This window comes from Rhodamnia argentea, chromosome 1, assembly GCF_020921035.1.
Source record: "Rhodamnia argentea isolate NSW1041297 chromosome 1, ASM2092103v1, whole genome shotgun sequence".
NCBI lineage: Eukaryota > Viridiplantae > Streptophyta > Magnoliopsida > Myrtales > Myrtaceae > Rhodamnia > Rhodamnia argentea.
The window spans coordinates 14,936,071-15,007,513 of NC_063150.1; the positions used below are offsets into that span (position 1 = coordinate 14,936,071).

General features: G+C 40.0%; 5 protein-coding genes across 17 annotated transcripts in view; 3 read left to right on the plus strand and 2 right to left on the minus strand.

Annotated features, from left to right (window-relative positions):
* The window catches only part of LOC115753272, a 15,040-nt gene extending 7,429 nt beyond the window's left edge, over nucleotides 1–7,611 (plus strand). For 5 of the 8 annotated variants that reach the window (XM_048280771.1, XM_048280780.1, XM_048280776.1 and 2 more), the window contains 2 exons: nucleotides 6,847–6,927; nucleotides 7,162–7,611. In XM_048280771.1, coding sequence (XP_048136728.1) covers nucleotides 6,847–6,927; nucleotides 7,162–7,468 — 388 coding nt within the window. In that variant the 3' untranslated portion in view covers nucleotides 7,469–7,611. Of the gene's footprint in view, nucleotides 1–6,823; nucleotides 6,928–7,161 lie in introns of all 8 variants that reach the window. The other 3 variants (XM_048280783.1, XM_048280789.1, XM_048280781.1) reach the window with 2 other exon arrangements.
* A 4,785-nt stretch (nucleotides 7,612–12,396) lies between these two features.
* On the minus strand, nucleotides 12,397–14,912 carry LOC115753271 (thioredoxin-like fold domain-containing protein MRL7 homolog, chloroplastic). 4 transcript variants are annotated; one of them, XR_004016847.2, is made up of 5 exons: nucleotides 14,125–14,910; nucleotides 13,528–13,612; nucleotides 13,200–13,311; nucleotides 12,919–13,088; nucleotides 12,397–12,799 (listed from the first exon to the last, which is right to left on the minus strand). XR_004016847.2 is itself a non-coding variant. In XM_030691814.2 (5 exons), the coding sequence occupies exons 1-4, from the start codon at nucleotides 14,832–14,834 to the stop codon at nucleotides 12,985–12,987; spliced, it is 1,011 nt and encodes a 336-aa protein (XP_030547674.1). In that variant the 5' UTR covers nucleotides 14,835–14,910; the 3' UTR covers nucleotides 12,397–12,710; nucleotides 12,947–12,984. The 4 variants fall into 4 exon arrangements, 3 of the variants coding, with proteins under 3 accessions (XP_030547674.1, XP_030547673.1, XP_048128568.1); XM_030691814.2 differs by having other exon boundaries at nucleotides 12,397–12,710; nucleotides 12,947–13,088; XM_030691813.2 differs by having other exon boundaries at nucleotides 12,947–13,088.
* A 2,125-nt stretch (nucleotides 14,913–17,037) lies between these two features.
* LOC115753269 (heat stress transcription factor A-5) lies at nucleotides 17,038–42,761 on the plus strand. Of its 2 annotated transcripts, XM_030691812.2 has the most exons (4): nucleotides 17,038–17,437; nucleotides 21,868–23,117; nucleotides 30,226–30,235; nucleotides 42,749–42,761. In XM_030691812.2, exons 1-2 carry the CDS (start codon nucleotides 17,213–17,215, stop codon nucleotides 23,095–23,097), a joined length of 1,455 nt encoding a protein of 484 aa, XP_030547672.1. In that variant the 5' UTR covers nucleotides 17,038–17,212; the 3' UTR covers nucleotides 23,098–23,117; nucleotides 30,226–30,235; nucleotides 42,749–42,761. The 2 variants fall into 2 exon arrangements, with proteins under 2 accessions (XP_030547672.1, XP_030547671.1); XM_030691811.2 differs by lacking the exons at nucleotides 30,226–30,235; nucleotides 42,749–42,761 and having other exon boundaries at nucleotides 17,039–17,437; nucleotides 21,868–23,413.
* LOC115753273 (protein RALF-like 24) lies at nucleotides 26,213–27,171 on the plus strand. Its single transcript, XM_030691820.2, has one exon. It carries the CDS (start codon nucleotides 26,296–26,298, stop codon nucleotides 26,710–26,712), a length of 417 nt encoding a protein of 138 aa, XP_030547680.1. The 5' UTR covers nucleotides 26,213–26,295; the 3' UTR covers nucleotides 26,713–27,171.
* Nucleotides 36,695–44,738, minus strand: LOC115753268 (adenosylhomocysteinase-like). Of its 2 annotated transcripts, XM_048270952.1 has the most exons (3): nucleotides 44,718–44,738; nucleotides 38,355–39,105; nucleotides 36,695–37,785 (listed from the first exon to the last, which is right to left on the minus strand). In XM_048270952.1, exons 2-3 carry the CDS (start codon nucleotides 39,063–39,065, stop codon nucleotides 37,039–37,041), a joined length of 1,458 nt encoding a protein of 485 aa, XP_048126909.1. In that variant the 5' UTR covers nucleotides 39,066–39,105; nucleotides 44,718–44,738; the 3' UTR covers nucleotides 36,695–37,038. The 2 variants fall into 2 exon arrangements, with proteins under 2 accessions (XP_048126909.1, XP_030547670.1); XM_030691810.2 differs by lacking the exon at nucleotides 44,718–44,738 and having other exon boundaries at nucleotides 38,355–39,164.
* Between the last annotated feature and the right edge of the window lie 26,705 nt (nucleotides 44,739–71,443).

Here is a 71,443-nt window from a genome sequence, read left to right on the forward strand (position 1 = left end):
TCTGCTTTGCCCAAATCTTTCAATTTAAATATGAAAGTTAGATATTTCTTAGTCTCAATGATTTCAATCATATTAGTTCCAAGAATAAGCATATCGTTAACGTATAAGCAAACTAAAAAATCATATTTTTTAGTAAAATTAAAATAAATACACTTATCACCACTATTTGTTTGAAATCGTTGGACAATATGACTGAATCAAATTTTTCATGCCACGGTTTAGGTGCTTACTTAAACCCATACGGAATTTAATCAATTCGGATTCTTTCCTTTCATTTTCGGGAATAACAAAACCCTTTGGTTGTTTCATATAAATTTTAGGGATATGTTCACTAAAAATCCTAAAACTTGTCACGAAAGTGCAATTGAGACCTAAAACTTGTAAAAAGTGCAATTGAGTCCTAAAACTTGTTAAATTGGTGCAATCAAGTCATTCTGTTAATTTCATCCAATTTCACTAACGTAAAATGTTGACGTGGCTTTTTTAATATACTCTCTTTCCTACGTGACAATGACGTAGTTAAAACAACATCGTTTTTGTCCAAATCTGATTTTTAATATAATGTTTATATAAAATAATTAAAAATAAGCTAAAATTGTTTATTTATAAGAAGAAGAAGAAGAAGAGGATAGAAGCAGATTAGCGACAAGGGCTGGCCATCTCACCATCGCCGGAAAGAGTCGACAATGGTGGGGAAGGTCGGGACTCGACAACCCCGACCGACCAATGGTGAGGGCCACCAAGAGGGGCCGACTCCCACCACAGTGGCCCATGGCCAAAATTGGGGTGTGAGAAAAGAGAGAAAATGGTCAAAAAGGGAGATCATAGTGTGACCTTGGTCTTCTAAAGCAGAAGATAGCCAACTTCACTAAGGAGAGAGACTCGGATCAATTTCACAACCCTAGAAACCTCTTCTTGGCTCTGGTAGTATTCTTTCCTTATCATTTTCGATCTTATATGTTGGGTGTTAAACCGATCCGACAGTTTGAGAAAATTCTTGTCCCATCACTCTCTTTTTCTGTTTCATTTTCATCTTTTGCCTGTCGTTTCTAAGTATTTTATTTGTCTTCATTGTTTTTCCATTTTGGGTGATAAATCGATTCCCATCAACCACTTTCCCACCATCATCGGCCCTTCCCGGCGGTGGTAGGGTGGCGGTGGCGGTGGCGGCAAGGGCCGAAGCCCTCCCGCTAGTTATGCTTCTACTTTTTTTTTTATTTTAAAATTTTATTTTATTTTTTAAATTAATTTAAATAAAAAGTATATTAAAAATTAGATTTGGATCAAAACGACTTCGTTCTTGCTATGTTATTGCCATATAGGAGAGACAAAATAGTCAAGAAAATTCACGTCAGTATTTTCCGTTAGCCAAATTGGACACGGTTAATGGAAATACTTAATCGTACCAATTTGAAAAGTTCTATAACTCGATTACATTTTTTTGCAAGTTTTAGTACTCAATTACACTTTTGTGATAAATTTTAAAACTTCTAGTGAATCTATCCCTAAACTTTCTCATTTAAACCTCCATTTAAGAAAGTAGTTTTAACATCCATTTGATGAACACAAGAATCATAAATTAATGCTAAGGCAAAAGAATTTGAATAAATGTTATATGTTCTACAGGAGCATATGTATCAAAATAATATATTCCTTCTTTTTGCCTATACCTCTTAGCAGCTAATCTAACTATCAAAATTGTATTTTCTCCCGAAAATCCATTTGCACCAAACAGGTTTGGATCCTTCAAGAAGTCCGCTAATAGCCAATTATTATTGGACGTAATTGAGTCCATTTCATCACTTATAGCTTCTTTCCAAAAGGAAGCAACTCGAGAAGACATAGCTGCACTAAAACTTTTAGGATCATCTTCTAGATTTAATATTGAAGTGTATTTAGTTACCACGTTATTATCTCTATCTCCTTCAACAATGAAAACATGAGTAATAAAGTATGGACCTAAATCTTTCAACTTTCTTATTATAGTGCTTCTCCTAGGTTCAATCATGTCTTTAGAATCATTAGTTCCTTTCTCATGAGAATCTTCTTGTGTTTCTATAGGTTTTGAATTATTCGTATCTTGTATTTAAATATAAGTATCAATAATTTCAAAACCTATAGAACATTTTTCCTCAAAGAATTCAACATCTGTTGATTCTACATTGACATTAAACTCTAAATCGATAAACCTATAAGATTTATTGTTTCTAGCATATCCAATAAAAACATTTTGGATAGCTATAACACCAAGTTTCAACCTCTTAGGGCCAGGTACTTTGTAGTATTCCAAACACTCCATACTTTAAGGCATAGCAAGTTTGTCTTTCTACATTTTCACAATTCACAGGAGCTTATATTATTTCTCATGGATGATATTTTATTACGAATGTAACATGATATAAGTAATGTCTTTTCCCAAAGATTAATTGGTAGCTTTGAATTAGAAAGCATACAATTAACCATTTCTGTTAAGCCAAACCATTTTGTTTTGGAGTGTACGGTGCTGAAACTTGATGAATGGTACCATGTTCTTCATAAAAGGCTAAAAAATAATTTGAAATATTCTCCACTTCTATCCGAACGTAGAACTTTAATTTTCCTTTCTAATTGATTTTTCACTTCAGCCTTATATTTCTTAAGTACGGAAAATGCTTCATCTTTTGATCTCGGAAGATAAACATATAAATATCTTGTGCAATCATCCACAAAGAGAATGAAATAATTTTAACCACCTTGCGTTAATGTGTCATTGAATTCGCGTATGTCAATATGCGCCAAATTCAATAAATTCGAACTTCTTGTAACACTAGGAAATAGTTACTATTAATTTAGGCTTACCAAAGACTTCACATTTATGGGATTCGCCGTTAAAATTTATCAAATCTAACTTTTTTCATACTCTTTAAATAGCAAAAATTTAGATGTGCTAATCTACTATGCCATAAAAAAGGAGAATCAACAATATAAGCAGAAGATGCAGTCTTATTATTAATACTCAATTGATATATGCCGTCATTGGCATAAAACCTTTCTCATAAACAACCCATTCTTGGACAGGATGACCTTTTCGGATTCAAACAAAACCCAAAACCCCCTATTTTACAAAGTAAATCAATAGAAACTGAGTTCCTCCCGATTTCGAGTACAAACAATACATTAAGAAGGGTAACCTTCTTTCTAGAAGTAAAGTCTAAAGCCACTACACCTTTGCCAGCAAGCTTTGTAAGAACATTATTTTCCATCTCGACCTCTTGAACATTCACGTCAACAGCCTCTTCAAAGTGCTTGAACATTGATTAGTCCTTGCATGCATGAAATATTGCCCTAGAATCTACCCATGAACTAGATCCGAAAGAGGCATAATTGATTTTAGAAATCATGGCCACAAAATCATTAATTTTTTCAGAAACATTCATGTCCGAAAGCATGATTAAAACCATGGCCACATAGTTTTCTTCAACCATATTAGCATTTGCCTTCATTGTTGTCTGCTCGTCCTTGGATGTACTCTTGTGTTGCCTACACTCCTTGGTATAGTGACCCTCTTTGCCATAAACAAAGCTGCAACCTTATTTTTTTCTTCTGTATCTTCTTGAAATTCTTCCCTCTCTTGAGTTTCAAGTTTTGGTGATTTTTGGATTGAAATCCATGTCCATCTACAATATTCACTTTGGTGTCACACAAAATGGAACTATTACGTAAACATAACTCTTCCTCAATTCGAAGATATTTTTGATTTACTGCAAAGGGATGTCCTCTGACTTATGCACCACCTTGAAAAGATTGGAATATGTATCTTGAGAATTTAATGAATTGTAAAACTAACTACAACGCCTTTGTGAATTGTCCGTAGGACAGAATAGTTGTTTTTTTTTATAATTAATAAATTCAAAATTTGGTAAATAAAAAAAATAATCGTTTATTATTGCCAATTTTGATCCGCAACCACAAAAGCATGCTGAGCGCGCCAAATTCGCGCACTCGCACACGAGTATAGTAGAGACTAGCTCACTTAATCTATTGTCTTCATTTATTCTAGCCTTTCACTTATATATTGGTTCACATGCTCCTATCTTTCCTATGTGGGACAAAGAAAATGCACATTTTATTTATGTTACAAACAAACTACCAACAATATATACATTTTTCTTACAGTTCAATTCTTGAATTTATATATGAGTTGGACTTGGCGGATGATTACCTACTACGGGCCATGATACCCTCAATAAGATTTTTTCCGGCATTGACACAAATGATAATTATCTAAATTTTTCAATCGTCCTAATCTAATAAAGTCGATCATATGCGTTTTGGATTTGTTTTCTCGTTGTTCTTTTGGTTGACGGCCGTGACAATGTATGCCGCGGAGAACACATTAGAGAAAACGCATCTATTGCATAGAGGGGAAGATTGTCCTTTTTTCCCATAAATAATCACTTATGAAAAAACTAATAATATAAGTTTGGGATAAGTGTATTGAAAGTCCTAAAACTTGCCACAGAAGTGCAATTGAGTCGTAAAACATTCAAAAAAGTGTAATCAAGTCCTAAAACTTATCATGACAATACAATCGAGTCTTAAAACCTTCAAAAGCGCAATCAAGTGCTAAGACTTGTTAAATAAGTGTAACCAAGTCCTAAAATTTTCAAAAAGTGTAATCAACGGAAGGACTCAATTTGACAAGTTTTAGGATTTGATTGTATTTTTTTAAAGTTCTAGGATTCCATTGCAAATTCTGACAAGTTTTAGAACTTAATTGTACTTTTTGAAAGTTTTTGAACTCAATTTCACTTTTGTAATAAGTTTGAGGTCTCTCAACTAGCTTATCCCTACAAGTTTCATAACAAATATTGGAGGATTGAATTGTGTAAAGAGCTGTCTTTCAAACTAAATCCACGAACCCTATACCAAAGATGTTGGTTGCATAGGGCTAAATGTAAAGAGTGGGAAGGGAGAAAAGTACATAATCAATAATTTGGGGCTAATTCCATTAAAAATCCCAATTTGATATACACATGCTGCATTTACCCCAAACTAATTTTCATATAAAAAACTCCAAATTGGATTACTCCCAAATTAAGTTTCGCGTCACACAAATATCTAATCAATATACCTGGATATCATTTATTCTAAATCGTTATATTTGTGCTACATTTATCCTAATTTTTTAGACTTTTTGTAACATGAAAATCAGTTTGGGATAAATGTGACATGAATGTATCAGTATGAAATTTTTTGTGACACGAAAATTAGTTTGGGAATAATGTAGCATGGGTGTATCTATTTGGGGGCCTTTTTGTGATGTGAAAATTAGTTCGGAGTTGATGTCGTACGAGTGTATTAATTTGGGATGTTTAGTGGTATTAACATTACCTATAGAAAATAACAACTTACCCACTAAACGAGGATCCTTATACCACTTTTCACATTCAACTACAAATACTGAAAAACCATTTGAACAGCCTCAATCCTTGATGAGGAACATCTTCTAAAAAATAATAAAAATAACAATAAAAACAGACACTGTATAAAGGAAGAACTGTTGGTGCCATGTGCTAGTCCTGACCCTCAATAATTGGACCAAGTATACAAGAAAAATTTATGAAGCAAGGAGCCCTTCTCTGTCTGTCGGCAGAGAATTTAATCTGCGATGGTCCTAAATGAACTTCAACTTCCTCGAGCATTTCCATCCATACGTTTTCCCCCACAAATCAACGATGACCTTTAATGCATCTCTTATCTCTATCCTTTTGAAAAGTTGATTGCCTCTTATGCTTTTTAAAAGCTGATCTGACGTAATCCAATTAGCGAAAAGGGCAAAATTGAATTGCTTTATTTGTCCCCTAAAAGTAAATTTAATTGGCCGAGCCTCGCGGAAACGACGTCATCGAATCAAGTCACGCGGCCATGAAGGAGTTGCCAAGGCTCGATTGCAGAAGCATGGACATAGAGAGGGAGGAGGCCGACCCAACGGTTGGGTAGCTCGGCCTAGATGACGCGGCAAGGCTTCGCCTGAGGCGGCGGTGACTGAGGGTACGACGGCGGAGGGTGGCGCGGCAGAGGCTGTGGCGGAGCTATAAGGAGAGGAGGAGAGGAGAGAGGAGGTTTGCGGGGTAACGTTTTTTTGTGAGGGGATTCGAGACAGATTTTCTCGATGACTAAATTTAGACAAGGTATTGAGATCTCATGTTGCGGAATCTACACGTGAACCGAACGCTTAGGGTACATTTATTTCACTAAAAAAACTTCATAATTAAATAAAATATCTACAAAAAAACGAATTTTTTTTTTTTTGGTGATTCACAGAGAATAATGGAGATCATTTTTATCTCAATTTAAGATTGTTGTTTTCTTTTGTAGATCGGTTAGCTTTTCGTCTTTCAAATAGTAAAAAGTCGAAAAATAACATCTCAAAAATATTTTTTTCAAATTAAAGGATCCTTATTTATTAAGTCAATGGATGGAATAATTGCGAGTTTCGCAAGTAATAAGAAAACGAGACGTGGCCTGAGGCGGATGTGACAACGGATAAAGCCTAAAATGCGGGGAACATGAACTTTCAACTTCACACAAAGGACACCAATCAGTCGCCGGGAGGCAGTACACTTCAACCTGCTGGTCTTCCTCCACGGTGCTCGTTTGTCACCAGCCTATATAAATCCCTACATTTCCTACCTTCAACCGCCACAAATTCTCGGCGAACATACCTTTGGAGAACAGGATTTCCTTGGGAGACAAAGAGTAACCAAAATGTCTGATCACGGCCACCACGGCGGTGGCGGGCACGGCCCTGGTGGTGGAGGTGGACATGGCCCTGGTGGAGGCCACGGAGGCCCCGGTGGTGGTCATGGTGGAGGCCACGGAGGTCCAGGCGGCGGACACGGACATGACCATGGTGGCGGCCACGGCGGTCATGGCCCTGGTGGAGGGCCCGGTGGAGGCCACGGAGGTTCGGGTGACGGACATGACCATGGTGGCGGCCACGGCGGTCATGGCCCTGGTGGAGGGCCCGGTGGAGGCCACGGAGGTTCGGGTGACGGACATGACCATGGTGGCGGCCACGGCGGTCATGGCCCTGGTGGAGGCCCTAGTGGAGGCCACGGCGGTCCGGGTGGCGGACATGACCATGGTGGCGGCCATGGCGGTCATGGCCCTGGTGATGGTCATGGTGGAGGCCATGGAGGTCCCGGTGGAGGACACGGACATGACCATGGTGGCGGCCATGGCGGTCATGGCCCTGGTGGAGGCCACGGTGGTCCTGGCGGCGGAGGCCATGGTGGTCCAGGCGGCGGACACGAGCATGACCATGGTGGTGGCCAGGGTGGCAAGCCCGGAGGAGATCACGGCGGCCATGGAGGACCAGGCGGGCATGGCCCTGGTGGCCATGGTCCTGGAGGCGGCCACCCCCACGGCTGATGCTAGTTTGCCACTGCTTGGCGATTGTTGCGAATTAGCGTCCCATGGTTGATATGTGATGTAAAGTATCTCCGCTGCATTTTAACTACCTTTGATTTGGGTAAAAAAGGAGAAGATGTAATAAGCGCAATGTGGAGTCGGTCACGTAGTTGAGCTTGGCACTATCCTAATGAATTTCTAGTTTCCAATTTGATCGATACCTTTGCTCATGAGATGTTGATGCGTGTACACTTGGTGCACCAAAGTTGGATCGTCGCCAATTTTTCGTGTAGGATAAGCACGTATATTAGCGTGAGATGCACGGAGGTGCACATGAAAACAGTTCATCTCAAACAATTTTACTTGTGAGGGATGTCATGTGGTGCACTATGATCGAATCCTTAGATAAGGTGACCGGAAGACATGAAAGACCAAACGAAGTATTTTCTTAAGCTGTCGAGCTTCAAAATTCTCCTGCAATAAACAGGTTATAAGTGAAAGGAACATAACTCCAATTTGAGAGTCAAAGTAGAACCATGTTTCCTCACAAGTACCGTTCATGAACCAGCGATTCACGGTCAGAGACATAGAAACATGAACACAGTACTTCACAACACGGAAATTGAAAGCGAACTAGGCCAGTCTCGATCACAGACGGTCCACATTCACTATATGAAGAGAAGTCTGTTTTATGCCCCTTATCCAACCTCTTACATTAGTAGAAGTTTTGTAGTCTGTCATCTTCCTCGTGGTTTGTTGTCTCCATACAAGAAAATTTACGTTCTGTTTTGAGTCCTTCACGTCGTGTTTTGGCAGAAATCAGGAATGTCCGATAAAGATTAATGTTCTTACACCATTTTTATCAAAGGGCTGCACAAAACGGTCAAGAGGGCAACCACAAGCGGTGAGTGACAGCCGTTGAGTTCAATGATCGTCCAAACCCAATTGACAGCTTCACACTAGAACAAAAAAGTCTTGCCATCGGTCATGTATTGCAAAAGGATCTGCGAAGTTTACGATGTCTATGACTATCCCTACACTATTATCAACATCACCTTTATCCCAAACAATCCTTACACCATATGGCATATAATCGTTTCCACAATCTTGTGCAGAAATCCAAGCATAGCTACCCATAACTTCCGATTGAACCACAAAGAGTGTATGCCTAAACTAACTTCACAGGAATTTCAGAGCATTCTTTAAAAGCAACATAAGAAAAAAAAAAAAAAAAGGTGAAACTGAAGAAAGACGAAACATGAACGTAATCACAAAGAACAATTTGGCATTTGGGAGTTGACGATATGAATCTGACTGGTGAGAATCCTAGAGCAATATTGCTTTTAGAGGATAAAGAGCTCAAATCAAATGGCCACTCGATGAACTTCAACATCAAAAATGAGAAAAGCGTCCCCATATAAAATCAACATGTCAGATTTTTAAGATCATATCCGTAATCATGATCATCATTACCTCCTCTTCAATTAAAGCAAAAGGTAGCGTTTGGAAGAAATTTCAGTAGGTGAGGGGGACAGGGATGTGGATATCACTACTTTTGAGTAGCCGGTGGAAGTTGCCTTAGCAGCTCCCTCTTGGCATTCACCCGCAAAGAGAAAAGCCGATTTGATGTGTGTGTGTGTGTGTGTGTGTGTGTGTGTGTGTGTGAGAGAGAGAGAGAGAGAGAGAGAGAGTTCCTTTTTTCTTTTGGTAAGGGAGAGAGTTCCTGTTTTGTTGTCTGGGAAAATGATAAATAAGGAGAAACAAGTGAGAGGAAAGACAAAAGTTATACTTCCCATTCCTATTTTAACCTCTCAGTAATTTTTTTTTTTTTTTTTGTCGGAACCTCTGAGTAGCAGTTCCTTTTTTTTTTTTTGCATGAAAACAAGTGATATAAACAGTTCCTTTTTTTTTTTTTGCCTACCCCCAGGAGAGGCTAGGTCTTGGTATATGACGTTCTCCAATGTGTTTTCATGCTTATTTTATTTTAGTTACTGAGTTGACTAGGGCTTACCACGTGATTGACTTTCAGACACCGATATGTGCTTGGATTCTATTTTTCTTTTTGTTACCTGGACAGTTTGGGCCTCTTGGACTTTTACCCGAAACTAAACCCACTACACATATTATCGTATTAACCCACAAACTAAAGGGATGTCAGTCTGACCCAAACTTAATGTCTCATATCAACCGGATTGGGTTGGCTTTTTGAGTCAGTCGGGTGGTTGACACATCCTTCCGGAACAATATAAATTGACTAGAAAAACCTCCTTGACAAATTGGGTACATAAGAAGACTTCAGAATATACTATATTCGCCATGGTAATAAGAAGTGTTAACCCCATAGAAGAGAACAATTACATTTCCCTAGTGGACAAGCACAATGATGCTCTACCATAGACAACGTATACAGACATATACACATCAGGAGGAACAATTTCTGGAAAAACGTTCCTTAACACGGAAAAGCAAAAAGCCTTAAACATATAAATCCCCGAAGAGCAAGTTAGCAAAAGAAGGAATCAGGGAAACATATGTGCATAATTGATTGGTTCGCAGAAATCAATGCCATCCATTGTTCCAGATAGATTACCATAAGGAGCAAGTTTTGAAGGGACAGTAGCGGGTGGGCTAGCATTGTGATGGAATTCTCCTGGGTGAGTGAGAGGAAGTTTCTCTAAAGATAAGGCATGCTTCAATCATATGCACATCATGGTGAAATGGATCATATACTTCACAAAGGAAAAACCAAAAGAGACCAACTTCTGCTCTCCAAGGAAAAAGAGCATATGGATATATTTACACTTAATCATAAGAGAGTTTTCGAAAAGAAATCTGTATGAAGGGGCAATGACCACTGAAGAAGAAACTGCATGCTCCACAGAAGGAAGCAAGTTTTCTACTTTGATCAAATGTACTGTGGAATTTCGCCTATTCCGTATCTGAAGATAGGAGTACAATTTGTACACAAAAACAACCTATCCATGTTTACAAATCGGAGAAGTGTAATTGCCTTAGATTGCCTTAATGTGGTAGAGACCTAATTTTATTCAAACTCAAAGTGGTTGGGAGAAGTCTAATTGCTATAGATTGCCTTAACATGGTTTAGGCCTAATTTTATGAAGTCAAAGTGGTTCGATCATACTATCAAGGTAGAATAAGTCATCATAGGATGGTAATGCCAAGAACCTGGGAATAGAAAGTTTAGGGAAGTTATGGGTTCAATACTGACCAGAAAGCATAGTAACCTTAACATGATCAAGGGCAATTTCAGCTCTAGAAAAAAGATGATACCCTCCTAAAACTTGCGATTTCTTTTGTACTGTATTATGAAACGTTATTTTAACTCCAAAAATTCTTCGGTGAAGAAAAACACTGAGACTAAGATGCTACTTTATGCAATCTGGAGATATTTGGTTGCAGCTTGTAAACTTAGGAGGACATATCAAAAACCCATTTCATTCTGTAGGCAGTTGATAAACTGTCTTGTATCAAGCAACCTCACAAAAACCAAATTCACCTCAGCTTTCTTTCTCTTCCATAGAAAGCAAGAGAATTATGGGGAAATTAACCCCCCATACTTAGCCACCTTCAGATTATCCAGCCTTTTGAAGAATACTAAGGGCCCTTTTGGTTCTCAAAAAGTTTTCAATTGAAAATGAACACGAGAATAGTTTTCTATATGCAATCTTCTGTTTATCTGAAAGTGTGTTTGCAAAATGAAAATAAAAATTTTTACTGCATTGAAAATTGTGAAAACATGTTCGGTACGATTATAAAATTGACCCTAAACTCATTTTCCCTTAATTTTTTTGGCCAATATCATCCTATTTTCTTTAAATATTAATATATGTCACTTACTTGATGAAGGGTACGTTTAGAATTAATTTTTTTTAGAAGAAATGAAGAACTTCTTTTAAGCTTTGTGCTTCAAACAACTCTGGCCAGAGTCTATCAGTGTAGACATTAAAAATGAAAAAAGAAAAAGCCCTGGTTTCTTCATCCTCTCGTCTAGCTTGATCTCCATTCTCCATCAATATTGCTCCTTACCTTATTGAAACGTCAGATACACACACACACACACACACACACAGGGTTTGGTTGAATGAATCAGCAAATACTTGAAGAGTGGGAATTTGAGAAGCAGAGATGATTTTCATGCTTTAGTTTTGAAGATGACCAGCAATTGGTAAAGCCACAGGTCCTGTAAAAAATTTCTTTAAAGGCAAAGATTCTTTTGCCCCATTCGCTCAATAGCATGTTTCACCAGAGGTGAAAACTCTGCAAAAGACATTTTGTGGTTTTCAAAAGCAAACTAGTTTCAGCTTTAAACTTGGAAAACTGGTTTCCATGCTTTCAAAAGAAAATTGTCAGAAAACTCTACCAAATAAGTTTTCTATGTTCTCAAAAGAGAAAGAAAAAAGAAAACAAAGAACACCAAAGTATTCAGCAGGTTTAAGCAGGAAGGATGATCTCCAGTTTTCTATTAACTCACAGGTAAGTGTTCTAAAATATGATTGTTGTCCAAGCATGCCAAGAAGACTTATATGTTTGCACCATCTCAGGCCAACTCATGCTGTTTTCTGTTAGATTGATGATAGATTCATACACAAATTCCTCAGTTAACTCCAAAGGGACTAAAGAAAAATTAAAGAAAGATGGAATAACCATCAAAAGCACAATCCACTGGGATTCACACAGTTCAGTCCGACGAGAACACACCTAAATAGTCATGTCATTGCTGTAGGCATTATACAATCAATCAAACTCTGCCTTCTTTCTTTTTATTTTGTTTTTGGCCAGATAGGCTATATATCTCAACATGATAACTATCATCGTATACAGTCTTATATATGATCAAACACATGCAACCTTCGCTATAGTTGAAGCCATGACAAATTAATCTAATGAGTTTTCAATCAGTGACACAGCAACCCATTAGACAAAAGTTCACTACCAATCCAATTAGTCACATTCATTTGTCTTCCTTCAACTTTTATCACATTGAATACAGTGGACTAGCAATGTCTAAGTATACTCAATTCAAAAGTGCCATGTGACTAAGAGCAAATTATATACTAACAGAAAGATTAACGCCAAAACCTAGACTGAAGAAAACAGAATGCAATGGAAACTCTCAGCATAAGAATCCAGGCTTCAAACTAAACCATCGAATTTTCTAACTTCTAGGGGACAATACACAGATCCTGCTAAGCCTTTCTAAATGTGATCAACAAGTGCATGACGAAGGTAAGCAAGCATTGGATAAAAGAAAGCACCTTCCACAGTCTGATTGCCCTTGGATTTTCTAGTTGAATCTGAACCAGTGCTAGTCAAATCCTCAGAAAGAAGAAAGCCCACATAAATAACATTTTGTCCATAACATTGAGGTGTGTTCCTTTCTTTTCTGCACGACATGTACCATGTCTTAATTAGTATGCACTCTTCATTTTATAAAGAGGAACACTGAATGATCAAGCAGAGGCTGTCAATGGTTAACCACATAAAGGACACACGCAACTATACTCTTTATAGTAGGATCAAAACCAGCTACCTGTACAGGAAGACGAATGCCAGGTCCAGACTAGCACTTTAATAAGGTAAATTCAGGGCTGCATCACCAACCCATGAAGGTTTCTTTGCATTATAGTAGAAATGTGCGATCATATGAACCAATTCATCAGCTGTTCGAAAATCTGTATGGGCAAGGCAAAGGGTGATATTTAAAAAACTTAATCACAACATGAATACCAAAAGCAACTAGGAACTTTCATCCTCATGAGTTAAGATAAGGTTTTAGATATTACCTTTCTCCCTGTACAAAATCCTGTTTCCACGTAAGAATAGTATTTGTGGGCACTCTTTAACTTTAAGAGCGTATGCCAAATCTCTTTCAATGTTCATATCTACTTTAACAGCCTACAATGACAACAATGACAATCAGAGAGGGAAGAAACACCACACTTCACCAACATCTATACTGGATTATCAGAAATGATCTGCTCCAAGATATTAAACTTAAAGTTTCAGGATAAAAAAGACTAAGGACAAAAGGTTTAAAAACTAAAAAAGCAGCAATGATTCAAGACTGAAGAAAATGCAATCATGAAAATAGGAAGTTTGGCTATGGCATACTCGAGGTGGTAATCGGTCTTTCGTCCCCCAATAAACTTTGATGGCATTTTCTAACTCTTTCAAAACCTTCCAGTTATCAGATGCCCTGCAATACAATATAGCATTCACAGAATACGCTTTCTTCCTCAATTAATTGCAAGACCAAAAAAAAACAGAAATACAGCACTCAATTTTCTCAATAGCGCGAACTCAAATACAATGTGTGTGCGTGAAGAAGATATTCTACGGTAAGCGAAAATGCAGACCAGATTAGCGACTATAGCCAAGAACAGGTAGCTCACAGTATAGATACTACAGCTAAGAAATAATCACATTAACAAGCGAATCAGAACTCTCATCTTGACAGAACGTGGCAGTAATCCCACAGTATATATCAGCCACCCCAATCTATACAAAGGCTATATTACTCACAATTCAGGATCTAAAATTATATCTTTCCTTTTTCATTTGGATTACTCAAAATCTCTTTGCCATCTCCTAATATTGTTAGTAATATACGTTGTTTTTTCCTGCATACAACATCATAACCTACTCATACCATGAATGCCACAGGAAAACAGCAACTTGTCCAGAATGAAGGGATTTCGATGCTCAAACCTGTTGTATCTTTCGAAAATGAGAACAATCAATGGGCTCGGATGGAAAGCGAAACTCTCCCACTCCAAACAATTGATCTCCTTGACCCAACTGTCCTCCACCTCCCCTTCCCAGTCAATCGCAGAACCATCTTCTCCAACCACATTCCTGATCGGATGCTGCTCGAAATACTCCGACGCCCTAATTCCCCAGCCCACGTCCGCATCCAACGGCCAACTCGAGCTCTCCTCCTGAACTACAAACTCCTTCTCCGCCTCCGCAGCCTCCTCCTCCTCCTCCTCCCCGTCATCATCCTCATCATCAATCTTCTCCTTCACCATCACATCCTCCGCGATTCCATCAAACGCCTCGGGATTCTGCTCCCTGATAGACGCGAACGTCCGGTCGAGCGACCCCCTTATGAAGTCCTCTACCGCTTGGGCTTCGCTCCGGCGGCCCCTCCTCCTGGGCTTCCGCGGCTTCGTCTTCGGGAGAGGCGCCGTCTCTCCGGACCCGTCGCCGCCGGGGTTGCGAGGTTCGGACTTCGGACCGGACGAGTCCCGCGAGACGGCCGTGCGAGGAAGAGGCGGTCCCGCGCTGCGCCGGTTGCGATTGGGGCGGAGAGAAGATGAGGAGGAGAGCGGGCGCGGACTGAGACGTGGCCGGAGCGCGGAAGCAAGCGAAGCGGAGAGAGCTTGTGGCGTGCAGATGATGCTTTGAACGATCACCATTTTTTCCTTCGGTGGGAGAGAGCAGCAGCTGGAGTGAGCCCGTAGGCCAGGGGAAGAGAGCTAGCGGGGAAGGGTAAAAGAGGGAAACAACTTCCGATTGATGACCAATTTTCTTTTTCATTTTTTTTTTGTCTTTCGAAAAATTTTAAATAAGAATTTTGAAGTGCGCTTTTATTTTTTCAAATAAAAATACGAAGTTGATCTGCTTTTAAAAAAAAATCCAAAGTATTCTTATTTTTTCAAATAAAGGCTGAATTATATATTATTTTAAATAAGGATCCGAAATGGTCATATCAGTATCAAGAAAGATCTGTCTTACTAACTGGTTAAGGACATTTTCATCATTTATTATTCATTTTTTCCATTTTTTCTTTTTAAAAAATTAAAAAGAAATAAAAGTAAAAAAATACAAGCCAGAGTGTATTTCTTCTTTTTTTTAAAAAAATTTATTTTTTAGTTTTTAATTTGATTTAATTAAAAATTAGGTTAAATTTGTATTTTTGCCAAAATGCCTTTAATTGATCGGAATATTTATCCAAGTGACTGGCCGACGAGATCAAGCACTTATTTGAAACAATCATGATAACTTCAAGCCCTTAATTGAAATAATCATATCACTCGGGTACTTATTTGAAACAAAGTTTACTTCAGATTTTTATTTGAAAAAATAATAGCAGTTGGCCCTTTATTTAAAAAATTTTCTATTTTAGTTTAAAGTATTTTCAGACATTTATAGTGCATAAATATTTACAATTATTTTCATAATTGAGTATTAAATTTGAGGGATATTTTGAATTTTGATGGAAAAACAATTGTTGAATCATAAACAAACATGTCTTAGACGAATGCGAGCATGTTTATGAGAAAAGTAAAATCAAGAAAAAGAATGTGGATTTACATTTTCACCTCATTGGAAAATCTTCTATTGAAAATAGATGTCAATAGAAAATCCATTGATGGTCATCTCATAAACTCAAAATCGCCGCATGACTTCAATATACTTCTCTATATCAATCAAGCTCGTGAAAATTTAATTATTCAAGATGCATGGATATCATCTTGATATATAATATATCACATTTGGGTCGGTTATGATAAAAATATTTTCTATTGGACTGATCGTTAATAAAAAAATCATGAAATACATTCTCATTTGTAGAAGGTCCTCTACTTGCTGGTCAACTAGATAAATTGGGAAAAAAAATTTATAGCTCCGATTTCGTGGATTAACAACTACATTATTTAAGGAAATATGGGATTGATAAAACATCAATTGATTCAAGCTTCAACATTCAGATTTGGACATCTTGAAATATTTCAACGTATCTCCAATTGTCGAACAAAGGCTAATTCAAGCGCGTTTAAGATCGGAGGTTGTTTCCTTGTTCTAAGTAGGTTTCCTTAACTTGGGTATGATTTGGTTTTTTTATTTAATGTTTCCTAGTTTTAGACTATCTTATTACGTCTAAAAATAACTCGCGCATTTTCAATTGCAAGATGCAAATTTTGAGTTGATATATGCAAATTTCTTTCGGGTAAGTGATTCATTCAGTTCTTTACTAGTGGCAAATGTCAAAATCTTTTATTGTTGCCGACAAAAGATTCCTTTTATGTTTCAGTTGCGAAATGTTCTAGTTATTATCCCGCAAACACATAAAAAACTTTCTTTTCCATCAAACAGGTTCGCATTTTCACCCTCTCAACATGTTGTCACATTTTCAACGTATTTCCTTAAAATAAACAGGGCCTAAATTGGACTGGGGAGGTGGTAACTCACTAACCATAAATTTGCCTAAAATAAGAGCTGAGATGGCAAAAGTGTAATCTAATGCAAAGTAACTTTTTAAGTTGAAAAACAAGGAGAAATAGCTCATTATAATAAAATAAATTAAGCATTCTTAAATTCTTCAAACCATATTACCTTTTGGAATTTTTCTTTTGGCGAGGTTTGCTGTTAAGCACTCAATTAAAGATTATTACCTTAATGTGTTAAATTATTAATTGCATGATTTATAGGAAAAACAATATATTGGCAATAAAGGTTGTTTTTCCTTTTTTGGACAGGCGGCAATAAAGGTTATTGTTTGGTTGTTTATTACCAAATGACACGTTGGCCGAACCTTCAGTCCTTCTGGATTTTGTTTTTTTTTTTTTTTTTGGGGGACCTGCCAGGATTTGACAGTCCAAATTTCGTCGTCCGAAAAGTCAACACACGGTGTCTCCCCCAAAACCCTGACCTGGTCAAACCGGACTCTCCTCCTTCCCCAAAGCGGTGGATTCCATCTCGGTCTCTCTGTCTCTCTCTCTCGTTCTGCGCTTGATTCCAGAAAACCTCTCCAAATCGGTTCCACGGCCCTCCGGAACCGCCTCTCCCCGCAATGGACGCAGTGCCACCGGCCGGCGGCGGGGGAGGAGGCCCGGCGCCGTTCCTGCTGAAGACTTACGAGATGGTGGACGACGCGGGGACGGACGAGATTGTGGGCTGGAGCCCCAACAAGGCGAGCTTCATCGTGTGGAACCCCCCCGAGTTCGCTCGCCTCTTGCTTCCCACCTATTTCAAGCACAACAACTTCTCCAGCTTCATCAGGCAGCTTAACACCTATGTGAGTCGGCGGAATCTTCGTGTTTTGTTTTGAGTTTTCGTGCTCTCGTTTCGTGGGATTGATGCGTGTGTCGGCCGTTGTGCCGTGATTAATGGTGAATTTTTTTTGTTCTGACTTCCTGGGTGATGATTGTTGTCCTCTATTGGGCTTATGTCGCGGGGTTTTGCTTTCCTGTGCATGATATGAGGGCATCGAATCTCGTATCAGATTAAGACTTGGTGTTTCATATGAGCAGGAAGTTTCTGCAGTTCGCCTCTTCTTTTATCTGCTTTTGTCTTTCTTTCATGTGTTCTGCTTTTTTCTGATCAGTGATTCTTCTTGCATTGTGATTGAAAGGAATGTGAATTCTGCATCTTAAGCTCATATGCAACTTTTAAGGGTCTGTAATAACTCATCGTTTGCTGCATGAGTGCATGATGCCTACTTATGGATGAACTTTCTTTTAACTAATTCAGAAAATGTCTGAAAGTCTGCGAAAATGTCAGTGTTTTCTGTCTCTTGAGGTCATTTCTCAACGATTTATGATGATAAGCAATGTAATTGGTGGACCAATTTCCCATTCCTTTGCATTCCTCTTGTTTCATATTGATTCAGGGCTTTCTGGGAGCATATGCGACTGTTCCACTGATTATCACTTCATTTATGTATTAATAATAATGTATCTCGAGTCGAGCCTTTTGTCGCTGCCAATGTTACCTCGCTCCCTAGTGTTGCCGTCCTCAAAATGGTTGAGGCAAATAGGAAAGGCAACTCCATGAAAAATTATCATTTTGATGGATTATTGTGAGGTTTGGTTTGGTTCTTGGAAACATGATAAGAGACGTCACTTTGATTAATTTCTATATACTCTGATTGCTGGGAATAATTTTCTGTCTAATGTTGTAAGTAGACCTATGTATCATAACGGATTTTCTATTTCAAAGAGATCAAGACTTTCCACATGATAGCTATTGACCACGTGCTATGGTTGGTTTGGACGACTTAGCAATCAAATGAAGTTGGAAGCAACTTGCTAAATCCTGGTGTCTCCCTTTCTCAATGTTTCTTTTCTGTCATTGCTTTCTTTTCTTTTGATCCTTATACGTTTCCCTTTTTTAAGAACCACTATCTTGCATGATGTTTCACATCTATACGGGTACGATGCCAAGCTATGTATCTGGAATTCAGCTGTCAGTTTGGCATTAAGGCCAAGAATTCCTGCATCAATTTGGTGCTGGAGCATTCTTTCTTACATCATTTCATTCTTAGAGCTAGATCTTTCTAGGATTGGATATATGTCTAGTGAGCTCTAGCTAGTAGGCTAGATTTTTTGAGACCCTTAGTGTTTGCCCTTTCATGAAGGTTCACTTAATCATTTTTATGATAATTGCATATGCCTGTTGCCTATACATGGTGGTTATTTGCCTCCTTTAGTTTTGAGACTCGAAGTTTAGTGAGCTTGAAGGAAATACTTGGCTTGAAACAATGCAACTTGCTTGCTGGTTAGATTTGTTTGATTGATGGAGCTTTCATCTCTGTGTGCGGTTGCATGTATGAGTGAGGTTAAAATGACAGTGATCTTCTGGAGGCAGTGTTCTTCGCTATGCTTGGAACATGTTGATGGAGGCTTGTTAGGTCTACAAGAACTGCTTAAGACTAGAATTTGAATCAATCACTTCTCTCTTGGCCAATTTTATTCAGTTAAACCTCCTAGGTGGAAGGTAGAATATTTTGGGAGGCCATAGGAACTAGAGATGTACAAAGAAACCTACTAAACTGGAATGGTTTGTTAGGAATTGGATTGGGTTCTAGAGAGTAGAGGCTTAGTTTCAAGAAACAAAAATGGAGAAATTGGAAATAAAAAGTAGGTTGTACGCTTTGGGCTCTTATACAACCTCTACTGAAATATGATTTCAGCTTACCTATGATATCAAATGGTCATCTTTCTTCAAAATATATATGAGCATCTTTCTTGGGGGTTATGAAGCCAGAAAAGTTGGATTTGGAGTATAGGCATTGCTATAAGCTTGGTAATTGGGGATGAAAGCATTATTATAATTGTACTTTTATCTGTCTTTTATCTTCGTATTTTATTATACAATTGAGCTTTATGTTTATGTTTTTAACTTTCTCGGACCAATAAAAGAAAAATCACTTAGACAGATAACAGGGACTATTTTTTATGAATTGCTTTCATTTTTATATCAACTATGTTGGGAGCCACTAGCTAGTCAATACTGGAAAGATTGACCAAACAAAGTATAGGGCATCCTAGAACCTATCTAGTGGACATGCCAGGTTCCAGGGCACTTCTAGAAGTGAACAAGGTCAAGGTTGTTTCTGGCAGTGAATGCAGGATTCAAAATTGTTTTTAGTGCAGGGTTTTTGGTCCCTTTTTTTTTTTTTTTTTTTTTTTTTTTTTTGGGGGGGGTGTGGGGGTTGTGGTGGTGATCGTTGTTTAATGATCGGTCTACCAATGGTAAGACTACTCATTAAGTGGGTTTTAATGCTTACAAAATTAATGGTAAGATGTGTACAGAACATTCAGGACAGGGAAAAAAATCATAGCATATGGAACACAAAACAGAAATGTTTATCATCAACTTTGATAGAAAAGTACATTATAATGAACAAAGAGAAATTTTAATTGTGTCAGTTCACCAGTCAGAAAGGGTAAGAGGAAAATGAAAGATAAATGGAAAGAGAAAAATACTAAAGGCGGAAGATGAAAGGCAACGGAAGAGTGCAGTGGATTTTTGTTTTTGCTAGCTTTTTTTTTTTTTTTTTTTTATTCTCTCTGTCTCTCTCTCCTCTGCTGTCATCAGTTGCTTGAGTCATCCACCATACACGCACCTAAGGCTAATCATATGCTCTCTTCAGTGATCAGACTCAGAGGGGTTGTATGTGTGTGGGTGGGTTTTTCGCTTGTTTTTTTTTGGGTGGGGGAATGCAAGCCCTTAAAGATTTTTTGGCAGACACACTCAGTCTTTGTCCACTCTGTGTCTACGTACCTTGAGTAAAAAAATGAGTTTTCCAGGTTATATCTTATGAAGAAGTGCTCTGAGGTGATTCTCATGTCAATGTCCTACAAAAAGTTTGTTCAACCGGGGAAGTTCTCTAAATAGCAGGTGCCCACTGAGTTAAACTGCTTCTGAAGAAGGGAGAACGAAATTATAAGATGTTGGAATTTGACTTTAAGAAATCAATGTCATAGTGGAAATGAGAGTTTTATATGTTCGGATAACATGAAATGAGTTTAAGAGTGGGAGTTTTTCTGGCCTCAAATCTCCTGTATGGCTGAAAAGTGGCGTAGCTTCATTCATTTTATGGAGCAGTGTGGTGGAGAGTAGCTCAGTGTTCTAAATGTCGTGGACCGTCTTGTCTAGAGCACACGCTAGAGTTCTGTGGTTTTAATATTGCTGCAATTATCTTATGCTTTCTGCGAGAATGAAGATGAATTGGTCGGAAATTGCAGCGAGAGGAATCTTCATGTTGAATGGTTTTACATTTTTCATAGATGAGATGATGGCATAATGGAAGAGAACTTGCAAGGTTGAAGCGCCTAACGGCAAATTGGCAACACTTTTTGTTTGATATAGACTCCAACCCTCATGAGCTGCCTTTGCCTCATAAATAACTTGAAAGTTAAAACTTCCTTCGCTGGACATCCTTTAGGGTTAGTTCTTTCACTTGGCAAATTTAGCTTCTGACAGTCTGGCCAGCTCTAGATGGAGGCAGCTACAGATGCTATAATCAAATTCTTCAGAAAATCAGGTGCTAACTCACCTTTTCGATACCCACCGGTTGGTGGCCGCGCTGGTTTGCGCTCAGCTCCTTTCACGAGAGGTCCTGGGTTCAAAACTTCGTGGTGCCGGTGTCTTACCCGGGCACTGTGGTGGTGGGGTCCTGCAGTTGCCCCCGAGGACTAGTCGTGCTCCACCGCTGGTTTGACCGCAAGCTCGCCGGCCGTGCGGACACCTCGGTTATCAAAAAAAAAAAAAAAAACCTCACCTTTTCGATTTAGAACTAATAATGCGCTTCCTGTTGAATCTGGTACAGATACTGAATAATCATCAAGCTTTAGAGGATTTAGTCGCTTAATTTAAACTCGCTGCATGATCACAATGTCCTTTACTGATTCATCTGGTACTTTTATTTACTTTCCTTCGCTGTGGTGTTTTCTGGACTTCTTCAACTTTAGTGTGTTTTTACTTCGAGTTCTGCTCCAGGTACATAATTTTATGCCCTTTAATGGCACCTTTCTCAAACACAGGAATTAAATAAACAGAGAAGCTTCTTATTCAAATATAGTTTTTAACTGACCATCATTTATACGGTCTTGCTTGCACAATCATATCACAACTTGGGTGTGCTCTTATTGTGGTTGGATCAACAGCTGCTGGAAATCAAGGTTTCTAATATGCCTGCCTCATACTGAAAACCATATTCAGGGATTCCGAAAAATTGATCCTGAGCGATGGGAATTTGCTAATGAAGAGTTTGTGAAGGACAAAAAACATCTTCTCAAAAACATCCACCGCAGAAAGCCCATCCATAGCCATAGTCAACCTCAAGGTTCGATAGTGGACCCTGAAAGAGCAGCATATGAAGAAGAACTAGACAAGCTCAACCATGATAAAAGTGCCCTTGAAGCAAAGATTGTGAGGCTCAAGCAGCAGCAGTCTATTGGGAAGCTTCATATGGATGAACTTATCCAGCGAGTGGGAGGAATGGAACAGAGGCAGGAGGATTTGCTTGGATTCCTGGGAAAAGCTCTCCAGAATCCTAATTTCATCGAACATTTGACTCGGAAAATTGAGTCTCTGGATCTATCAGCATATAATAAAAAGAGAAGGCTTCCCCAAACTGATCATGGAAGGCCAGTGGCAGAGAACAGTGTGGATACTCATAGTAGCTCAAGACCGGAGCTTGGAAATATTTTCCCGCAAGATTTTTCAAATAAGCTGAGACTCGAGCTGTCACCTGCAGTTTCGGATATTAATATCGTTTCCAATAGCACACAGAGTTCACACGAAGATGGGGGAAGCCCGCAGAGAATTACATCAGAAAGTGACCCAAAAGATGCTCCAATGAGAACTGAGAGCCTTTTATGTGCACCTGAAGCATTAGAGCTTTCAGATACGGGGACTTCCTTCACGCTCAAGATGGATTCATCTGTGCAAAGGAAACCGCCAGTAGATGAAAGCCCAAGGATGCATTCATTGCCCATGAATCTAACTCCTGAAGAGGGAGATAACAATGTTTCATGCCTACTAAATCTAACTCTTGCATCTTCTCAGTTGCAAGTTGACCACAGTCAACAATTTAATCATTCGAATGTGTTAGGTCCAGAAATTAGCAAGTCTCCAGATGCGAGATCTAATGCCAGTACCACAGAATCTGGTTTTGGGGTTCTCCAGAAGAATAGGAATTCGGACGAAGAGCGTACAAATTCCTCCTCGTTGCCTGAGGCTCGAAACAACAATCAAACTACAGCTCCTGCTTTGGGTAGAGTAAACGATGTGTTTTGGGAGCAGTTTTTGACGGAAAGACCCGGATCTTCAGAGACTGAGGAGGCTAGTTCTAGTTACAGGGAAAACTCGTACAATGTGCATGATGATCGAAAACCAGGCCCTGGAATGTCCAGAAATTCTAAAAGCATGGAGCGGCTCACGCTGTGAGTCAAGCCGGAGCTGAAGATCAAATGACAGCTTTCTTTGGGCTTCTTATTGATCATCTTTGTGTATTGTACAACATGCTCCTGATATGATTGTTAGTCTGGATTTTGACAAATCACTCACTTGGTGCTACAATAAGGTCATAGAAAATAAAGTTACATACCCTGGTTCATTTTGGGGCATATGGTTCTATGTATGTATATACACACGCACCTTTTATCACGATGATGAGGTGCTTCTGGGACTATTTTTTCAACAGGACTCCCATGGGCTGACAAGGCACCAGATGTAATAACATAGTTTACGGCTAATTCTTGCTTAGTGTTCGTTGTCATACCATTTTTCGAACGTATGTCAATTTCATGTCATCGAAATGTACTTGTGGGAGAGAATACTGGGACCATCTCCTGCTTGTGACTTATGAGAAGGGAACTCCTCAGCTCTTGACACTCTTTAAGTGAGAATGGTGTAGAATGGTCTGGTTTTGCCTGCCTTGGATCACAGATGATGAAGGAACAAGTAGCTGGGCAACCACCGAAGGGAAACATGTGTGTTTTTGGTCGAGTTCTGATACCCCATGTCAAGTTAGCACGACTTTTGATATGTGATATGCTCCCAACACTGAGCAGAAGTAATTTAGCGTCTTGTTAACAGGTGCCCCAAGTCACCAGTAAAGCATGTTCAGTCTTCAAGGCAATGATTTCACACAATACAAGAAAAATTGTGTCAAATGTGTGAACTTTTCTTAATTGCTCGATGACAAGTGCAACAAAAACTTCTCATAAATTAAAATTCTAAATTTAAATAAAGAGGTACGTTTTATTCTAAGAAAGTTTAGCTCATTTTTGGTAAAATGATTTATCTTTAGTTTTTGGAGCTTCTAAATTTTCTTATTTACTTATACTTGTGATCATTTTGATTCCATAGTACTTCGGAAAGCTTACAGCATAAGTTGAAGGCCATAGTTCATTTAAAAAGGAAGAACTACCCATTCTCGAAACTTCGACACTTTTTGGGTCAAATGCTTGATCTTGTGTTTTGTAGGCCTTCCGAATAATGTAATTTACTTGTATTCTAATGGCTTTACGACACTTTTTACGACTAAAACTTCCCATAAATTTAAATTCTAAATCCAAATAAAGATGAGCAGTTGAAACACACGGACTATAACATAACAACCCCACATTAAAGTTATAATTAGACGATTCTTTTCACCCTCCCTTGTGCTTTGGTTGATTGGGAGAATAATGGGTTCCCAACATCCTACGACAAAATAAAAGATAAGAAATAGACAGCTCATCAACTATCCGCCAAATAAGTTTACACCAATTTCGTTCCGAATGTGAAAAGAGAAAAAAGAAGAAGGAAAAATCAAACTAAAAGTAGAGAAAAAAAATGTAAAAAAAAAGAGCTTTTATCAGGAGTGGGACCATTCGACCACGGCCTTTGTTTTATGGGTAGATTTGTAGTTGAAAATTTCTAAGTTCCAAAAGCATGCTAAAGTGGAACTTGAAAGGAATAATATGGTCAATTCAAGATGGTAGTAGTAGTAGTAGTTAATGTAATAAAAAAAAAATGGGATTGAAAAAGGGCGAGCCTTTAACAAATAACAAACAATTTTCATTTGTGATTTTAATAATACAAGAATAAACGGAATTACGCTTCAATTATATCTCATGAAAAGTTGTATTTGATTAAAAAAGAAAAAAAAAATTCCTCACTTATTCCCCATGCAACTATGGTAAACCAAAGCAAAGACGCAGTCCTCGAATAACTATTCCATTTTGCAAAACAAACTACGGAATAATCATTTCATTTTTATTCCTGCAATATTGTATTCTCATGAAATGTTGAAAGTTGCTCAATGCGTTAACTATATCGCGTATTTGATCTATTTAGGGATTTTAAAATAAGATTTGAAATCAAATATTATTGCGTACCTCGCTTATCCAAGATCGGTTGGGGACCATAAAAGTTCGAGTTCTTATTTGGGACAATGGCACAAATATTCTCCGAACTTAGGTTCTATATGCACTGTGATATCTAGATTTTTAATCTATTCAATTTGGTCATCGAACTTTAGCCTAGTATTTAAAGCGGTCACTAAACCTTTAAATTTGTTCAATGTAATCCCTGGGTTTTTTATACGGGTTCAAGGACCACGTTGCATACCGAGCTAAAGTTCAAGGGCCACGCTAAACACATTAAAAAGGGCATAATGACATCTCAAGTGATAATATTTGTATACGACGCTCACTTTGATGCCAAAATTGTTGGCCGACTCACTTAAGTGCCAAATCCAAGAACAAAATGATCACTTAAGTGCCAACGGCGAGAAATTCCGGCCAAAATAAATAGACAACATTTTTATTTAAAACAATTTAGTGACATATAATTTTTAATTCAAACAATTTACTGACATGGCTTTTTTTAAATGAAAAATCAATTTCACTTGTGCAAAGAGCACGATGTCGCTCGGTCGATGTGGCTGGGATGTCTTAAACTTGTAGCACTTTTTTTTTTTTGTCGAAACTTGGAGCACTTAAGTGATTACATTTTACAACTTATGGCACTTATATGATCACTTTCACAAAAAACTTGACACCCAAATTATCATAATTCACAATTTATGGCACCGAAAGTCACTCAGCAAAATTCATTAAACAGCATTGTTTGCGCTTTGGAAGCTAACTAGGATCTCCGACGAGTCACGTAGGATTAGTTAATTAATAAAAAATTGTCACGTATAATTTTCGGTCAAGGCTCATCGGAGTTGGCAATGAAATAATCATATTTTCAAAAAAAAAATCAAAACTCAAAGTGATCCAGAAAAGAATTTTAGCACTAAAGTGAGTGTTGTACATAAATATTATCACTTGAGATATTTTTCTTCTAATTAAAAAGTTCATGGATCAAATTTCATGTCGAGCCAAAGTTCAAGTACTATTTGCCAACTTATTTCTTTTGTTTTCAGCTTTTTCCATGTCGGGATAAAGATCTTTGCCCCTGAAGCTGTTGGCCAGTAAAGCAAGAGGAATGCAAATCATCCGTAGCCAAAAAGAGATCACGCTGTCTTGCATTGATGATGCCTTCCTCCAACTACCATTGGTAAAGAAAGCCTCTCTCTCTCTCTCTCTCGCTCTGCCATTAGCAAGAACACCACACAAACCACGAAAAGAAACCCAAGAAAACCAACCCAACATGCTTCGGATCAACTCCATCCTCAGCCCGAGAGCCACCACCTTGTCCCTAGCCCTCCTCCTTCTCTTCCTCCTCCACACCCACCTCGCCATTTGCAGTGCAATGCCAGTCCTGGGCGCTCACGCCATGAAAAGCGGCGAGATCGACGCAGCGCTGAAGCGGGCGTGCTCGCGGAGCATCGGGGACTGCTTGTCCGAGGCGGAGACGGTGGACTTGGAGGCCGAGGCCAGCCGGCGGGTGCTGCTGGCGCCGCAGAAGAAGTACATCAGCTACGAGACGCTGAGGCGGGACATGGTCCCCTGCACGACGGCCGGAGCGTCGTACTACAACTGCCACTCCGGGACGGCGAACCCGTACAACAGAGGCTGCGCGGTCATAACCTGGTGCGCGAGAAACATTAGGGACATCAAGACTTGAATGGGTTCGACTGGCTGCGTGGTGGGTCTGATCTCAGTGGGATGTAGTGGTAACGAAGTTTTTTCACTTGGTTTCTGTGCAACTGTTATTGCCTTTTGGGAGTGCTTATTGTGTGTCTGCAATGTGGTGCTGTTACTGTATATACACGGTCCCAATAGTGACTTGATCCGTGAAACGAAGAAGAAGCTGTGCTCTGGAAATCGAATTCTTTCGTTATTATGTATGATGCCTTGACAGAGGTTCCTTAAGCGCTTGTTAACATGGCCCTGTCTAGTATGTACACTACCAGTATCAATGATGTTGATTCTTTGCTGGAAATAACAAGATGCAGTCTCCTCTTGAAGGGCTTTTGACATCGAGATTTGGTGAATGATAGAAAGGGTTTTAGAACTCAAATCGTTGTATGTGTTTTGCCGCTGTAACCGTTTTCTTTTCAGTTTAAATGTGAAAATTCGTCAATGCTCTTCTTGTTGTGATTATTGACTTGCTTGCCATGAAAACTAACCCGAATTGGGATTCAAGTTTTTGGAGGCTTGATGCTAAACTTCTCTATGCATTCAGAGTTAGAATCGACAATGTGGTTCTCCCTAAGAATGCGTGATTGAAGTTGTACTATTTTCCCTGAAATTTAGCATGTATGGGGGTCCAAATTTGTCATTTTGACCAGCTGATATTCTTATCTTCATAAATTATTGGGTGACCAAGAATTTACAAGCTGTATATTAGAGAGTCAAGAAATGACTATTAAAGCACACAGCATCTCTAATTTCTCTTCCTCCGGAAGTAACAGAGTACATAAAAGTGGCGACAATCAAGCATTTGCTTGGCTTAGTGGTCACATTGTACAAGTATCAAATCGAGAGCTGGTTCAGTTTTTACTGCCTAGTGCTTACAATATCTCCTTGTTCATTAGCTTGGCAATTGAAAAACTTTTACATCACCGAAAAACTTTTACGTCACCGAAAAACTTTTACATCACCTTGATATAGTATGACCTTATCTATCATAATATTCTTCATTCTTCTACACACCAAATGCATGGCCACATCTAATCTAATAGTTATTTATATCACTGATTCTGAAGCTGGTGTTAGGGAAAATCGAAGTAGTATTGAACAGTCTTTTGTCAACATCCAGATGCTCATTTTGTGGATAGCTTTCACATGGGATCCAATTCATCAATTATCACATAGTTGACAATAAGAGGATGATAGGACAACAAATATTGAGTGCCCATTACGCTGAGTGCTGAGTGGGTTAGAGTCTCACTTACAAGTAACATGAGTTGAACAAGTTCTTGGATACACAGGAAGTTCAACGTCAACCACAAGCCATGCATGTTTGTGAGGAAACCAAAAATTCAAAATGAATGAATTGGTGATTTCGTTGGAAGGAATTTGAGGCCCATACTAAACATGAAAGGACTTCTGACAACATTTTGTTCTGTAAGTTTCTATGTTGTCGTGTACAAACCATGTGGGTTCATCAACAGGTGGTCTATTGCACTAGCCATGTCCATGTTCCCCTAGAAGAAAGAAGCAAAAGAGTAAAAGTATGAAAACGGAATACTATCAATTTAAGTAACCCATCAAATTCACAAGTCTTCTTTAAGAAAAAGAGTTTAATGCTCCGAGTCAATCATACATGCAACTTCATTGATCCAGCACTAGAAAGCCATGAAACTAGGCTTCACAGTGGTGGGGATAGAACCCCTTCCTGAAACAGCTTTCAGTAATTGCTCTAACAGATGTTCTTATGCTGCAATGGCTTGCTAGATCCCATTATAGTACTGGACACCAAAAAATAGAGAGAAAACATGGGGACATAGAAGAGGATCTGGCTGTGTCATCAGCTGGAGGAAAGATAAGAACATCAGATTCCTTGACTAGATAGATAGATAGAAAGATAGGTAGGGAGGGAGCGAGGGAGGGAGGGAGGAAGAGAGCAGGCCAGTGACTCTGGTGTTGTTTGGCAAGTAAGATTTCTTTCCATGGCTGCCTTCAGCAGGTGTGGATGTGGATAAGTGAGTTTATAGTGGCCAATGCATCGTTATTGCAATGCATGTGAATGAGCGTTTTGCGTACATCTGTTGCCATGGGAGTACTTGAGGACTTCCAAAGAAGCAAGAGACAATGATTTGGTCTTTCTTAGAAGTTAGATTCATTGTGGCAGCCAATTTGCGGATCAAGCATGATGCTTAGAAAAATCGTAGAAGACGAGAAAACCAGTGATCTTTGAAAACGACTATTTGTGGTTTTTTTTTTTTTTTTTTTGTATTTTACTGAGAACCATTAGTAAAATTTGAGAGAGAACCAAATTCATATTTGTGAAGTTCGCAGCTTGAGAGAACTAGTTACATGTTTGGAAGGCATTTTCATGAACTTAATTTGAGTTGCTATGCATATTCAGAGTGTCAAACAGGTGAGCGGAGAAATAAAATGCGATCAATGTACAAAACTCCTGATCATTTCAGAGCTCATGCGAACTCTTGATCAGTCCTGAAGATTGATGACTTGAGAGGGTGAACTCAAGTGGAACCATGGGGTAAGCTTTCTGATCATATTGCAACTTTAGGTCCTTGTTTCTACATGTTGGCTGACCTAGTGTATTGTCTACTCGAACAAGCTTAAGTTTCTTAGATAATGCAGTCGAAGGAGCTTCAGGGTCCTAGTTACATGTGCCCTTGAAAGCCTACCTATGTAATTCCCGATCTGCCTTAGGTAGACACGTAGTTGTAGAGCGATTAAGCCATGGCCCATGGATACGACTGTACTTTTGGTCCAATCTTCTCTAGTATCTCTACCACAAATGTTGGTCGTTTCATGTGTCCTTAAATGTCAACTCAAGACAAACAACTTCTAATTAATGGAGGAATACTTTGATCCGCTGACATACAAAACAAGTAGTTGAAAATCTCGGCAAAGGTTAGAAGATGTTCTGTTTGAACTTGTTTTTCCGTAGTAATGCATATAAGCTTGTTGTCAACTCGTACTCTTTGGAGACGAGGAAAACCTATTTCTTTTCTGTCAGTCAAAGGAAAACCTCCCATGCCCTTTTGTGTTTGTCGGGCATCTTCTTGGTTTCCTAATTGCCTAGTCCTAATGCTTTTTGAGCCGGATGATGGATATTGGCCCTGAAGGTGATGCATTCTTGGTAGTCACTTTGTATAGGATCATACATTTGGTCTCTGTTGTTTGCCTACCTGTGTATGGAAATACGTTAAGTAGCAATTGTATTACGAGCCATTTAAGTCTTCTTGTAACTATGTACCGGTCGATCGAACTACCTCATAGTGCACTCAATCTTGAAGAACTCAGTTCTAATCATGTCTAACATTTTCTTTTTCTTCTTCTTTTACTTTTTCCACATTTGAAATTCTGGTAACAAACATGAGCGTCTCAATGTGAAAGCCTAGCATTACAGAAAATTTCCTATTTGGCTAAGAATGCCATATAAGTAGCGACTTCCTTTGCCCTCCATCGGTATGCTTGTTCATCCTATTGTATCCCTGGATTCATTTTCCCTTTTTTTTTTCTCTGTTGGTGCTTCCAATGCTAAATTCATCGGTCCCCTTGCTTCGGCACCCGATTTAACATAAGATGTTCACTCCGGTATCTTACCGGGTGAGCTCCGAGATGATGAACCTCTTTGTTCTTGGAACAGAAGTTATGGTGAACCATGGCGACTAAACTTTGTATCATTTTGAGGAGACGGGACGGTTAGCTCTTGGAAGCACATGAACTAATTTGCAGGTGGTATCGTGGCTTTGAAGCTGATAAATAGAAGAAAAGAAGGGCGTTATAAGGTGTAAGGCTCCGATTGTTTCGCGAAAAATGAACAATTTGAATAATACCCTTGTAAAAGCGACTGCTCATATCACTTATAAAAATAAACGAACAACAAATATTTTCATTATCTACGAAAATGTTTAGACGTAAAATGTTGTCGATGATGAAAATATTTTCAAGTGGCTAATTATTTCAAACGATAGAAAAGCTCATCTTTAAGAAAATGTCTTTTAAATCTTTTAATTTTTCGCGAAACAAACGGATCATCTAAAATATTTGAGTTGGAATTTGATGTCAGATTAATATGTGAACGCACACGAGCCGTACCAATAATGGACACGCAGACTTTGATATCCTCCACTTTTGCTGGGAAAGGGAAAATTCCAAGTTTGGTGAAGTTTTTGGTTAGGTGAAGAGCCATAACGAGGAGAGCCCCCACTTTCAAGATGTGTTTGATTGTTGTGGCATCAATTTGTGCACCAAGAATCTCAAAATATCTTCGTTCTTAATACCAACACGAAGAGGACAACGACCCCTATGTCCTTTAGTGCGATTTAATCAATTTGATTGATTGTTGCTCATGGTCAGCACGGAAGTGATTTTGTTCGCTTAATAATAATAAAAAAAAAAAGCATCTAACGTTCAAAATAAGAAAATTATCTAAAAAATCTTAAACCTATTACATTTGTGCCAATTCAGTCTTAAATCTTTTAATTATGCTAATTTAGTCCTATACCTTTTGACAATTTTCCAATTCAGTCATGAACCTTTCAATTATGCGAATTTGGTCCTAAACCTTTAATGATTTGCCAAACTAGTCCTAAACCTTTTGTTGAATTGCCAATTTAGTTCTTCCAGCAAATTTCTCAAATAATAGATTTAGGACTAAAATAGCAAACCGTCAAAAGATTTAAGACTAAATTGGCAACAATTTAAAAAGTTTATGACTAAATTGACATTATTGAAATGTTTAGGATTGAATTGGCAAGTTGTCAAAAAACTTAGGATTGAATTAGCACAATTGAAAATTTTAAGACTACATTAGCACAAGTATAATAAGTTTAGGATTTTTTTTGGTAATTTTTCCCGATCTCAAAATTGAGTTGGTAACTACGGACGGCCGAAGTAGGTATCGGCCAATTTGAGAGAGACGTTTGGCTTTGTCAGGCATCGATCAAATAAGATATCTACTTTATAATTTTCGGACGCATGGAAACTATGCCAACTATGCCGTGATTAGCATAAGGTTTGATATGTACAAGACTGACATTGGTGCTTGTGACGATGTCAACATGGCAAAAGAGAAATAGAGGCCGGGATGCTCGACCCTAGACTCTTAAGATATGGATATAATGGCTAGACATGCGGCGCAGGCAGCTCGCACGCTTGTGGCAAAAGTGACCGGCATGATCCCGACTCGGCTAAAAGTCCGGCAAGAGTGCATCACGGTTAATTTCTGATTAAACGACATCCTTACAATATAGGAGTAAAGAAGATCATGGCTACACACATGGTAGAAGCGAATTGGCGTGGCGCAGCATCAGTTAGCATGATGTTAAACCAGTTAAAAGTCTAGGAGTGATGATATCATGGCCAAACATCCCAATGAAATTCAAACCTACAAAGAGATCATGATAAAGGGCAGGAAGATTCACACAAAATCTAGTCTCTGGTCCATTTCCTAGTCTTTGACAACAGCACATGTTGTTTTAGGAATTGGCACAGCCTCGTCTTTTTGTTTCAGTCATTGTTGGAATACATAAATATTAAATCACGCATTCTTCTACAAGCTTAAGCTTTTAAAATAATTGACTATGGTCTCATCAAATCTTTCATGGTATCAGAGTAAGAGATTTTGAGTTCAAACCTTTCCAGGCCCCTATTTATCTTCCCAATGAATATTTTCATGCTTAGTACTAGACAAAAGAGACCAAACTAAGCGTGAAGCTTAAGCTTTTAAAATAATTGATTGTGGTCCCATCAAATCTTTCTTCTGGGCGAGTATTGCTATAAGGAGGAACTGGGTTGAGCCGTAGACAGCTTCAACAAGTAGCTTAACTAGAGATAACTGCCACAGGATTTGGCGGCTTCACACCCTAGACTTCCTAATCCTAAGTTCTCACCTACCAAAATCCAAAGCACTTTTTTGAGCTTTGGATCCTATAGGATCTGATTCCGTGGTCATCTTTCTTTCTTTTTCCCATGTAAAGGCTCACACAACCACCGCATGGTCGGCCTAGTTGCTTAGATTTGATTCCCTAATCTATCATCGATCTCAAAAGATCTTGGTTAGTAGGACGGGCTTTAGCTTGGGTGTATCGCTAGTTTTGGGCTTCTCACTCACATTGAGGTGCGGCAAGGATGACAGACTGCGCAGTCGATAGTGGTGTGCAGCTCAATCTACAACATTAAATTGAACATTCTCCTACAAGCGACTTATATTTTGCCAACATGAGACACCTTTATAATTGATCAAAAAAGAAATGGAACACGTAATGTGTATAAAAAAAATGCAACAATTACTTAAACAAAAGAATTGTGTGATTTCAGTTAGTTTAGAATGTTAAATTAATTTTTTTGTTGGATGACCAAGATTTAATTTGAACACAAGATCAAACGAAAGACTTATGGGATAACATGATAGTCTTTGATGCTTCAATTTTGTCCATAAAGTGTATAGTTCGTGTCATTATCTTCTTATTTATGGCAGGAGTTTCTTGTGAAATTTTTCTGATAACAGTATGAGGTTTGAAGTTGCCTTTGAATTCGCTCCGCTAGGTTCCGTTTGTTTTATGAAAAATGAATAATTTGGAGAGCATTTTCCTAAAAATGATAGCTTGAAATAATAGATAATGCAAAATGTTCTCATTATTGAGAACAATTTATGTCTTAACATTATCGTGAATGCCGAAAAAGAATTTCGTTCATCGGTTTTAAAAGAAATACAAACAATCTTTTTTTTTTTTTTGAAAAATGTTGTTCAAGTCATTTGTTTTCCATGAAATAAGCGCACCCTTAGGGTGCATTTGTTTGGGGGAAAACTCATGTTAAGGAAAATACCTTTCAGGAAATCATTTTTCAAGAAAATAGTTAGTTTTTCTTTATTTAGTGACATGTGACTGAAAATATTCTATGGTATTTGAATTTTATTTGGAAAATGATTTCGATTATATAATTTTATCTTAGATAAAAAAATTCTAATTCAAAATTTTCTTTCTTTTTCCTTTCCTTTCTTCCTCCATTGCGACCAGCGGCGGTCATGGGCAAGCTCGAGACTCGCTAGATTTGACGGCTTGGCGAACCTTGAGCTTGCCGGCCTTGGGTTAGCACAAGCTCAAGGCTTGCCGGGTCCCAGCACGCTCGAGCTCACCGGTGGCCGCCGCCAACCGATCGCGGTGGAGGAAGAAGGAAAAAGAAAAAGAAAAAGAACAAAAAAAGAAAAAAGAAGAATAGAATAAGACATATGATATAATAACAAAATAAAATGTTAAAAAAATTGAGAGGAATAATTCCGGAAAGTGTTATGACATCTTTAGATTTAGAGATTCATTTTCCTAATTTTATGCATGAATTTTCCGTTGACTAAATCATATTTGGTGAACCAAATGGGTGAAAGTTGAAAACATTAATTCCCGAAAAACACTTTCATTCAAACAAACACATCCTTAGATTGAATTGGGATTATTTCACGTCGGAAGGTAGAACCTCAAGGTAGCTACTCATGGAAAATGAATCGGGTTGCATTCTGATTACGTAGTATCATCGTAAAATACACTGCATAGTTTCGAGATAACACAATGCATTCGATTATGTATCCTGCCAATTAGGCAATTACCATATAAGCAACGATAACGCCATTGACAAATTGAGTACCGACCAAGTGGAAGTACGAGTCTTTATTCAAATTCAGATCTCAAATGACAAAAGGTCGAAGTAATGCCACGATTCGTTGATTTCGTTGAATTGAATTCTCCTAAGGGTCATTGTCTTATGGTCGTACGTAAATTACTAAAATACACCGAATTAATGCTTCGCATTAACAATTATATAAGTACTTGGGCTTCGGAAATGTTGAAATATATAAGAGAAACAAGTAAGAATAACAAGGTGAAGATAGGGGTACACATTTTGTGAACGTTGTCCAAAATGGACATTTGGGCATGACATTTCAATGGATATGGCCATTACAGCAGTGGACATGATAAAAGAAAAAGAAAATGAACATTTTAGGGATTGATCTCCTTCCATTCTGATTAGTCTTACTCTACTTTACTCCCAAGTCCCAACCAAATAAATTGCTACCTAACATACTCTTCAATGTGGGGACGATAGTGGTCAAGCACAATATTGGATCAAGAGCAAAAATCACAACTTTACAGGATGAAATCTGTTGAACGGGTGCGATCTGTCATGTGTTAATCCAACGATGAAAAATCATAAGGACACTGTATTGAGTGAGGACTATAGCCTCACTCTTCTTCTATGGGTCAGTAGAAGTGACCGGTTCTAGTATGGCAGATTTTCCCTTTGAAATTGGGAATTGGACTAGAATGGCTGATTCCACAAACTTGGAACCGGCCAACCGGTTCTTGGATTCACTCGGGAACCGACCCACCTATTCCTATTCCGGTTCCTGGGTGGGCCTAGGAACCGGCCATGGGTATTCCTGCTTTGCATAATCAGTGACTCTAGTTCATATTCTCTCGTCAATGACCATCGCCGATCATTACCAGGATACATATAAAGCAAAGAACAAAGAAATAGAAGCACATTTCATACTCCACGACTGAGAAATAAACCCCAAATCGAGTTTAAAAATTAATCAAAAAGACTATCACGCACATCATGTCAATACGCTTCAAATTTACTCATTATTATGTCTCATTGACATTTCATCGAATAAGTTATGTGCAATCGGATGAAGAACAGATTATAGCTATTCCGAAATTAGATTCACAACTAGACTTGAGTCAAGTCAGTACAATGAAATAAATAATTTTGATGAGCAAGAAAGGAAATGGTGCTTGAAGAACCACTATGAGCGATTGAGAGTGAAAGAGAGCTCGAGACACTAAGATGGGTAATTGGGACAATTAGGCATAAGAGAGAGAGAGTATTGTGAGGCTTGAGGCGCGAGCCATAGGTCATTTTTGTGAGAAGAATGGATAATAAGAATCGATATTCACCGATTCCGATTTTTAGGGATCGGAAGCAATCAGAACCAACCGATTCGATATGATTCGGGGTAGTTTCCGACTCGGTGTGATCATTTTGCTCATCCCTATGGGTGAGAGTCTATGGTTCCTCTTGGACACCATGCCTGTAGATATTTTTACCATTAGATTGACAAAGTAGAAAATAACAATCATCCAGACCGAGATATGTTACCTTTCAATCCAACGGGGGAGGATTGTTAAGAGCATCGTGTCTGACCCACCTTCTATTATAGCTTTTTGTGAACACAAAGTTGAGAATAGTACTAGAGCACATGACACATGCGTGGAGAATTCATTTGTCTTTGGTACCCGTCGGCTCTCAATTATAAAATAAAATAAGAAGTGGGTGCAAAGGTTTTCAGCACCTCCCATTTCCTCGTGGGGCACATTCAATCAAAGTCTACAGTTCGATTAATTGTCGTAACGTCATCCTCAGTCCCCTGTCCTCACATGGAGGCCTTCCTTCCTTTTGGCTACAAGAACAATATTTGCAAAGAGAATCAGCGTACTTTCTTCCTTGGCAGTTTTGTTGTAGTGGTCTTATCATTCGACGAAGGTGTTTTCCCCGAATTTTGCAAGGCGCTTATTTCGAAAAATTTTAATGGACTTGAGAAATGCTACGTTTAAAATCCTTCTGATTCTGAACCAAGTTTATTTTGAAGATTCGCTTAGCATTTGTTGAAATTTCATTTCCTTTGCATTTTAATCTATGTAATGATGAACAAGCAACTCGAATTTCTTCAATGTTCAATGATTCATGAATGAAATCCGCAACTATACCGGAAGGAGAGATTGGAAACTCGAGCCGAGTAACACTACGGTCGAGTCGGGCTCAAAATCAAATCAATGTCAAGCCAATTTACTTGGCTCTACTCACTCACACCCTTCTGATTGCCAGAAGAAACCAAAAACAAAGGAAAGAAGATGCGGGGTTTGCCGCTTGTGAAGGGAGAAGATACTGAAGGTAGAAATGGATGGAAACAAAGCAGGATCGATCGGATTGGATCATATATTCTTTCTTCTTGTCAGCAGACACCCCAGGAAAAGAAAAAGAAAAAGAAGTCAGCCTTTCAGCTTAGAGATAAATGGCACAACACGTGCAGCAAAATTAAATTGCAGCACTTACAACATATAGTCTACAGGCCTTCCAAACTTTATTCATGGCCACCTTAGAACCTCTCATAGTCCCATCGATTTAACAGCTCACCTTCCTCCTCCAGAAAAACGTCCAACCCGAATAACAAGAATCCCACCATTCTACCGAGAAATCGAATTGAGAAAGAAATGGCGGAGCCGTCTGCAAAATCTTCGTGGGAACCAGCTTAATACCTATATTGAGCAGGCTTGTAGGGACCCTCAACAGGGACGTGAATGTAGTCAGCTTGTTCCTTGGTAAGCTTGGTGAGCCTAGCACCGAGCTTACCAAGGTGAAGAGCAGCCACCTTCTCATCCAGGTGCTTGGGCAAGACATAGACCTCCTTCTTATACTTGCCAGAGGACTTCTCCTTCCACAGTTCAAGCTGGGCAATCACCTGGTTCGTGAAGGAGCAGGACATCACGAAGCTAGGGTGGCCGGTGGCACAACCCAAGTTCATGAGGCGTCCCTCTGCCAAGACAATGATGCCCGACTTGGTGTCAGGGAAGACCCACCTGTCAGTTTGGGGCTTGATGGTGATGCGCTTCACACCAGGGAAGTTCTCCAGGCCGAGCATGTCAATCTCGTTATCAAAGTGACCGATGTTGCAGACGATGGCGTTGTTCTTCATCTTCCTCATGTGGTCGACCATGATGATGTCCTTGTTGCCGGTGGTGGTGACAAAGATGTCAGCCTCGGAGACAACATCCTCGAGGGTTCGGACCTGGAGGCCTTCCATGAGAGCTTGGAGAGCACAGATGGGATCGATCTCAGTCACAATGACACGAGCACCAGCCTGCTTGAGGGCAGCAGCGCAGCCCTTGCCCACGTCTCCGTATCCACAGACCACACCAACTTTACCAGCAATCATGACGTCGGTGGCCCTCATCAGACCGTCAGGGAGAGAGTGGCGGCAGCCATACAAGTTATCAAACTGTTTCAAGCAGGAACATTAGCTCAATGATTAGCTTTAGACAAACAAGAAGTAATTAGAACTACTCATCACTCTAATCAGACATCACTCGAATGATTAGTTTCTTTATAGCGAGTATAACACAGTTTACATATTGCCGAGGTGAATAACTACAGATGGACCCATCCTTCTACTAGCTCGCTAATTTACTTGGAACAGGTTACAAGAATCACTGAAGAGGCAGTCATGCCAATAAACTGCGATAACAAGATAAGTCTCAGATATTAATCAGCACACAGGATAAGAAAGAAGATCGTGGGTCTCTAAGTAAGTATAATGTACAACTTCTAATGCAGAGATAAGTCTCAGATCTTAGAGGTTCTTCCTCTTTTATCACACAGACATTTTATCAAACATGTTCTACGTTACTTTTTGTCAAGGGAAATGTACAGATCCATTGCAAAACAAGAGATTCAAGAACTCGAACGAATCAATCTCACGAAGTAGCACACAGGAGAGTATAGATCTACTAGATCTGAACCCACATAACCGAAAGGTACAAACGGAAACCCAGAAGAAAGAAACTGTACCTTGCTCTTGGTGACAGAGTCATTGACATTAATGGCAGGGAATAGCAGAGTCCCGTTGGCCTGCATCTGGTACAACCTCTTGACACCAGTAGTGGTCTCCTCCGAGACGCCGACAAGTCTCTGCTTCATCTTGTGATACCTCTTGGGATCGGTCTTCAACCCGTCCCTGATTATGGTCAGCACGATCTGGAACTCGGCGTTGTCGGTGGACGCCGGGTCGGGGAGCTTCCCGGTCTTCTCGTATACCTCCTCGGCCTTGACCCCCTCGTGGATGAGGAGGGTGGCGTCGCCTCCGTCGTCGACGATGAGGTCGGGGCCGCCGCCGGGGCCCCAGTCGAGGGCCCGCTCGGTGCACCACCAGTACTCCTGGAGGGTCTCGCCCTTCCAGGCGAAGACGGCGGCGGAGTCGCGGGCGATGGCGGCGGCGGCGTGGTCCTGGGTGGAGAAGATGTTACAGGAGCACCAGCGGACCTCAGCGCCGAGGGCGGAGAGGGTCTCGATGAGGACGGCGGTCTGGATGGTCATGTGGAGGGAGCCGGTGATCCTGGCGCCCTTGAAGGGCTGCGAGGGGCCGAACTCGGATCGGCAGGCCATGAGGCCGGGCATCTCGACCTCCGCGAGCTCGATCTCGAGGCGGCCGAAGTCGGCCTGCGACATGTCCTTGACCTTGTACTGGCGGCCGCTGGTGGTCTTCTCCACGGACAACGCCATTTTCCTCCTCAGTCTTCCTGTTGTCTGAAACACAAACCGCCGAAAGAGAGAGACAGAGGGGGAGGAGAAATGGCGTGAGTGAGCGAAGAAAGAGGACGAGGATGAGGGTTTATAAAGAGCTTTGAAAGGAGGGATGGACGGTCAGGATTGGAGTTGGGAGTTGGTGGGATCTGGTAAAAAAAAAAGGAGTTGGGGCCGGCAAAATGTCCGCCGCCACCGGTGACGAGGTTGGTTGATTCCGGTGACTTTGGGCCGTCGGAAAAACTTGCTCCGATTCTGTTTCATTGAGAAGCATTCCGACGAGGTTAACGAACCCGATTGGCACACTGCGGGACGTTTGGGGAGGATATAGATAGCGCCTAGGTCATTCATGTGACGATACGAATTGTGCGACCAAAAATAAAAATTAGCGTGTCAAAAATTTCGTAAGGTAAGGTGCTCACTTTAACTTAAGTGCCTTTAACAAAAGTTTCCAATCTCAATTTGGGTTTCGACGTAATAAATTTTTTTCAATCCATTTTGCCGATTTGAGTTTCGGCCCAAATTTGGCTGAGTTAATGAATTCTTGTTTACATATTTGCTGCAAATCCCGTCGATTCCTTACTCGAATTCACTTCCACGATTTCACGGCCAGCTCATTCCATGGGTAGTAACTATTAAAGTCTTGATTCATTTCCTCAATTTCCCTCTTTCCAACGCCTCGCTCAATCTCTTGCCGATCTTGCCTCTTGCCTGCCATACTTTCGAATAAAAAATGTTTTATGGTTTTATGCTGCCCGTGATCTCTTTTCGCGATTTTGCCGCCTCAAATCTCTCGAAACTTTCCTGTTACAGATTTCAAATAGAATCTCTTAAGTTGACATTTTAGATAGACATGGCCATGGGCCGTGAAACGCCGGTTCCGATTCATGAATCGACGGTTCCGGTTCGTGGCCATGATTGAACCAGAATTGGCCCTTGAAGCGGCGGTCTCGGTTCCGGGCCGGCTCAAGGGCCGGTTGCGGTTCCGAATTGAAAATCTAATTTTAAATAATAAATTATGAAATAAAAAAAATAAATAATAAATTATAATCAAATTTGTTGGGGGGGGGAAAAGGGAGAGAGAAGGAGCTTGAATTTAATGAATTATTATTAAACGCCTACATATTTTCTTGGGATAGAAGAATCAAAGCTCATGTAATTCTTTTACCTTTGATAACCCCAACTTAACTCATTGTCAATCGTTGCTACTCATTGTGGTACCCATGGTGGTGGTATCTTCACTATCATCATTGAAGAATTCATTGTCTCGATCCAACTTTTGTAGTCGAAATTTAGCCTTTGTTCAATCATGGACACAAGCTTGAGCCTCCACAAGCATCCGATTTAATCTTGAATGGCGGTCGTCCAAAATTAATCCTCTAGCGCTAAATGTTCGTTCAATTGCAATTGTTAAAGAAAGGGTTGCTAACATCTGTCTTGCGATGAGAGCGAGGACTATGAATTGGGTTGAATAAGTCTTTTACCATTCCAGAATTTTGAAATCTATGATGTGTTCGGAATCACGGAACTCAAAAGCAATGGTTAAATAATTTTCTAATTCGAAAATATTACCCGTTGTTCGCTTTTGTCTTTTTTGCCTACTAATGAGCATATTATACCCTCTACTAAATCTACCACTCTCTTTCCTTTGTGAGGTGCTAGGTTGAGAAGATGTACTATCACCTAAACCATATTTACTACAAAATTCATTATATAATACTACTATGGTGTCTTTAACCTCTACTTATATAGTTTTAATATCTCTTGTTTCATTCAAATGTAAATAATAATAATAATAATCATTCGGATAATCATACAAACCATTTAATTTAGTGCGTGGATCGAAAATAATAGCAATCAAATAAATAAGAGGAATGTATGCATAATAATGCAGCCATTTTGCTTTCATTGCTGTAATAGTTGGAGTTAATTGAACATCTTTTTCATATTTACAAAAAATACCAGCAATATTAACACATTTTATTAAAAATAAATGCGTAGTTGGATAATAAACATCGGATAAAGTATAAGTTGTATCATCGAAAACTTTCAAAAAATCCAAATTTTTTTTGCAAACAACCCAATCTTGCGGAAGTAAAGTAATTTCGGAAACATTATTTGAAATAAACGTACATAATAAATCTTTATAAGCAAAAAAATTAATGAAGCAACTTATAGGTAGAATTCTAACGAGTCGGAACATCTTTTGGAATTTTTTTTTATTTTTGCCCATGTGATTTACAAAATCTGCCTAATTCTTTCATAACTTGGGGACGACTTCATAAAAATTTAATTGATTTATTTATTGGGGTGAGAAAAGCCTCAAGAGTTTGTAAACCATCTTGTATACATAAATTTAAAATATAGCAAGCACATCTAATGTGAAAAAATTATCCGCCAAAAGAGGATTTACAAATATTTTCTAAATCGGGAATGGAAGCGCTATTTGACGCGGCATTATCGAAATCAACTGAAAAAACTTTATTAATCAAATTATATTCTTTTAAAACTTGCCTAATTATTCTATAAATATTATTGGCCGTATGTCCTTCATCAAACACTCAAAATGCAAGTACTCTTTTTTGAATGTTCCAATCGTCACATATATAATGACATATGATATCCATATGAGAATCAATTTGCCAAGGATCACTCCAAATGTCACTACCTATATGCACACGTCCATTGAAATCAGTAAAATTTTTTTGCAAAGCTTTTTTTTTGTTTTTTATAAACCCTAAAAAGTTCGCGTTTAAGAATAGTTCTCGAAACAAGTTTTGCTTGCGGAGTACATGCGGTGTTGATCAAAAAATTCAAACCAAAATTTTCACTAGTGGTAAAAGATTGAGCTAATGTTTCCTTATAAAGTTCATCACTATAACAAAATAAAAGAGAAATGTTAGGATTGGCGTACCAGAAATTTGTTGTTGCCTAGTATCGATCCCTACTTGCGTTGCATTTTTTTGGGTCGGATGCCGACGGTATGCTCCATAGCTGTCTCCTTTATTAAAATTATATGATTTCGTACAATATTTATAGTTTATCTTATATTTGTCTTTGCTTACATGTATCTTGTCGAAATGTTGCCATAAGTTAGATATACTCTTTCGGGCCTACCGTTCTGGCTCTTTTGCTGTCAACTTTTCTTCGACGCCTGTAGGAGGATGAAAACTTTCTTGCCTTGGGACGTGCTCGATGTTAGGAACATAGTTGATATTATCATCATCGTCTACCCAACATATAAACTCACAAAGATCATATTGATCATGAGGTTGAGGATAATCGGATTCCCCCATCCCCATTGGCATTTGGCTCTTTCCCTTGTCACAAGTTCCTCTTCCACTTGCCATTTTTGTCAAAAAATTGAGCGGAAAGCCGATTCAGAAAATTGACAGAATTGAGTCGAGATTGAGTGGATTGAGAGAATTTGAGAGAATTGAGAGAATTTGAGAGAAATTGTGAAAAAAAAGAAAGGGGAGTAATGGTATTTATAAGAAATACAAGAAGGAAAAAAAAAAAAAAAGGAGGGAGTATAATTGCAATGGCCATAAGGGGGAAAGAACCATTTTTTTGGGAAGTTCAGAATAGGCTTGTGAGGGGCCGGGCCGGTTCTGGTTCGGAACCTCCAGTCCCAGTCAACGGGCTGGTTTCGGTTATTCCACAGCCCAAACCGGCCCATGGCCATGTCTAGTTTTAGAGAACCATGGCAGAATAGAGCCGCTCCTCTGTTGCTCCAAGACAACAAATGGCGACTGTCTGCAGTAATTCCAGCGATTTGAAGACGGTGAGGAAAGCCCCTCACCGGTAGTTGATGCCGGTGAACGAGTTTCGGGCGAACGCCAAACTCTTCAAGCCTTCTTCCTGAAAATAGAGTGAAAACGGGAGGAACTGTCGCCGCCGGCCAACGAAGGCGGTGAACAGAAGGCGGCGTCGGTCCATAGCCGACCTAAGATATTGTCGACTGGTGTGGGTCAATAATTGTTGCCCATGTCTACTCATGGCCAGTTGGGTGATTCCTTCGGGAGAATGTCCAAGGCAGTGTGGTGATCGATGGTGACTGTGCGTGGGATGGCAATGGTTGTGCATAGGGTGATAGTGGTTGAGAGTTTTTTCTCAATGGAGGGGTGATGTATGGCGGGTAGCGAATGGCTGATGGTGGTGTCATTCGGTGGCAAGCGATGGCGGCTTGGAGGAGTGGTGCGATGTCATTTCAAGACAACCCAGCCACATCAGACTATTTTATTTTTTAAAAAAATGCCAACTCATATTATGTTTTTAATTATAAAAGCCACGTAATATTTTTGGTCATAATTTTTCACTATAAGCAATGATTTTTGGCAATAAAGTATTTGCCGTACGAAACTTTTAACACTACTACCATTCTTCCTCCTAACTTGTGCATGAACACAAAAACTGAAGTTTATTTTGAGTCCATTTGGGAATTGCTTTTTCAAGGAGCTTTGGGCTTTAATGTCCTTTAGGCAAATGCAAGCACTGTTTGACAAATGTTTTGGAAAATTTTTGGAGTGATGCAATTTCATTTCCAAAAGCCTTTAACCCAAGGCACGTTTAGAGGTATTTTGGGTTTTGAGCATTTTTGGAATACTTATATATATATATACACATGCGCGCGCGCGACCTAGGCTCGCCAGCTACTTATAAACTATGCACTTCTATTTTAATATGATATTATATATTATTAAAGGTGCGTGCCGAAGACTAATAAACAATTAGGCCATGATAGTTGCAACCACCTATCAATCACACGCGCGTAAAAATGAGGTTATAGCGTGCTTGGGTTACCTTTATTATATACCCCGTCACAATACATTTAACATTTTCACATGAACATCACAAAGTTAAGCACATAAGACCTAGACATTTACACATCAAACATTGACGACATCGATTACCTGACTCTCAACGCATTGAAATGATATGCTTATGCAATGCAATTCATTTCATTGTCGGCATTCTCATCGACGGCACAAAATGGATTCAATTTTTAAAGACAAGCACCGCCATAATCATAAGTATCTTGGCCTTTCATTTCCACAAAGCACAATCAAGCATATAGTTCAGAACCTACACAGGTAGAATAACGTAATCGCATTACGCATGACTTCAGGACCGAACTTTACTCTTCGTCTGAATCGAGCTTGATTAAAACCAATAGCCTCGTCTCATAACTCAAATCCACCATTCGTACATGTCGAGACTAACTCGACTTACTCAGATGAAGGTCAATCAATTCAAAATATGCGTAACATGATCCGACAATGTACACACTCAAAATTAACCTCTAGAAGCTACGCGAGTTAGAAATTTACTCGCCTTAGTCCTCACACGGATGAAGACCACCACGGATTGTTGCACCATTTGAGCTTGTTCTTCGCTTGACCTCAACTTCGAACAAGAACAGAGAAGAACGATGCCGGTGAGATGGAATCCGAGAGCTTGAGCGGCGGCGTTCGAATGAGCACATGAAGGTGTGAGCTCGTGGACTTGATGGCAACAACGATCGAGCGAGGCGATGAGGGCTTGATCTTTAAGAATGAAATGCCGAGTGATCGGCGTGCGGCAAGGTGAGCTCCACAATGCTTGGCCGAAGAAGATGAAGGAGATGAAGAACGAGAGAGAGAGAGAGAGAGAGAGATGGAGCTCGGTCAGGTTGTCCACAAAGAAGTGATGACGAATGAAGAAGAAGATGAGAACTAGAGAGAGGAGAGGGCGGTGGAAGAGAATGGGGCAGTAACACATGGGGGGAGGCGTAGCGTGGAGGGGGAGGGGGTGCCACATGCGGACAAGTAGCGGACATGTGGCACCACTTGTCCCTGGCGCCACGTGTCGACAATTCCGCCAATCGGGTCCCAATTTCGCATATTTTTAGCTCTATTAGGCCCGAATTTCAACTACAAAGTGTCCTTGATTTTTCGACACTAACCCTTCAGTGCCATTAGCTAGCGCACAAAAGTTTTCGGTCCACAATATCCATCATCGAAAATTGATTTCAGTCCTTTGATCACGTTGGCAAATTTCAGGTCATTGCCATATATATACTTTCGACTTTGCCTTTGTAACTTTCATAATTCTAGAAATATCCTCATCTCGCGCGATATTGCCGACAAGCTACATTTGGCTTGCTAGCAGCATCTTTGCCTTTGTAACTTTCATAATTCCGGAAATATCCCCACCTCGGGTGATATCGCCGACAAGCTACATTTGGCTTGTTGACAGCATCACGGCTTATGGCCTAGGGTTGCGTGATCCCATGCGATCGTTGTGTGGGGTCATGGGACATTGGTGGCACTCACTTAAGGTAGTCGATCAATAATCATGAAATACACAACTAGTCCATTGCATTGACAACTTCTCTATAGAATCGACATATTCAACCTAGAACCCATCGAACCAATTGTAGTCGACCTTGCCCTTTGCTTGTAGGAGTAAGGATTGCTTTAAATCAATTGATGAGATAGGAATTGAGTTTGAGACTTGTTCGATAAATGCTGATGCTCCTGCGTCAACCTCCCCAGGTTGATTGAGATTTTACCTCGAATCCAACAGGCCTTCATCTTTGAAATAAGGAGAAAGGTCTCCCCCAGTACAAGTATCAAGATGTCATATTCTCCTAGGATATCAACATTGTATTTACTGTTCACCAATTCTTTCGTACTTTAAATGGACTGTTTGTCCTAGGCATGAGCTTATTCCTCCGACGAGATGAAAACCTCTCTTTTCTCGAGTGCATCTGCACAGGACCATCCGGTCGAAACCGATCCTTCTTCCTATGCTTGTTTGCTTTCTATTTACAAAGGTGTAACTTGGTGATTGATTTTAAGCAAATTCGGCAAACGCAATCTCTAAATCTTCATACTTCTAAGTCTTACTAAACATGTTGAGAAAAACCCTTCGCTAATGTTGAAGTTGACAAAACAATCCATGATCTATTAAACTGGGTTAATGCAATGAAATACTTGTTTCGTAGATTATCCATAGGTGTGGGTTACATAGGATTGAATCTGGCGTAAAAGGATCAGACGATACTATGAGGGAGTCGGATGCTGCATCGAGCTCGGACGTTGGAATAATGCTCAAGCTCTGAGAGTAGTATTTCATGTGCAATGATCGGATTATAAAGAGACATATTCAAGATGATTTAATTGACATATTACATCATCACAACGGCTAGTAGATCAAGCTGGATTCGTACTTGAAGATTCTTAATCATGAAGATCAATTAAGGATGTGGATTAACGGAGACAAGGATGACTCACCTAATAAAGTAATCTATCTATGGAAACTCGGGATTACGATTATATGGGCGATTTGATCCGAAGAGGTATTCTTTCTATGTTGACCTCAACAGCTACAAAATTCTTTGTATACAGTCTTGTCTAATCGGGGAAGTTTTGGAGAGTGATCCTCTAGAGATCTTGCAACGATCAGTTGGAGATGGAGGAATATAAAAAGATACTTCAAGGCTGAAGAACAACCGAGCAAGGGAAAATAGTTCAAAATTCCAAAATCAAGAGAGCTTCACATCCTTCACATATCTTTGATCATAAATTGTAATACTTAGAGAGAACATATGAGTGGAAGAGTGTTAGACGAGCAGTCTACTCACCATATTGTAACCTCCGAGTTATTCGCTAGTGGAATCCAGCCGATCGGTTGCTAGAGTGAAGAAATGGACATAAGCTTGAATAAAGCCGAACCACTATAAATCCTGCGTGCACATTCTCTTACTCTCACTCTCTCTAATTGCTTAATGTTATAGCTTAATTGTGCAAAGTGCTGCATCTCAGAATATCGTTGTATGAATTAGCTATCATCATCTCGAACGAAGTTCGAGCACTCTTATATATATTAAGCATTAATTTTTATAAAAATCTTTAAAATCACCTATTTACCTCCTCTACGTGATAACGCTAGTCATAACAAACCAAACTTCAAAGCACAATCGAACAGATATATCTACATTTATCTTGAATAAATTGATTACGGCATAAAGAAATCAAATTTTGAAATGTAATAAAACTCCAACCAACACACATGGCTTGCCCAAGATGCTAGTAGGGAAAGCAACGACAATGGACTCTGTCTAGCAAAAAGTCACATTCTCCCTACTGAGGGCATCATGTGCCTCGGGTCGGTGATCCACAACTTGGGCGTCCAACCTCGATCTTAGGCTACATATCGCGTGCAGACACGACATGCCAATAACTGAATCCATTCAAGTTTTGATTACAGCTGTAAAGTGCGTTTATTACAGCTTTATCAAATGATCTTTAGGCCACAAAAACCTTTGACAAAATTTTGAGGTGTCTAGCAGTAAAATTGCAATGGCCATTGAGGTAAACCTAGCATTTCCAAATGTCCTTAACTCAATGTAAGTCTTACCAAGTATTGATCTTCAGCATTTTGAGAACACTGCTTTCGGGGTTAATGAATTTTTTTCTTCCAATTTTGTCAACACAAATATTTTAAATATTTCTGTTTTGCCCTTGAAACCACTGTTTATCTTCTCTGTCGCTGAACCAAAGGTCCTAGATGCGAGTTCCAGATCCAGCTTTGGTCACCGGTCGGACACATCACTGATGTCCTTGCTTGGCTCGCCACGGTCCCCGACGGTGGCCAAGGGCCTGGGTCTGCATGTCTAGGTTGACGATGGGCGAGTCTAGGTTGTGGAAGACCTAGGTTGTCGAGGTCACACAACCCTCGACGTCGCCTTGCTTGGGCTGCCTAAGATGTGTCGCCTAGGTGTCACTTCACTCAACCTCTTCGACGATTCGATCGTTGCCATTGATGTATTTGCTTTTGCTTACATGATACATTATCTCCATTCTTCAGTACCATATCACTATATTTCCCTTTCTATTTCTTTTTTACTTCACAGCTACTTTGTAAAAAATATGTTAAGAGTCACTCAAATAATACTTGCTTTGAGCAATTGGAACTTGAGTCAAAGATTTTTGGTGAGTCATTTTCCCTAAACTCTCCCAAACGCAAAATTGATGTTTTATCAAGTAGCGGGAGTCCTATGTTACAAGAATAGTTCTCACATGGCATGTACTTTTAACATCCTTCCGAATTAATTCAGTCAACTCTATATGCTATCATAGAGGATATCTGCTACTTTTTCCCCCATAGGAGGTGTGTGGCACTTCATCTTCTATTTTCATGTGTAACGCCGATGGCATTTGGGGCGACTTCATATCACATCTTGGACTTTGGAAACATTTTGTATTCGGTGTTTAGTAGAGAGTTGGGACGGGTAGGCATTCCATGCCATTGTGTTTTCCTTCGAGGGTTTGTGCATAAATTAAAGTTAATATCATGAAAAATTCTAAATTGGTACATTTGTGATAAAGTTACTTCAAATTAATTTTTTGACCACAAAACTCTCCGAACCGATACACGCGTGATAAATTTACTAGAAACTATATTTTTTACCAACAAAAATCCTAAACTGGTATACCCGTGACAAATTTACCCTCTATTAGTTTATGTCAAATTGGATTAATACCACGAAAAATCCCAAACCGATACACCTGTGACAAACGGAGGATAATATTATCAAATTGGTACATCCAACAACTACTATATGTTATATAACTCAATAATTTGATGGTAAAATCTGACGGAAACTAACAGATGGTAACTTTGTGCAAGTACACCAGTTTAAGAATTTTGGTGATTAAAAGTTGTTTTGAAATAAATTTGGTTCATATTTTTTGTGATATGAACCTGAATTTAAAAGCGGTTCTATTTTTGGCTAATATCAGAACGAATAAAAAAAGAAAGAAAGAAATGAGAGTTGGGATTTGGAATTGTAAAGATCCATCGGTGCTTCAAGGCGAAAAACATTATAAAAACGAAAATATTTATGGGAAGGTGGGACATTTTGGTTCTGGTGCATAAAAATGATCATATTCCCAAGACAAGGCAAACCTTGTGTGGTCCTAAAGGGGGCGAATACTTGTCTAGATCTGCATCGCGGTCGTTGAATATGTGGAATCTACATGTGGATAACCCATGATCAACGATCAAGATTGGATCCACGCATTTTATGGATCCAGCCCATAGGAATGACGAATGAGTAGCCTTGCCCTCCATTAGATGGATCTGATTTACCTTTCTATTTTGCTAAAGCGAAACTTTTAAAGCAATAAGTTCTGAAGACTAGACATCACCTTGAATCCTACGTCTAAAGCCAAAGGACTAAGATTATCAATAGACAAATTATAGAGATGGCACAAGCAGTTCACAAGTGAGCAAACAGATCGTACCACGATGATCTTCCAAGGAAACCAACCCATTGTAGACTTTACAGAATTATGTTGATTCGAATCGAGATAAACTTAGTCGGGATCAAATCTAGGTTATACGGAGCGTCGGTCAAAATTATACTTGGGTCGAAAATGAGAATTCCAAACATTGCATGTCATAAGTATGGAAGAATAAGTTTCGGCATATAATCAAATATGATTTGCAGCATAAAAAAGTTCTATCTTACTAGATAAATTAGCAATAAAACGACAAAGAAACTAATTTTCCCCATTATCATTTGCAACCGTTTGTTTGCTCGTCGATGGCGGTATTTCTAGAATTGCCTTAGCCTTATTTTTATATCTAGACCTGGCATCTCATGATATGATAATTTCATGCAAACCAATTTCTATTTTTCTCGAATAAAATGATCAATTTGTTTTTAAATTTTTATCTATAAGTGCACTTTCACAAGTAGTCGCTAAGTTTCGTCGTGATATCGACTTCGATAAGGGAGTCCGTAATGGTCCTAGGATCACCTCGCTAGTTTACCCAATTAAGTGCCACTAGTTTACCAAATTGGGACCTAAATCTTTTCTTTAACTTTTAAACTAGATTTCCTTTACCTTTTTTATCACGGAAATGCATCTGTGGGTTCATGTGGTAATAGCAGAAAAAGCAACTTTAAAGACATACATAAACACACATAATCTTATATATATATATATATATATATATATATATATGCATGAATATATCTTACATCATGTATAACCTCCCGTTCATTTTTTTATAAACAAAATTCAAAGAAGATTACTCTCTCTCTCTCTCTCTCTCTGCTACTACCACAATATCTCACGGCTCTACACTCGCAACATAAGACTCCACTCTCACAACGAAGAGATGTCTTTTGAAAAACTGTCTTCTTTATCTATAATAGATATAGATAACTTTCAAGGGACATAAGATAATGAATAGTAACACATAGAAATAACATACGTTCCTTCACTCCTCTCTCCCACAAACAAACAAGAGGCTAAATATTATTACTTTGAGAATCGATCGGAATTTACATTGTGGAATGTGAATATTTTTCATTTGTGATTATATTCGGAGTATCGTAGGGTTGTAGATTTGCTGAGGACGTGCTGATAATTCAACATACATTCCTGGGTAATTCACGGTTGTGCATTGAAGATATTAGTAGAATTTCTTGATGAACAATTTCTACATTGGTATCATAGCCTTGGTTAGATTCATGCCTTATTTTTTCGTCGAGTTTTTGTTTTGTTATTTGATATGAATATTCGAAAATCGATTTTCTGAACCTTCTGCATATTTGACATGAAGTTATTGCTGTATGAATGGTTGTGTACAAATTGAGTGCTAAGAAACTCGTCTCGGGATATGTACTATTTGGCAACAATTGGTGTTTTTTCGCTTGATGAAAATTGATTTTGACCACATTGACAGATTCATCTCATCAAGACAAGAATTTTTAATAGTCATTTGCCTTTGGCGGATGTCGGATGCGCCGTTGAGCGCCATGACGACAACAAGCGGCCGAAGCCACTACGAAACATTGCACGTGCGCATATTTTCGTCTGTTGAAAATTATTTTTGATCACATAGATGGACTCATCCCGTCGAGACAAGAATGTCATGAGCTACCCCGTTGGAACAAGGCTTAAAGTCCGGATTGATCGCAGATTAATGGATTGCCAAGCCCATTTTTGAAGAAATGGATGGACTTCGACATGAGCCCTTCTAGGCCCACACCAAATCACAACGGGAGGAATTTTATATTGATTTCTACCTTAGTGTGGTCGGGTGACATGTGCGGCGTGTACATACCAATGGAGCCACCACCAACTAGTTTTTGAAGGGTAGATTGGAAACCCTATCGAGTAGTTGGGAGAGTTCGTTTTGTTCCATGAAAACCAGAGAAAAGGGTCCGAGGATTAGTTACACCGATGTTGAGATTGACACCATTTTGGTACCTAAGTTGGCTGATTTTCCTAATCAAGATTTTCTAGCAGATGTCTCGGGGTGAGGAAAGCTCTAACATGTAAAGGTTCATGCAAATAGGAGTGTCTAACCTATTAATCACAACCAATGAAAATAAGTGCGTGAATTAAGGAAGCAGACTAAAGGCTTAGAGAATGTACCATTAAATTTCAAGGGTGATTTGGAAAAATTTAGGACAAATTATCTAGAGGGGTAAAATGTTATCTTAGAGAAGGTTCGGGAACCAAAACAAACAAGAAGGGATCAAACCGGTTGAATGTGGTCATTTCCCATTTTTTTTGTGATTTTTGAGAATTTTTCTAATTGTTTTTTGGAATTTTTTTATGAAATTTTCCAATTTTTTAGAGTTTTAAAGATTTTTATGAAATTTTTTATTATTTTTTTGAATTTCATTATTATTATTCAGACCGGGTCAACCCGGCTAGCAACTCTTGGGTGCCCGACCTAGACCGAATGGGTCCGGGTCGGTCTATAGAAACGGCGCTGTTTTCTTAGAGATTTCAAAGGCTCCCCAAAATGACGTAGTTTGGGGTGTTTAAGAGCAACTTCATATTTCCCCTCAAATTCCTGAATTTCAAACGGACGCACCAGATTTTACCATGTGTTCTAATGGCAACTATCAGATTAGAAAATCTATTCTTTTTATTTTCGAAAATGATTTTACATTCAACTCAGAAAATATAGAAGGGATTGACGTTGGGGATCATTGTTGTCTTGTCACTCGCCTTGGCCTTGTGGATTAGTCTTTTGGATTGAACTTCCGCTAATACCACCATTGCTTTGAAGATGGTATGTACTCTTATTGAGGATTTCATTTTTCAATTTCACTCCTTTGAGGATTTTTATTAGAGACTTACAAAAATTGGTTAAGGATTTACAAGAATTTTGTACAAGAATTGTACACCACATTATTCATGTGTTTTTTTTAAGCGCATTGGCCTTATAGTCACGACCTAAAATTCGAAAAAACCTTAGGTTAATGGACTATTATGTTAATTAATGAACTAACCTAATACAGACTCTCCCAAGCCCTACCAATTGGCAACTTAGGTTTAATTTCATGCAAAGATTTATCTTAGAGTTACCACTAATCGTTTTTAGGAGGTCGATTAGAAACCTCAATAAAATAGCAGGAGAACTATTTTATTCCTAAGAACTAGAGATTAAGAGTTCATGGACTTGGTTACATTAATTTTTCAATTAATGCCCTTTCGGTATCAATTTTCATAAAAAAAATCCTAGATTTAGTGATTTAAGGTTTTCTCTTATTAGGTGTAATGCAAATGCAACTAAGTGCATTGCAGAAGCCACCATGGGTGAAATGTTGGCACAGTTTTTGTCACCCTATTTCTAAATTTCAACATGGCTCTTGCTGATCCAAGTCTGCTTTCAGCCCTTAAAGTTCAACTCCAGATTACGGGAGCCCCTCGGACTCCTAATTCTTTGGCTGCAACTCTTCATTACCGGATGGTTTATCGGGTTCAAAATCATGCTATAGACTTGAACCTTCCTAATTCGGATGAAGCTTTGATCATTTCAATTGATCATGACCAAACTTCTTGTGTCCCTGTACCCAGACAAATCCCTAGAGATCAGCTTGTTAAATTACTTCACGATAGTTGGGTAACAAATTATGAGAAGCTTCACTAGAATTCTCGAATTGTTCGGTCTTTTGAGCTCCAGTTTACCAAGAAAAAAGATGGTATTGTTACCATCAAATTTGCCAAAGAAAAAGAAGACTCTCCTTCTTCATTCCTTTCTTTCTCTACCATTTTATGTTTTACCCCATGTCCAACTGAAACAATCAGCATTGAATATCCGGATCCCAAGGAATTTGTTCGGTCCTTTGATACACATGGCCAACCCATATATCATTATAAGAACCCTTTGGGGCATTGTTTCTGGGATATAGATTGTTCATGTTCTTCTTGTTTGAAGTATGAAGATGAAGAAGACAGGCCTTCTTCCAAGAAGAAGAAAAGGAATTCCTTGTACCAGAGGTACCTTGACGGTGACCCTACTATCGGACCTCTTGGTGAAGATAGTGGAAGATGGTAGTATATGGTCCAGTATGACACACCGTAGTCCCCTCAGATTCCTGTACCATCACCTTGTGTTCCGGAAGACCAACTTCGGCCACCTCCACCACCTAACAAGCCTGTTACTTCACCCTTTTATAAACCAATCCGGAAATGGGTTAAGAAAAACCCATCTTATCCCATTGAGTTACCCAGGCCTTATTCATGTGCACCAAAAACAAATTTACTACCTATCTTGCCAAGTATTTGCATGTTTCAACATGAAGATTTTCCTCCATTACGGCCAGTAAGAACCGAGTCCAGTTCTTCAAAACTTCGGTTTCCTCCGTTGGAAAAATTTTCAGACCCCCAACAAAAATACTATCATGCTCCCAAAATACCAGCCCCCCATGATGTTAATGCGCATGGTAGAAGAAAAGGCCCGACTCTAGCAAAAACTGTTTTAAATTGGCGGACTGAAAATGCTTTGGCTCAAAATGTTGCATTTGACAAAGTTTCTACCCGGGTTTAACGAGTAGATCGGTGCACCACCTTGATCAAGAAGATGCTTGAAGACTTTCAAAGGAGGCTTTATCCGCTTGAAACTCAGCAGATTCCTCACCACTCTCTTGAAGATCGGACCCCCGAGATTGAAAATCTGTGAAGACAGATCTAGCTTCTTGAAGAACGAAAGGCACATCTTAAAAGACAGCCAAGTTCTTCTGAGAACGATTCACTCTTTCCATAATTTTTCCAATTCCGAACTATTCCAGAATCCTCCGATATTTCACCATTTTTAGTATCTTCCTCTTTTGCTGCTACTCTTGCATCCACACCATCCTTTTCTAAGACAAATGTCTTGGCTCTCAGAGCAAAATTGCAAGAAATTGAAAGGGAAAAACAAAAGAGAAAATCCCCTTCTCCCACTCCCTCAGCACCTCCAAAACCCGAAGAATCACCTCCCGAATCTTCCAAACCTCAGACCCATTCCTATATGGTGTCTAACCCTTTAGAAAGCTTTTTGAGACAACAGATTCCTTCCATATCTACTATCAATTCAGCAGATCCTCAAGAGTCCTCTGACTCTGATTTAGTTTCGTAATCCGTAAACATTGACCATGTTTCTTCATCCTCATCTGATACTTTTCCCGATAAGATCAAGCCGGTTGTTGAAATTATGATGGCCGATCCCACGTAACCCAAGGAAGAAGAAACAGAACTCCAAGTGACCATGCCCTCGGAAAACCGGACCTTATCGGCCTCTAGAACTTTCTTCACTTTTGATGACCTTCCATTCTATAAATGGCCTGACGGATTCCAGGGGTTTCATGCATGGATGATAGCCAGAAACTTAAGAGAGCACAGTACCTATGAAGTGCTTCTTGAGTTTACTAGCAGGCTTACAAGGACAATGAAAGATTGGTGGAATCTTGGTTCCGAACAAGACCAAATATTTTTTCTCATGATGAACTTCAACCAGGCTATCCATGTAATCCATATCTATTTCATTGGCCTGCTTGGCAATACCAAAGAACTTAAAAAAAAAAGGAGTTCTTTGAGCGGAAATGTTGTCCACATCTAAAAAAGACCTTGATCGTCACTTTCGTGAGATGATCAAACTCTTCTATCACCTTGGGGCGGATATAAACCTCAAACTTGTATTCATGGCCTCTATTCCTAAAGAAATTGCTGATGAAGCATAAAAAGTTTTACGGACCCGTAATAAGTTCATTGCAGAAGCCACCATGGGTGAAATCCAGCAAGCTGTCCATCTTGCCATTGAAGAAACATGCCATAGAAAGAAGCTTTTCCAGCAATTTCTTCGCGAGTATCGCAACCCGCACAAGAATTGCAACAAGTCATACTTGAAGATCAAATGCCCAAAGGATTGTAATGATCCATCTTGCCAGGGAAACAAGAAGAGAACTCACTTCAAGAAAGTTTCTTTTGGAAAAAGAAGAAGAAACAAAGGGAAATGGAAAGGGAAGTGGAAATTTCTACGCAAAAAATCTCGTTCCTCCGTAACGAGAGGGAAGTACAAGTCGGACAGGTGCTACATTTGCAACAAAAAGGGACACTTTGCAAAAAAATGTCCTCGGGCTAAGCACCGGGAAAGCTATATGATTCAGAAGATCTCGAAGACTACCGGCATCTCCCTCGGTGATGAGGATGTTGAATCGGTCTTCTCGATCGAGGATGAACCTTCATCCAAAACTCTTTGTGCCATAAAGGCCTATTCCTCTGACTTTGAATCCGATGATACCCCAGGAGACATTTTTGCTATTTTTCCTAACTTTGTTTCGGACTCTCTCCATATTAAACCTTATGTCTTTCACTCATCCTATATTCCAGGTCAAATTTTCCACCCGGACCAAGAAAGTCCCATCCAAGTGATTGCCCTTATAGACACTGGAGTTGCTGCATCCCTTATGGATATCAAAGTCCTACTAGAAGAATTTTGGATACCCTACACCAAGTATTTCAGTTACGCATCTAGTGATACTTTCACTACGAAAGTTCGCAGCAAGCCAATCACCCTCCGGCTTTTTCCTCAATGCTCAATCACTACAAAAATTCTTGGCTGCCCTCTCATGATAAAGATCTCATCATCGGTTGGGACATTCTAGCCCAACTTTCACAGCTCAAAATTCGGTCCGATGGAATCAAATTCAAAGATCATTTCAAAGAGTTTGTAGACATCCAACGACTCTTTATCATTCAGCCTGAAATTCTTGATCTAATCACCCAGACACTCTTACCCTGTTGTGCAGAATCCCACTTCCAATTTGTCCAAAATTGTCCTCATCCCCTTTGGACAAATTCAGACTTTTTTTATTCGTCTTCCATTTAAGAAGAATGGAAATGTGAATCCCATGAAAGCTAGTCATTCCGGGATGAATCCATACCACCTTACTGTAGCTAAAAAAGAGTGCTCTGAGTTGCTCTCTCAAGGACTCATTGAGCCATCGGACTCGCAATGGGCATGTGAAGCTTTCTATGTCAACAAGAGGGTTGAACAAAATCGTGGCAAACTTAGACTAGTCATAAATTATCAGCCTCTAAATCAATTTCTTCAGGATGATAAATTCCCTCCGCCACACAAAAATTCTTTATTTTCTAGCCTGGCCCAAGCTAGGATTTATTCCAAGTTCAACCACAAAATAGGATTTTGGCAATTGGTCATTGACCTAGAAGATAGGCCAAAAACTGGATTCTCCGAACCAACATTACCAGTGGAAGGTCCTTCCTTTTGAACTTAAAACAGCCCCTTCACTTTTCAAAAGGCCATGTGCAGAATCTTTCAGCCCATATTACCAAATGCCTAGATCTACATTGATGATATCCTTCTCTATTCGGTTGATGAAGAATCCCATTGCAAGCTCCTCACTCGGTTCATTGAGATTGTCAAGAAACATGGCATCATGCTTTCCCAAAAGAAAATGATCATAGCTCAAAAGGAAATAGAATTTCTTGGCATGCATCTCAAAGAAGGAACTTATCACCCGGGACCCCATGTTGCGGAAGACTTGCAAAAATTCCCGGATAATGATCTCGTAGTCAATCAGGTGCAAGCCTTCCTTGGAATTGTTAATTATCTAAGAGACTTTGTACCTAAAGTTTCGAAGGTACTGCATCCTCTCCAAAAAATGTTGAAGAAGAAAGCACCACCTTGGGGACCAAAGCAAACGAAGGCGGTTAAATTCCTCGAAGAAATCCTTCGGAATCTGCCTCCTCTACAAATTCCGTCTACGGGGAAAAGAATTTTGCAGACCGATGCCAGTGACAAATATTGGGCAGCAATCCTTCCGGAAGAACTCGATGGTAAGCGAAAAATTTGTGCCTACAAAAGTGGTCGATTTAGCAATGCAGAAATGCATTATCATTCCACTTTCAAAGAAATCTTAGTAGTCAAAAATCCATAAAAAAATTCAAATTCCATCTCATTGGTCACCATTTTCTTGTGGAAATGGATGTCTTCCTTTCCCCAAATATTAAAATTCAAACAAAAACAAATTCCTCACCCACAACTTTTGAGATGGGCCGAATGGTTTTCAAAATACTCTTTCGATGCCAAACACATTTCAGGGGAAAAAAAAGTCCTTGCAGACTTTTTCTCTAGGCCTAAGGAACCCACCTTCTCTATTAACATGTATGTGCAAAAACAGCCTTCAAACAGCACTTTCGGAATAGTTAATATGAGAGAACACCAATGGCCTTCCCATTAGTTTCCTCCCGATATTCCCGACTTGATCCCACATAATCGGTTTTCAGCAAATGTCCATCTCCAATTTTGGCACTACCACTATCACATCTTCAGAGATTATGGTGGATTGATGCTAAAACCAGGTCTCGATTATGATTATCCTTTCATCGGACCCCTTCAATGGTCTCCGGATGAAGAATTTCCAGAAGAACTTAAATGGATGTTTTGGTACATGTTTCATCTCTATCATGTTGCCATAGAATTTCCAACGGATAAACTCATCAAGGTTTTATCTCAAGCTCTTTTTGGAGACTACGTAACTCATGATCAAAGATTTCTAATGGACTCTTTGACATGGTTTTAACCTTTACAAGCATGGAACAATTATTTCAAAATGCAGCATAGAGTTGGAAAACCAGAACCAGAAAGACACACAGTTGTGGTTTTTCACAGTCCATGGTGTTTTACAAGACCAACAAGAGACAAGCGCATAGATGCAGCACAAGTTGGAACTTCAACTTTCAAACCAGATCTTTCATAACAAGTTGCTCGGATTCATCGGACTTTTGCAAAGACAATCATGGAAATTCCTTATGAATATAAGGAATTTCAAAGAATTCCATGTCAAGCAAATAGAGTCATTCCCCCGTAAATTTAGCCCTACTCGACTAGTTGCTCATGGGACAGATCGAGCATACATCCCAGCACATTCCAAGCTCTTGAAGAATTTCAAAGGAATCATCCAGACTCTTCCATGAATATAGATGATTCGCAGAGCTCATATGATCCATGGGGTGGTCCTTTATCCCAAGATCCTTATGAGTTTCCCCGGCCGACACTCCCCAGTCAACATATTCCGTCCAGCTCCGGAGATATTCCGTCTAGCGGTTTCCCTCATGATCCGGAAGCAGATAGATTAATCTCAAAGTATGAAGAAAGGCAATTATTGAAGGCCTACAAGCAGCAAAAGGACAGTCCAGATAGCTCTGACAGCTCTGATACCATTAAAGGAAGTGGAGACAAGCCCGATTTAGAAGCGTGTATGCTAATCCCATATGGCCCATTTGCGGGCGACTCTAAGGGATATGCCTTTTGGCTTCTAAAATGATTCTTGAAGCTCAACTCTTAAGACATCGGATATTTCTGATCCACGGGTTCCACAGATGCATTCTCGGGAGAGAATTCCGGGTGAATTTTACGACCTCTAGTCCGGTCGGTGCAACGTGCAAGTGTGGGAGGAATGCATCAAAGTGGCAAGTGGAGAGTATCTTGAACCAAATCGTACCGCTAAATTAACAAAAAGAATCGACTCTTGAAATACTTGTTTGAAGAGAAGAAGAAAGGGATTTAGTATTTCATGGTTTGGAATCACATTGATATTTCTGCAGGCAAGTTTTGAACAAGCGAGCTCTGTCTAACATCTTACATAAGGGGGCCTTTTATAGGCGATTTTACATGACAATACGACAAACACTTTGGATTGAGATCCATTGACATAAATGAGTGGTTGCGTGGATCGATAACCATGATAATGACAAATAACAACTCTGATAAACATTTCAAACTATTATAACAACTTTTGACCATGGCTGATCAATTATTTCACCACACACATTTTGACAAGGCCGAGTCGGTCGGCAGGTATGATTTTTCTTCACGAGGGGTAATAATTTGCATCATCGTTGTCCGAGCGCATAGATGCAGCACAAGTTGGAACTTCAACTTTCAAACTAGATCTTTCAGAACAAGTTGCTCGGATTCATCAAACTTTTACAAAGACAATTATGGAAATTCCTTATGAATATAAGGAATTTCAAAGAATTCCATGTCAAGCAAATAGAGTCATTCCCCCGGAAATTTAGCCCTACTCGACCAGTTGTTCATGGGACAGATCGAGCACATATCCCAGCACATTCCAGGCTCTTGAAGAATTTCAAAGGAATCATCCAGACTCTTCCATGAATATAGATGATTCGCAGAGCTCATATGATCCATGGGGTGGTCCTTTATCCCAAGATCCTTATGAGTTTCCCCAACCGACACTCCCCGGTCAACATATTCCGTCCAGCGGTATCCCTCGTGATTCGAAAGCGGACAGATTAATCTCGGAGTATGAAGAAAGGCAATTATTGAAGGCCTACAAGCAGCAAAAAGACGGTCCAGACAGCTCGGACAACGATGATGCAAATTATTACCCCTCGTGAAGAAAAGTCATACCCGCCGACCGATTCAGCCTTATCAAAATGTGTGTGGTAAAATAATTGATCAGCGATGGTCAAAAGTTGTTATAATAGTTTGAAATGTTTGTCAGAGTTGTTATTTGTCATTATCATGGTTGCTAGTTGCTGCAACCACTCGTTTATGTCAATGGATCTCAATCCAAAGTGTTTGTCGTATTGTCATGTAAAATTGGTTATAAAAGGCCCCCTTATGTAAGATGTTAGACAAAGCTCGCTTGTTCAAAACTTGCCTGCAGAAATATTAGTGTGATTCCAAACCATGAAACACTAAATCTCTTTCTTCTTCTCTTCAAGCGAGTATTTCAAGAGTCGATTCTTTTTGTTGATTTAGCGGTACGATTTGGTTCAGTATGCTCTCCACTTGCCACTTTGATGCATTCCTCCCACACTTGCACGTTGCACCGACCGCACAGTGTGTCGTAAAATTCACATGGAATTCTCTCTTGAGAATGCATCCGTGAAACCTATGGATAAAAAATATTTGATGTCTTAAGGGTTGAGCTTCAAGAATGATTTTAGAAGCTAAAAGGCAAATTCCTCGTAGTCGCCCTGAGATGGGCCATATAGGATTAGCATACTTGCTTCTAAATCAGGCTTGTCTCCGCTTCCTTTAATGGTATCAGAGCATGAATGATGTGCAAATAATGATATGCAAAATAATGATGGGAAAATGCATGACATGGAAAACATAATGCTAAACTATATGCTATGCAATGAGAATGATATTTTTGGTATTTTTTTTTTTTGAACTTTCGGATTTATGAAAGATAAATGTAAAAACTACCCTAAAGTGAAAATAACATTCATTATAACTTAAGAAATTGATTTATCAAAATCCCAACTTATATTAAATATTATTTTTGACATGAGAAGCATGAAAAAATGTGATTTACATTAAGAAAAATGTGTCATTTTTGGTACTTTTCAGGAATTTAATTAGAAAGGAAAAGCATAAAATTTGAACAAAAATAAATAATTTTGCCAATAATACACCTTAAATTTTGAAAATTCCAATTTAATTCATAACATCCTTACATTAGGGCTGGAAAACGAATTGAGTATAGAATTACTATTCTATTTGGAATTATCAATCCGCCCCCTCCAAATTGAGGATTAGAAGTATAATTCTCACATACATATGGGCATGATTATACTTCAAAGTAGAAGTCCAATTACATGTCTTAATATGCATATTCCAAAGGGACGAGGCACAATTGGGAAGCATGTATTATGAGCATGATTGTTTATTTAAGTGCAAACTTTTAACATAACATAAAAATCAAACAATCATATAACTACACTAACATGATCTATGCAAATAAAACAAACATGCGAAAGCAATGACATTCGAGAATTAACCATGGCATGATAAATTCGGCAATCAAAGGAGTAGTGCCAAAAATTCAAAGGTCCGTTTAACTCTAATGCCAAAAATTCATGTCTTTTGAAAAAGATATTCAATCCATCCAATTTAGTCTTGAAAAATATATTAAATAATTCACAATTTTTGAGAAAAGACGTATTCCAATCAAATTAATCAATTTTCAAGAATGTGCATAATATTCGACACACTTTATCAACCAAAACTGAACTTTAAAAAAAGATCAGAATTTTTGTGCAAAAACTTCCAATTTTCGATTTTAGCCAAAATTTGTGAACCGAGTCACCTGTCAAAGAACAAACGATCTTTAACATACTAAGTCGTAACAAGTTTCAAGCGATTCCAAGTTGAAGCACGGCGCAAAGCGATCGGCGACATACATGGACGATTGAAGGTGATACAACAAAGCAACGTCTCAAAAGATTTGTAAATAACAAAAGTTCTTTCTTCTTATCAAAAACAGGTTTTTACTTTTCAATTTTTGATTGCAAATTATATGATTGTATGCAAGCTTCCAATCAACATAGCATGTTTTGCAATCAAAAGCTTAAAGATCTCACCTTTTAAAGACAAAAATTCTGCACTTGCGCAACCAAAGCAATTCGCCCAAAAACAACCACCTTTTGGACTAGATTTGCAACAAATTAAACTCCGAATCCGCCGAGATTCTAACACAAATTGGCAGCTATGTTAGATGTTGAATAATGATAAAAATAGGGTTGATCAACCATAAAACTATTGCTGATCAATAACTCGAGTCGGCTGAGTAGTGGGCAAGCCTTGCTGGCTGTCTACGGGTGGGCAATGACGACTCGAGTGGCTGAGTTGCTTCCGCCCGAGCTGGGTGGCATCATCTAGTGCTGGACGGTGTAAGACGGGGCTGGGCGGCGGTGGATGAGCTGGACATGGGGGTGAAAGTGGTTTACGGCGAGTGCTTCGGGACCAATGGGAGGGTGCTCGGTCGGGTATCCCTTTGTGACAACTGGAATTTTTTTTGAATTAATTAACAAGCGAATTGGTTATCTCAAGGCTAAGTCATTCAAGATTATGGATTGGACAGTTAATAAATTTTGGTGCGGTGGACAATTGGATTGAGTTACGGTGGTGAGCACAACTAAAGTTAAGCGAGAGACCGTTGGACATCGACTTTAGTTTTGGATCATGTAGTTTTGATCCCATGGAAATTGTACGAAATTGGATCGCGAAGCTTGCCCTCGTAGACCCCCACCGACCCTTGCCCCCTATATAGCTCTGTCTTCTCTCTCTCCTCACTCATTTTCTCTCCCTCCTACTTATGTAGATAGCCCCTTCCCTCACTTTTCATCTTCATCTTTGGCGACACCACCAAGCTCCCCCTCTTCTCGTGCGACGCCAGAGCTATCTTGGCTTGTGTACAGAAATTCCCATAGCTCTAAGTCCGCTTACCTCAGCTCTTTAATGCCGCTCTCCTTTCCCTTGCTTGGGTGGGCCCACGCAATGCATGCCAAGGGGGGAAGACGAGGGCTGTTTGAGATCGCTCGGAAGGCAAATCGAGCTCCCTTTTTTCTTACGCGACCATAAGTTTGGGAAACATGGATCTTAGGGCTAATTGTCCAGAAATTTGAGGGAATTATATGAATTTGAGATGCATCGAAGTAGGAAGAGGAAACCCATGATTCAATCGGTGCAATTTGAGTTTCGTTCGTCTTCGTACCTCAATCTAAGACAAATAGATATCTATCCCTACCACTAATTTGCTTGTTCTTTGTTCATGTGAGTTCGGATTGTCGATTTGGATGTGGGTATGTCATTAGATAGTTGAGCTTGCATGGTGAGGATATTGATGTTCCATAAGCAATCCATTGCTTGAATCGGTATCTCCGAGTTATGGGTAAGCGGAATATATTAGGTGATCGTTCGGATTTAGGGTCAGTTGGAAGCAATCGAAGCTGGACATTAGAGGGGGTGGTTCGGTTAAGTAGTGTGGGGAAAGAAGGAATTGCCGGTGAGGCCAATCGGTGGAGTTGGCGTCTCGGGGATTGGGTAGTTAAAATTGAGGCATTAATCGTCCTAATCGTTGTTGGGTTGCAACGAATTGAAGTAGGATCCTATGAGAGAGAGGTTCGCCCAATTGGTATAGCGAAATAGTTCGTGGGGTTCCATCATTGAATGAGGAAGTTAGTGGTTGTATAGTTACTATTCAACTTGGGGAGGTTGAAATGATAAATTGATCACCTAGCAAGTCATTTGTTTGGCGTGGACAAAAAGCGAGATTATATGGGGTTCAATCCTAAATTATGGATGGAAGGATCGATAGATTCATCTAGCTCCTCGTGTCCTTCATTCTTTACGTGGTTGTATTATGTATTACCTTCGATTGGGTATTCTATTGATTTGTGACCTACTTTGATTGGCTTGACTAAATGATTGAATGATGGCCTAGTTGTTCAGCTGGATATTTGTACTTGCTGAGCTCCGGCTCATTCTTGTTGATTTAACCCTTTTCGGATAGGCTCCACATTAGAGAAGTAGTGGATTTGGGCGACTACGTGGAACTCACAAACGATGAGAATTGTGGCAATAGCGGATAGTATTCTGGAGTAGTTTTCTTTGTAATCCTTTTAGTGTATTTTTATGTTCGTTTGAATAAAGAAAGATGTAATCAAACGGCTGTCTATTATGTAAAAATAGTTGTTTATGAGATGAGTGGTCTATGTGTGCTATTTAATGTGTGTTTTATACGGTCAAGGAACCCCAATGATAAAGACGTACCCTTAGGTGTTGTGCCCGCCGTATGTTTTTGACATGCACTTGTACTTTCTTTTAATCTTTCACATGCGCCTCTATATTATATGTATTACAATATTAAAACAAAACGTGATTAGTGAGCAAGTAAGGACGGCCTCAACCGAGTGGTTATCAAAGCGGGAGGATCGGGGGTGTCCTTACACCCTCGACCGAAGTTTCTCTCTCGCACTCTTTCACTTTTTGCTATGAAAATTTTGAATAGAGTATGTCTATTAATCCTAGGCTTAAGGATCCTTATATAGGCAATAGAGAGTCTTGGTCCTAGTCAACCTAGGATTCATAGCTAAGGTAGGATTCCTAATTTGAATAAATTCATATCTAATTTAAACTTTGGTGAGTCCAAAGCCTTTAAAACTCCTTATAAATTTCGGCCAAAGAGGGTATTCCATGAGGTGACCGAAATTACTAGCTCTTGTGGTCCATCTCGTGCAATTTCGGGCCTCAATCGAGCTTGATTAATTAAAAATTAATTAAATAAAAGCTTACAGGCTAAATTAAGTTTGAAAATAGGTCCAATCATCCTTTAAAATTGCGGCACACCCCATGATTGGGCATAACCGAATTTTCCTTTTAATTATGGGTTGATTCGCGCAATTTTGAGCTCAAATTAGGTTTTCTCCAATTAAATATGCATTTATATTAAGCCTTTTTTTTTTCATATCAATCATTTAAATGAGCTAAATTAAGCTAAAAAATAGGCTCCACTAACCTTGATAATTTCGCCACTTTGACGTCCTAGAATTTCGACTTCTATAAAATAACTGGACTCAGTTTAGGTCCAACTGTGAATTTCAATTTGTTGTATAAAATTAAATTTTTAGGATTTAAGTGACAATGGTTGGATTATTCTCTAAGACATCGGTTAGAATAGATTATGCTTTATTAGTTCGGTCATCGCGTGGTAGCTCCGAGAACCATGCGCCCAAGCCTAATCCCACCGAACCCTAGTCACGAATTTAGCAAAACACCCTCTGTCGATCGAGCCAAATGTACAACCAGTGTTAAATACCAAATGACTGTTTTGCCCTTGAATTCATGCACAAAAGCCAAAGAAATTCAAATCTTTGTGGGCCCTACCTATCTGTTCTACCATCCACTTGTCACTTCACTCTTACAACGATCACATCACATCTCACCTTTTTCCTTTTTCTTCTCTCTCCTCTCCCTCCCTCTCTTCCTCTTTCTTCCCACCCGAACTCCTTTCTCTCTCCTTTGGTTTGTGCGACGCCAACCCCCACCGATCGCCCTTTTGCTCCTTGTAACGCCACTGCCTGCTAGCCACCACCACCTCACACCGTCATTACCGACCAGCCACTAGCCACTCCATACCGCAAAGCCGCCCTTGTCATCCCACGCGAAGCCGAGGAAAATCAAGTACTCCCTTACCTCGGAGCCCTAATTCATTCTTGCTTCTCCTGCTTTGTCTTAACCGGTCCCGCCACCTCAATGACTCCACTCACCGCCTCCGAATGCCACCATCGGTCCCGACCTGGGAGGCCGGCTCATGTCGACTACTAGCCCCTTTGTGAGCCATGAGGCCCGCCGACCCCTTGATCCTCCAGCCACCCTCTGCTACTTTATCATCATGTGTTCACCATCGTCGCACCATCCCCCGAGCTGCCGGTCGTCCCCTTGAGCCACTGGAAGCCTAAGATCCCGCCGGCCTCATTGCTCATCATCGTCTAACGCTCATTGGACCCGAGAGTGTCAACATCCGCCACAACCACCGATTGCTGCACGCGAGCCACGCCGCCACCATTCGAGCCGCCTTTTTTGTTGTCGCCGTCGTTAGTGTGAGTTAGCCCTTAACTCTTGGTTATGACGCTAATTACGCTTAGGATAGGTAACTAGTTTAATATGGTGTTTAGGTAGATTAATTAAGGTTGGTTTAGGTTAGAACTTGGTTTAGGCTAAATGACCCTAATTAGTTAAGTTAGTCCGGTTAACTTGAGGACTATGGCTATTTGGTGATAGATTGAGTGATTGTGTCATTGTTGTGGTTGATTGTGAGTGAGCGATAGGTCAGAGCCGAGTGGACGATTAGTCATCCATTGGATTGGTCTCGTATCGACGAATTAATAATTACAATCAGATTAATTTAATATGTTTAATTAATCACCATGACCATTTGCCCGATTCGATGCTCTAGTTGATTGTTGAATGACTTGGGTGGATTTATGAGTAGTATTCAGCATGTATTAGAAGCAAAGTCTTGTGGATAAACTGTACATTCATATGACCACATGTAGAATTAAACTGCATGTTTTAGCATGAAAATAGCCTTAGGCCGAGTCTTTAAGCACAACCGTATGAGCATTTGACTAATTGTAAAGATAAGAATTGACTGATTGTTGGATGTGCTTATGTGGTCATATGATGGGATTGTATAGGAGCTTGACAAGTTCGTACCATGCCGGTCATACGGAACCACACTACTTGTTAGTTGCATGTCAATCGGTGCCCGTGCCGGTCGTACGGATTACATGGATTGTTGGATGCCGGTCGTAGCTTGTGATGGATCGATGCTCCTTACAAGAGTGCCTATTTGCCATGCCGTGCCACTCGCACCGAATACATGGTTTTCAGTCGCCGTTGCCGGAAGTAAGAGACGATACCTGGTTCTACAAGTCGTAGTGCTGAGGCCACACCGGTCGTGTGTGCCACCACGCCAATTGCGTGGGTCATCTATTAATAAATAGACTTTGTGTGGTGTCCTATGCATGTAAGTTGATGTGATATCGTGCCAGTTGGTTGTCTAATGTAACTATTGTGTCAAGTCAAGCATTGCATTATATATGGTTGAAGGCTGGTAAGCTCGCTAGTGATTGACGTATACACTGTGATTTTGTGTTTGGTTGATAGAATGCTCTAAGGGAATCAACGTCCTAGCCGGGCTTAGGCATTGACTCACCGAGATTATTATCATTTCGTTGTTTAACACTTTCGGGCTCCATGTAATGGAGAAACATGTTCGATTCAGCCTCCCTATCGATCGGTCTTTTTATGTCATCCACTATCCGATCGTGGGCAAGGGGTATGTTTGGGAGCACCACGTCATGATAGTGCGGGTGGATGAGGGGTTACCCCACCTAGTGGCGCATCTCTTTAAAGCCTAGTTCTTTCGTGATGAGGACTAGCTCTTCGGCCCGCTTCGTAGATTTGAGGGGCCACCTAACCTGACCCCTCATGTCCCGCCTAGGATCCGATGGATTTGGATACACCTGATGGGGAGGTAGTGGACTACGAGTTCGATATGGAGTCCGAGCCTTGCATGGCCACACCCTCTTTTAGCCAGGACTCTTTATCTTAGGCGTGTGGCAATCCTTTTTTGAGACCTCTGTTGATGCTCAGGCTGAGGGTGACGTAGCCCTCTTTTGGGAGTAGAAGAGAGATTAACCCCTTCCCAACCGCGGTATCTTTTTGTTGGTCTTAGAGGGCCACCCCGAAGAATGAGGTTGTATAGGTTGGTAGCTCTGTAGGGTTAACAATCATCCATTCGTATTAATCAAATTGTAAAATGTCTTTTGGTTGGATGACTGTGTTGTTTTCCTACTTTTCTATCGCTATTTGATAGTTTGTTCGGGAGTTGTACGTTTCCGCTTACGTAATAAAAGATAAAATGTTTGGGGTCGATAATGTGGCTAGGGCGTTATCCTTCATGACCTGTGGCGATTTGATAGGGATGTTGCGTACTCAAGAGTCAGAGCGTGACATCCTCGCCCAAGGTGGTTTCAGAGCAAGGTCAGGCTGATTCATCTAGTCATGAGCCTGGAGTGATAATGAGCAATGAGATTCGAGATAGTTAGTAGGATCGTAAGCTTTGTGCATGTAATTGCTATTTGTATTTCGAGCTGTTGAGTTGCCTTCTCATCGCTAGTTGCTTGGGATGAGCAAGACTCCATACGATACCCGTATAATGGGCGACCGCGGTGGAAGGGCACCTCGTGGTAGGCCTGCCAGGGAGGATCCAAGGATAGATGAGATCCCGCAAGCACTGGGAGTGTTAGGAGATCCGATACGACATCGGATGAAGAACCAGGCTGCTGCCGCTGAAGTCCCACAAGGATACCTGTTAGCTGGGTGTGGGAACGAAGGATACCAAGCGCAAAAGTTGGTAGAGCAGTTCTTGAAACCGAAGCCGTCTAAGTTTGCTAGGAGTAGAGACCCCGAGGCCGCCACCTCGTAGATCAAGGAATTGAAGAAGGCGTTCGCCCTACCGAGGTGTTCGGATGGAGACGAGGTTACTTTAGCCGTCTATCAACTACGGGAGAATGCGTGTACTTGGTGGAGAGCATCCAAGGATAGGATCTTCCCCGAGGGCACGGTCCCAACGTGGGGTGCCTTCATGGAAGCGTTCAATGGCAAGTACTTCTCGAATACTACAAGGGAACAGAAGATGGTTGAGTTTCTTCGCCTACGCTAGGACCAGGTGACAGTGGATCAGTACGATGCCAAGTTTACGGAGCTGTTGAAGTACGCACCGAGGATGGTGGAAGACCTTGTGGATAAGGCAAGGAAATTCGGGAATGGGCTAAAGCCCGAGATCGAGAGCATATTGGTGCCGTTTAGCCTAAAGGACTACAACAATCTTTATGCGAGGGCCTAAATAGTAGAATGAGACTTTGTAGAAAGGGATGCTGCATCTAGACCGCAATTCATGCCCTCGGGTAGGAGAGACATTCGGTAAGAAAAGAGGCCAATGTTCAATGGAAAGCACTACATCCCACCCAACGGGAGAAGAGGCTATTAGCAAGCCTGCTTTCCATCGGGATGTGGCGTGTCTCCTGTGCCGTCGAAGTCATGGACTTGGTCCATGTCCCGCTAGAAGCAGAGCCTGTTTTGGATGTGGTCAATTCGGCCACCAAGTTAGAGACTGCCCATAGAGGCTGCAAGGTAGGCCGACGTTGCCACGGCTTAGAGGACCGTCGAGAGGAGCTGCGCCGCGTAACTTCCAAAATCGGCTGCAGGTGCAAGGAAGGGTATTTGTTGTTACCCGGGAGGAGGCGAAGGACTCGCTGACCATTACAGGTACGATCCTCTTGCATGACCAAGTAGCTTATGCCTTGTTTGACCCGGGTGCTACGTATTCGTTTGTAGCCGTTAGATTTGCTGAGTTAGCTGGTTTGAGTTTGACATCGTTGGATGTTATCTTTAAAATTTCTATGCCTTAAAGGATAGTGTAGTCGCTACAGTAGGCTATCCTAATTGTAAACTGGTTATTGATGGCCACGAGGGTAAGATAGATTTGATTGTGCTGGAGATGTATGATTTCGACTAGATTGTGGAGATGGATTGGCTGACTAAGCAAAAAGCCATAATGGATTGCTATTGTAGGGCTGTTGAGTTTAATCCGTTGGATGGGGTTAGTTTTGAGTTTGTTGGAGGCCGAGGTAGAGCCTCGACCCTGTTAGTTTCGTCCCCGTAAGCGACACGTTTGTGGGAAAATGGATGTCAAGCTTATCTAGCAACCGTGGTGGATATATCTGTTGAGGAGCCGAAGATTGAGGACATAGGAGCAGTGTGTGAGTTCCCTAATGTCTTTCCTCAACAGTTGCCTAGACTACCGCCGGAAAGAGAAATAGAGTTCGTAGTAGAGTTAGACCCTAGGACAGAACCGATCTCTAAGGCACCATATAGGATAGTGTAGTCAAAGCTTAAAGAGCTTAAGATGCAAATGCAAGAGTTATTGGATAAATGGTTTATCCGCCCCGATGCTTCGTTATGGGAAGTACTGTGTTGCTTGTTAAGAAGAAGGATGGGTCTCTGAGGTTGTACGTACATTATAGACAGCTGAACTAGGTGACAATCAAGAATAAGTATCCATAGACCGAAAGCGGGGAGCTTCGGTAGGGAGCTTCAGTATTTTCCAAGATCGATATACGGACGGGATACCATCGATTGAGGATTAAGAAAGAGGATATACCGAAAGCGGCATTCAAGATACGTTATGGACATTATGAGTTCACAGTGATACCATTTGGTCTGACGAATGCTCCTGCTGCTCTTACGGATATGATGAATATGGTATTTAAGGAATTCTTGGATCGGTTTGTTATTGTGTTCATAGACGACATCTTGGTTTACTCGGAGAGTATGGAGGATCACGAGCAGTATCTAATGGTAGTTTTGGGAACCTTGAGGGAGCATCGGTTGTATGCAAAGCTTAGCAAGTGCGAGTTTTGGCTAGCTCGTATGACATTCGTTGGCCACATGGTTTTTGGTGAAGGGATTGTAGTAGATCCATCGAAGATTGAGGCGGTCATAGATTGACCGAGGCTTACGACAGTGACCGAGGTTCGAAGTTTCTTAGGATTGGCAGGCTATTATAGGCGTTTTGTGGAAATATTCTCTGCCATAGCCTTACTTTTGATGAAGCTATTGAAGAAGGATGCGAAATTTGAATGGACAGACAAGTGTGAGCGTAGTTTTCAAGAGCTTATGCACAAGCTAACTCTTGCTCATGTGTTAACGATTCCATCTGGTCTTGGAGAATTCGAGATCTATAGCAACGTATCTCTTAGAGATCCGGGTTGTGTTTCGATGCAGCATGCAAGAGTAGTAGCTCACGCATCTCGTCAATTGAGGCCACATGAGTTGAACTATCGACACACGACACCGGAGTTGGCTGCGATCATTTTTGCGTTGAAGATCCGGAGGCACTATCTGGTCGGAGAAAGATTCTAAGTGCATACCGATCACCAAAGCTTGAAGTACATGTTCTCTCAAAAGGAGTTGAACATGAGGCGGTGTTAATGGATGAAGCTGCTTAAGGATTACGACCGTGAGATCCTGTACCATCCGAGTAAGGTGAATAAGGTAGCAGATGTCCCGAGTCGGAAATTAGCCTTAGCTTAGATGATGGTGCAAGAGCAACGTCTTTTGGAGGATGTTAGGGATTCGGGCTTTAAGTTCGAAGTTGGCTAAGCGCCTAACTTGATGGGTACGTTGAAGATTGAGCCGGAAGTGCATGCTAAGGTAAAGGCATTACAGTCATCGAACCCCGCCATTTAGAGGATCCTTCAAGAGGGCTCGGCTAAGAGAAGGGTGGATTTTCAGGTAGCCAAGGATGGAATACTCAAGTTTTGAGGACGTTTGTGCGTTCTTGCCGACAAAGGTTTAACGGAAGAGATCCTATTAGAGGCATACCATAGCAGTTATTGTTAGGACCGGCAATACAACCTAGAGGGGGTGAATAGGTTGTTTCAAAACTTTTTCAGATTTTACGGAAAACTAAAGGTAGTTTGAAAAAGATCGGGTGAGCAAATGTTTCGCAGAACAAGATCCGGATGTGTGCAAGCAGAGATTGGCACACTAGATATATAGTGGTTCGGCTTATATACCAAGCCTACATTCAATCTACACAACTAATAGCCACAATACGGGGCTGGAATGTACTAGTAAACCGCCTCACAAGTTACAAATAGTAC

Bases quoted from the DNA above. Each gene is read 5' to 3' on its own strand.
- LOC115753271 (XM_030691814.2), bottom strand. From the start codon at position 14,834: ATGGTGATCGTTCAAAGCATCATCTGCACGCCACAAGCTCTCTCCGCT. The intron at 13,613-14,124 runs GTTTGAGCATCG...ATTGTATTGCAG, and splicing joins ATTTTCGAAAGATACAACAG to GGCATCTGATAACTGGAAGG. The intron at 13,089-13,199 runs GTAATATCTAAA...TTGCCCATACAG, and splicing joins GATTTTGTACAGGGAGAAAG to ATTTTCGAACAGCTGATGAA.
- LOC115753269 (XM_030691812.2), top strand. From the start codon at position 17,213: ATGGACGCAGTGCCACCGGCCGGCGGCGGGGGAGGAGGCCCGGCGCCG. The intron at 17,438-21,867 runs GTGAGTCGGCGG...AACCATATTCAG, and splicing joins TCAGGCAGCTTAACACCTAT to GGATTCCGAAAAATTGATCC.
- LOC115753273 (XM_030691820.2), top strand. From the start codon at position 26,296: ATGCTTCGGATCAACTCCATCCTCAGCCCGAGAGCCACCACCTTGTCC.
- LOC115753268 (XM_048270952.1), bottom strand. From the start codon at position 39,065: ATGGCGTTGTCCGTGGAGAAGACCACCAGCGGCCGCCAGTACAAGGTC. The intron at 37,786-38,354 runs GTACAGTTTCTT...TGCTTGAAACAG, and splicing joins ACTCTGTCACCAAGAGCAAG to TTTGATAACTTGTATGGCTG.